Source organism: Aegilops tauschii, chromosome 5 (genome assembly GCF_002575655.3).
Source record: "Aegilops tauschii subsp. strangulata cultivar AL8/78 chromosome 5, Aet v6.0, whole genome shotgun sequence".
NCBI lineage: Eukaryota > Viridiplantae > Streptophyta > Magnoliopsida > Poales > Poaceae > Aegilops > Aegilops tauschii.
In genome coordinates, this window is record NC_053039.3 from 57,661,361 (window position 1) to 57,733,449 (window position 72,089).

General features: G+C 44.5%; 1 protein-coding gene and 1 long non-coding RNA gene across 2 annotated transcripts; both read right to left on the minus strand.

The window, feature by feature from the left end:
• Positions 1–4,338: 4,338 nt before the first annotated feature.
• On the minus strand, positions 4,339–7,699 carry LOC120964323 (uncharacterized). The gene is made up of 3 exons (XR_005756200.2): positions 7,195–7,699; positions 5,967–6,033; positions 4,339–5,395 (listed from the first exon to the last, which is right to left on the minus strand). It is a non-coding gene; the product is annotated as an uncharacterized lncRNA (long non-coding RNA).
• Positions 7,700–21,916: 14,217 nt separating this feature from the next.
• LOC109775078 (cullin-associated NEDD8-dissociated protein 1) lies at positions 21,917–35,278 on the minus strand. Its single transcript, XM_020333837.4, has 29 exons — positions 35,085–35,278; positions 33,247–33,329; positions 32,991–33,160; positions 32,380–32,587; positions 31,750–31,915; positions 31,516–31,645; positions 31,164–31,278; positions 28,448–28,605; positions 28,243–28,366; positions 27,991–28,041; positions 27,826–27,908; positions 27,474–27,558; positions 27,293–27,394; positions 27,117–27,215; positions 26,930–27,040; positions 26,765–26,848; positions 26,543–26,683; positions 26,057–26,149; positions 25,821–25,942; positions 25,574–25,736; positions 25,257–25,493; positions 24,567–24,815; positions 24,296–24,481; positions 24,057–24,203; positions 23,843–23,959; positions 23,566–23,734; positions 22,708–22,785; positions 22,483–22,621; positions 21,917–22,268 (listed from the first exon to the last, which is right to left on the minus strand). The coding sequence occupies exons 2-29, from the start codon at positions 33,280–33,282 to the stop codon at positions 22,172–22,174; spliced, it is 3,660 nt and encodes a 1,219-aa protein (XP_020189426.1). The 5' UTR covers positions 33,283–33,329; positions 35,085–35,278; the 3' UTR covers positions 21,917–22,171.
• Between the last annotated feature and the right edge of the window lie 36,811 nt (positions 35,279–72,089).

Consider the following 72,089-nt stretch of genomic DNA (forward strand, 5'->3'; position numbering starts at 1 on the left):
TGGAACGGACGTCCTTTAGGTAGGGTGGTCCTGCTTCTTCTTGTGGTGTATGCTGCTACTTCATCATCGTCGTCATGTTCGATTCTCGGGTCGCCGTACTTGTCGAAGTCTTGCTCATTGGCTACTCCATCCATTCCGATGATCTTCCTTTTGCCTCTCCTCACGACAACACGACTGGGCTTTGACGGGTCGGTAATGAAGAAGCATTGGTCCACTTGGGAAGCCAGTACCCATGGCTCATTTTTCGCGGTGACGTTTGCGCCTGCGGTCTTGGATTTGGCTTCGGGTATAACCATGGTGGTGAAATACCGGTCTTCTTTTAGGACGGTCTTGGCCCATCTGACACGGAACATCGGGACCTTCTCTCCAGCGTAGCTCAGCTCCCAGATCTCCTCGATCCTTCCGTAGTATCTGTCCTTGTCGTTACCGGTGTAGGATTCCATCGTTACCCCGGAGTTCTGATAACCATCGCTCTTCATGTCCTTGGCCTCGGTGTAGAATGTGTAGCCGTTGATATCGTACGCCTCATAGGTCATCAGGTTGTGCTCGGCGCCCTGTGACAAGGCGAATATGAGTTGTTCTTCCGCGGAAGAATCCTCATGTAAAGGGTACGACAGAAGCTTCTGCTTGAACCAACGCGTGAAACATGAGTTGTGCTCTTTGAGTATATCTCCGTCTGTCCTCTGTTGGCCTCGGTCATTGTACGTCTTCTTAATAAAGGTTTTGTGCTCTACCACCCAAGGATCGACCACGTCTATGTGTTGTAGCGCGACTAGGTTTGCTCTTTCAAAGTCGGCGAGTCGACCCTCGAAGTCGACATGCATTTCGCGGCGACCCTCACGGTGACCCCATCCAGCGAGCCTGCCGAGGTGCCTGTTGACGAGCAGACCAACGGGGTTCTCGATGCCTAGATAATTCGTGCAGTAGGAGATGCACTCTTCGGTCAGAAAGCCCCTGGCTATGCTTCCCTCTGGACGTGACATGTTGCGAACGTATCCTTTGATGACACCATTCATCCTTTCGAACGGCATCATACTGTGCAGGAACGTCGGCCCGAGTTGGATGATATCGTCCACGATATGGACCAGCAGATGCACCATAACGTCGAAGAATGCGGGCGGGAAGTACATCTCAAGCTCGCATAGTATCACCACGATCTCTTCCTGTAGCCTTCCGAGTTGCCTCACGCCAACAGACTTCCGAGAGATGACGTCGAAAAAGTTGCATAGGCCAAATAGCGTTTCACGGACGTGCGCGTCCATGATCCCACGGATTGCAACTGGAAGTATCTGCGTCATCAGCACGTGACAGTCGTGAGACTTCATCCCGCTGAACTTCAGCTTTGCTAGGTCTAGGTATCTGCTTATCTTCCCCGCGTAACCGTAAGGAAGTTTTACTCCTACGAGGCAGGTGAAAAACTGCTCGATCTCCTCCTGACTTAGAGTGAAGCACGCGGGAGGGTAGTCATTTCCGGTCTTCTTGGCCTTTTTGCCTTTGCGACGACTTTCCGTGTCCTGCTTCGCCTCATCATCATCATCATCATCATCATCATCATATATAGCGTGAAGCTCCTGCCTGATGCCCATTGATTTCAAGTCTGCCCTTGCTTTCGGCCCATCTTTGGTCCTCTCTGGCATGTTGAGCAGGGTACCAAGCAGACTCTCGCACACGTTCTTCGTGATATGCATGACATCAAGGCTGTGAGGCACACGGTGGATCTTCCAGTACGGCAAGTCCCAGAAAACAGACCTCGTTTTCCATACCTTCAGCAGCGGCTCTAGCGCCTTTCGCTTCTTTCTCGGCTCTGGCGCCTTTTGCTTCTTTCCCGGCAGTGGGCAGTCTTTCCAATTTTTCAACAGCTCGTCTATTTCCTCGCCGCTCCTCGTACGCGGGCGTCCTAGGGGTTCGGTTTCACCATCGAATAGATCCTTGCGTTTTCTCCACGGGTCATCGTCGCGAAGCCACCTTCGATGTCCCATGAACACGGTTTTCGAAGACCCGGGATCTCTATCTAGCTGGCGATACGTTGTGTCATCCATGCACCTGATGCATCCAGAAAATCCGTGGACCACCTACCCCGCGACATATCCGTAACCGAGATAGTCGTGCACCGTCGTGAGCAGCGCGGCTCTCATAGGGAAATATTCTTTCTCTGCGACGTCCCACGTATTGGCTGGCGTTTTCCACAGCGTGTCAAGCTCCTCTTTCAGCAGCCCCAGATACAGATTGATGTCGTTCCCTGGTTGTTTCGGTCCTTCAATTAGCATACTCATGTGAATGTACTTCCTCTTCATGCACAACCAGGGGGGAAGGTTGTACATCCACACAAACACAGGCCAGGTGCTATGTGTGCTTCTCTGGCTGCCAAACGGATTGACTCCATCGGTGCTCGCGCCCAGCATGATGTTCCTTGGATTGTTCCCAAATTCTAGGTCTTCGAAGTTCAACGCTTGCCACTGGCTCGCATCCTTAGGGTGACTCAGCATCTTGTCTTTTTTATCTATCTCCGGATCATTTGCGTCATCTTCTCGCTTCTTCTCCTCCCTATCCGCGTGCCAACGCAGGAGCTTTGCTACCTTAGGGTCCGCGAAATACCGCTGCAGACGAGGAGTGATCGGAAAGTACCACACCACTTTTCGAGGAGCTTTCTTCCTCTTCTTGTATCGAGTGACGCCGCACACCGGACATATGGTAGACTCCGCGTGCTCGTCCCAATAAATGATGCAATTGTTCATGCACACATGGTATTTCACGTGCGGTAAATCCAGAGGACACACGATTTTCTTCGCCTCCTCCAAACTGGTCGGGCACTTGTTCCCCTTGGGAAGACGTTCATGCCAGAATGACATGTTCTCGTCGAAGCATGCGTCGGTCATTTTGTGTTTTACCTTCATCTCCAGAGCCATGAGCGTTACTTTCAGGCGGGTATCCTCGGGCCTGCATCCTTCATACAATGGAGTAACCGCGTTGATCCATCTTGGCTTTCTCTCGGGCGGCAGCTCTTGCGTTATCCGTCTGCTTGAGAAGCAGCTCTTGAATATGAGGGTCCTGCACCCAGCCCATCGATGGTCCAGCGTCGTCTGCTCCGCCGGCATCATCATCTTCATGATCATGCCCGTCGTCTGCTCCGGCATCTTCCTCATCATCATGTCCTGCATCTTCTACATGATGACTGTGTACAGCATCACCGTCGTGATCATCTCCTGGGGATTCTTCGTCTTCTCGCCCGCCCGAGCCGCGGTGGTTGTCTTGCTGCCCTTCCTCATTTCTTGCCCGGCCCCCATGGACGACTTCGTAGTCATCTTCATCACCTTGCCACCGATAGCCATCCATGAAACCACGCAAGAGCAGGTGGTCCCGCACCTGCCCGGATTCCGGGTCCGCAATAAGGCTCTTCAGCTTGCATCTTCGACACTGACATCTTATCTCCGTCTCGTTCTTTTGAAGCATCTCGGCCTTCGCGGACCTCAAAAACCTATTCACGATGCCTTCGGTCATCATGCGGACCATGGTCGCCTGCGGGGTAGAGCAAAACGATATTTTAGAACCAAGAAAAAATTTGGCATGACTTTCCCTAAAAATAGGACCAAAATGAATGCTTAATGCCAAAATTCTCGCCGAAACGGAAATGAATCAACATTCCGGCAAAATATTGGCAACTATCGCATTTCAAATACCGGTACACCTCCAAACACAAACACATATGCAACACCACAAACATATGCAACACCACGAACATACATAGATCTAGCTAGGCCATAAAAAGTGCATGTGCACATTGTTGTAGGGAGAACAACATAAATATAGCTTCCCCCCTTACTTACCTATCAAAACAAGGTAATTTAACCACTTAAATTGAATGAATCTATGGTGGAAATGAGGTGAAAAAGAGAAGGCACCCGAGACAAGGAGGAGGTGGAGAGAATGAAGTGGGGAGAAAGTGAGTGTGGGTAGGAGAGGCTGTCCAAAATATCTTGTTGCTGCCCACTTACTAATGGCGCACCAACTCTAAATGCGCCATTAGTAATCCAGGTTACTAATGGCGCACCTTCTGGTGGTGCGCCATTAGTAGTTTTGCAAAAAAAAAAATATACTAATGGCGCACTGTTCCACAGTGCGCCATTACTAGTTTAAACTAGTAATGGTGCACGATGGAAAAGTGCGCCATTAGTAGTTTTGCAAAAAAGGAATAAAAATATAATAGAAAAAACAACATTAGTGGCGCACTTTCCGGCAGGTGCGCCATTACTAGTTACAACTAGTAATGGCGCACTGTGTCTGGATGCGCCATTAGTATGTTTGGACAGGCGCACTAGTTAAAAAAAAATTTGATACTAATGGCGCACCCTGGGCCAGGTGCGCCATTACTAGTTACAACTAGTAATGGCGCACTGTCTCTGGATGCGCCATTAGTATGTTTGGACAGGCGCACTAGTTAAAAAAAAATTTGATACTAATGGCGCACCCTGGGCCAGGTGCGCCATTAGTAGTTTCAACTCTAATGGCGTATCAGAAGGTGGTGCGCCATTAGTATATACTAATGGCGCACCGCTTGTCAGGCGCGCCATTAGTGTCAATCCCATCTATAGCCCTTTTTCTAGTAGTGCAAGCTACAAGACATGCAGTTGCATGCCTAGTGTGGGATTAAAACAAATTAAAAAGCAATTTCAAATTAAAACTAGCAACAAAAAGTAAAAACATTTCCAGATTTAAGAGATTTCAAGAAAGGTTTTGAGTTATAGTTAAACTAATAAAAACAAAAGTAAAAAACAAATTTCAGAAATAACAGTTTCACTAATGCAAAAGATCCCCGTTTCAGGATTAACACAGAACAAAAGTGTTTGCACCACTTACTTAAAAACTATACATGCAAAAAAGAAAAAAGAAAAAAACAGTGAGAAAATGGATACATACCATGCTCCCCAAAAAAAAACATCAGTCCTCGTGAGGCGGTGCACAAAATGGCAACCCTATGAATCCATTGCTGAGCAGAAGGAGCCCTCCCAGATCCGATTCCTCTTCTTGAGTCAGATCAAGAACCCTAGTGCGAATCATGTCGTCATCATCGTTTGTTGTTGGCTTCTCCATCCTCGTCTTCTTCATCTGAAACTTCCATGTAGTCATCATCATCCTTGGATCCTTCATCTTCAGTGTCATTCCCGAATTGAATCACACAGACAACTGCCCTTGGGGAAGGCTGGTCCAAGTAGAAGAGAACCAGCTGACCCTTCCCCAACTTGTTGTCTGAAACAAACTTCCTCCACTCACTCCCATACATTGCACTCTCTCTAGGCCCCTTGTGACAGTTGACGGTGTACGTCCGTTTGTTTGCCTTAAACTTCAGCGTATCTCCTGTCAGGTTGTTGAAACTATTCCTTTCGTTGCATGGCACAATCTATTTTGTTGACACGGAAAAAAAGTGAAAACAAAACAAATGAAGTAAATAATCATTGTAAAAAATTAGAAAAAGCACCCTCGTGGTTATGAAAAACAATCATGGCCGAAAAATTGAGAAGTAAAAAGATACCTATCATGACAGTATGTGTGTTCTAGACTGGATAAAAAAGATTGTAACACAAAATACATCAAAAGAAACAAACAATCATGAATCTACCTGATGCATCAAGCACTGATGTAAAAAGGTCAAGCTGCTACAACCTAAAAATTCAGTCTAGAAACTAGCATATATTTCTAGGCATGACTAAGGACGGGAATATGACCTACAGGAAATGACGGGAACAAGCAACAAGTCTACATGGTATTGAACATGAACATCAAAACCCTGAAATCCTACAAAAATCTACATTCCACATTCTACATGCTACATGGGTTCAGAAAAATGAATCAGAAGAGCTTGACGCGTTGGATTAAAAAAGTTCAATGTAAACAACTAGTTAAACTAGGGGCTCCCCTACAAAAATACAGGCTGCTGATTTATCCCTGCGTTTTTAAACTCCCAGACATACATGCTAATGTCGCTTGACCTGCTCTCGCGGTAGCAAGGGCTCAGGCAAACTCTGCAAACCATCTCCTCTGCACATAAAAAAGCCGCCAAAACATTAATTTGTGCTAGTGAGACTCATACATATTCAGCTAATGATTTTTAGTGTGATACTTGTATGTTTCTGAACAAAAAGGATTTCTAGATAATGATCATTTTCATTGGCGTCGCCGCTGATGACCAAAAAATATATATTTACATTACGAAGTGGAGATAAAAAAAGATGAATCTATCAAGAGACCATAATATCTTGATTCATACACAAAAAATGAACATCTTACTGATTCATATGGTTTAAGCAAAAAAATAAAACTGAAAAAACATGCTGCTGCTGGAAACTTAGTTGCAGTAATCATTATCTTTTGATTCCGTGGGAAAAAAAATTGAACATGCTACTAATTAAATAGGGTCTTAGCAAAAGCACTGGCAAAAACAAGTAAACATGCTACTGATACATTCTATAGAGAAAAAAGGTTTCAGTGTAATCTCTAGTGATACAATTCAGTAGTAATCTCTCTTGTTTACAAAATAAAATATTTCAAATAACATGCTACTGGTTAGATAGGGGTTCTGAAAAAACAAATAAAAGATACCCACTCCTACTTGTACATTCAGTGATAATCTCTCTTTCTTTTAAAAGAGACATGCTACTGAACAACTATGGTAATCTAAATAAACAAACAAATGACTGAACCACCCTTAGTGATAGCTTCAGCAAATACACATGAGGGGATTTGATTTAAGTAATATTCCTCAAACATGTTCACACAAAAATTGTTTCTGCCGAAAATCATATTCTTAAAAAGCTACTACCCTGGACTAAGATAAACAAACAAGGGACTGAACCTCTCCCTAGGTGATGGATCAGTGATAGATCTAGATGTCCGAAGTCCAAATTAGGGGATATGAGAGAACCACTTCTTGAGACCTAGACGTCTGAAGCAAGAAGCGTACAAACAAAAATAGACTGACCACTGTATGCTTCAAGGCTATAATCTGGACTCAAATCCCTTCATATATACGCACTACATTACCACCCCCGGTTGAATAAAAAAAGGATGATTCTATGCTTCAGATCTACTAATCTGGACTTGGTCCAAACAAAAAATGAAACCCAAAAAATCCACTCAGATCTACTGTATCTCACCAACTAACAAACAGAAAAGAAAAAGAAAAGATGGGATTGCAGTCACCATCAGCGCAGCATCGCCCATCCTCTCGTTGGCTGTGGAGGAGCACGGCAATTTCTCTTCGATTCGCTTCAGAGATCTTCGGATTTTCACATAGAAAGGATAGAGAGAGACAGAGGATGAAATGGACTGACGACTGCCAATCCCCTCCTCTTAATTACCATGGGGCTGCTACTTCCTCTTCACCTGCCCCAGCCCACAAAAAGAAACGCGAGATGCTCGCGCGAATCAAGGCCGGCCCAAACAAGACATCAGAAGAATCGCTCCAAAAAAAAACAAGCAAGACGGGCCGGTCTGTGACGTACACAGGCCGAAACAAAGACAAAAATGGGCCAGCGTGAATCTACAAGCAACACGAGATCGAACGGCTGCATAGTCGACTGAGACTTCGCGAAGTCTCAGTCGACTGATTTTTAGCAGCTCCGTTTACATATACTGATTTTGGATGTGTGTGGGCCATCCCTGTCCCGTTGACTAAACTGCATGGTTCCTGTTTGTCTATAGTCTGCGATTGGGGCAGCTCAGGTGGATTGTGGGGGCTGGTTCGTTAGTCTAATCGGTTGATGCATGTTATGGATGTACACGTGAAGTGACTACGAGTGTTTCCATGTGATCCTGCATGCGGGGTTGGTTCCCGGTGTCGCTAAATTCGGTGCTGCCCGTTGTTTCTGGACGCTGCCTGCTTCGATTTTTCGGGAGAGGTTATCCCTTTGGTTCTCCTATACAAGTGTCATCTGATCGTTCTTTTCCCAGCGCAACACCCGCCCTCCTTCTCCACTGCGTGTTTGTGTCACCGCCGCAGCAATTACCCCGCTCCGTTCCTTCCCATGCCTCTCTTTCACTCAGGCCATGAAGCCCCGGTTCTCCACCCCGACGGCAGCGGCGTGTCTGTGTAGCCTGTGGCCTGCCTGCTTTCCATGTCCAGCGGCGCCGGCCGTCGAGAGGCAGGCCTGCTAGGCAACGTCGTCGTTCATGCAATCGTAGGCGGACGCGGCGATGGTCATGGTTATCAGCCGCCGGAACGAAGGAGGAACAACATAGAGGGAAGAATAGAAGCGCCCAAGCGGAGAGATCACGACGTCGGGCAACTGCTGCTACAACCGCCACTCTGTAGTCCCCGTCGGCCAAACGATCCAAACGATTTGTAGGCCGTGTGCCACTGCGAGGTTGTTTCTTCTGCCTCGAGTGCATCACATGGCTACGACGAGACAACCATCAACCTGGTGACGCTTCCTGAGCACGTTCACGCTGTGGTCCACAGCGACGACGGCAGCGTGACGATCAGGTTTCACGTCGGCCACCATAGGAACGACGAGGCATTCGACGGACCCCTGGGCACGTTTGCCGACCAACCAACGACGGTTCCTACGTCAAGTCGCGACTGCACGGTCCCGTAATGTGGCAACAACGATGGAGGACCTATGATGGTGGCGGGTGGAGGTATGAGTCCGATAATGCTCTTTGTACTCATCTATTATCTCTTGGCTTCCCTTCAAACTCTCTGCCTCACTCCTAACTTGGGTGACTGAGCGGGGTTCGGGGTCGCGTCCCAGCCATCGGTCCATGTTCACCCCGGCCTGGACCCCGACCCTCGATTTGGGTCGGCGACCCTGGGTCGTGGAACGCCGCACCGACCCGCGATCCCAGCAACTATGATCCCAACCAATCGGCACCACCACGCCTTCTCCGCTGGAGCTGCAGCCTTGGACTGTCGCAGGATCCAACAACCGTGCCGCAACCGCTCCTGGCGATGCCTCTGGAGCTCCACCACTCGCTCGATCCGCACAACCCTCTTCGCTATTCATTGGCGTTGTTTCTCCATTGCACATGGTATGCAACAACGCCAGCCTCCACGGCAACCTGCAGGCTCGACAGGGATGCACGTTCAAGCATGCCGCCACCGGCAAGGCTTCGCTACCGGGCAGCTCGAAGAGGAGCGCACAGACGGCGCGGATGCGGTGGACCAGCGCCGTCGAGTTCCTCGGCTTCCATGGGAGTAGGCTGAAAGTGCAATTATGCCCTTATGTTTTGATGTTGATGACAATATACATGTAGGGGACTAACTACGTTTGTCAAGTGAATCCCAGATGCTAGTTTATCCTGAAGAAAAACTGAAACGTCCGCTGACACGCCAGCGTCTACGACTCGTTCCTGGATGAGGCCTTGTCGCCTGTTTCGTTCTCTCACACATTGACTGACACAAATTTAAAAATAAGGCAACTTACATCTAGCTTTTTTTTTAGGGAAAAGCCAGTTCTTTATTGATCGGATTTCACAGAAAGTGGGATAATACTTATATTATATGGTTGGCCAAACCACACATGACGTCCAGGGGCTAGATTTAGAGCATATCTAGCTAAGCGGTGAGCTTCGTTACTATCTCGACCTTCAAAAATAAAACTACAGGAAAAAGCGGTAGAACGGGCTTTGATCTCACTGATAATTGCACCGTGTTTGCCGTGGGAGCCTTCAACAATGTCCCGCACTACCTGTTTTGAATCTGACGCGACCACAAAACGCTGCAAAAGAAGGTCCTTAGCTGCACAAAGTGCCTCCCTACAGGCTAGCGACTCCAAAATCATTGGGTCATCCACTCCTTGCACCACCAAGGCCGTGCTACCCAGGTAGCTCCCCTCGGCATCCCTGCACACCACTGCTGCCGAACCACCTCGTCCTGGTCTCACGGCAGCGTCCACATGAAGCTTTCCATCATTCGCCGGAGGGGCTCTTGGGCGAGTTCTTCGTTGTATGCCCCCTTCTGCCCTTGAGATCCCAACCGGTTTGCATTCTTTAATACTCTCCAGCTCTGCAATGAACCTGGTTGTGAAGGAGAATAGTGATTGGGGACTGAAAAATCCCCTCGTGGATAGACTTCCTCCTTGCCGACCAAATAGCCCACAAAGTGACGGCTAACTTCACAAAATGAGCATGTGATAATGATTCCATTTGTGTGAAAAACTGTTTAGCTTTTGGCTCGCTGTTGTGCACCAGCGACTGTCCAATCTCCTCCTCGACCATCGCCCAAGTACATCTGGAAGTAGTACGTTCCAGGAGGGAGTGGCGCCATGAGTCCGGGGCCCCACACAGCCCGCATGCCACAGAGTTTGACATATGTCGATGAGAACGAACATCTTCGGTTGCAAAGATTGTTTTGAAAGTCTCCATAAGAACATTCTAATTTTTCCGGGCACTTGCGTTTTCCACAAAATTTTCCACTCGTTTTGCTCGGCTGTATTGCTTGACGAGCTAGCATTGTCGTCCAACCAAGCCTCACGGCGTTGCCTTGTGGCTACTAGCATGTTATATGCTGATCTGACAGAGAATTGTCCATTTTTCTCGAAATGCCAACACCAAAAATCAGTTATATTACAGGTGCACAGAGGTATACTAGTGATGACTTTCACGTCAAAGGGAAGGAAGACCTCCCGAACCCTCTGTATGTTCCATGTTGCTGTAGTTGGATCAATTATCTCTGAGACAAACTGAGGCGGGTTTGCTATCTTACAACCATATGGACGGAGCATCTCGTCCCTAGGTAACCAGTTTTCAGTCCAAATACTTGTATTCTGCCCGTTCCCAATTCTCTTTATTAGCCCTTGCTTAAGAATATCTCTGCCTTCTACTATGGCTCGCCAAATTTGGCTCGGACGGGACCCAAGACCAGCTTCAAGAATTGATGAATCCAAACACTTCTGAGGATGCGAGCACTCAGTGAGTCTGGGTTTTGAAGCAAACGCCATGCTTGTCTAGCCAGCATAGCCAAAATCTTTGAAACCCAGCCCTCCCATGTTTTTTGGTTGAGTCATATCCTTCCAAGATACCCAATGTGGCTTGCGTTGACCTTCTTTGCTACCCCACCAAAATTTCCTTATGAGCATATTCAAATGTTCACACAACCCTCTTGGTAATTTGAAGTAAGACATGGAATATACTGGTACCGCCTGAGCAACCGCTTTAACAAGAACCTCTTTCCCAGCCGTGGACAAAGACTTCTCTATCCATCCTTGAATCCTACTCCACAATCGGTCCTTTAAATATTTGAAAGCACCATTCTTTGAAGAACCGATGTCAGAAGGCATGCCTAAGTATTTTTCGTTCAATGTCTCATTTGGAACATGCAAGAGGCCCTTTATGTCATTGCGAATATTTTCTGGAACTCCTTTGCTGAAGAAGATGGATGATTTTGCATAATTAATTTGCTGGCCAGAAGCTTGACAATAAATATCCAAAACTTTTTTTTGGGGAAAGGCCATCATGGCTAGCTTTATTAATATCAAAGAATAATTACATCGTTGACTAGTTGGCTAAGTAAGAACCCAGGAGGTTCATTAGTCCAACTATCATTATGTTTATTACAAAAACTAAACTTTGCTAGCTCATGAGCTATAGAGTTTGCATCACGAAAACAGTGCTTAAAGATGACCTTCCCGATTAACATTACCGTGTCTATGCAGTCCGCAAAAATTGCCGCCGATGCATCCCACCATTGATCTTGCTCTTGACAATAACTCACCACATTTTGTGAATCAGATTCAGCCACAATCCTGTTGAACCCCAGGGAGTTTGTAAAAGATAACCCGTCCCGCATAGCCATTGCTTCAACTGTCATTACATCAATTGCATGCTGAACAAAATTGCATTGAGCTGCTATGAATCTCCCTTTCTCATCACGGAGAACAGCTCCAGTTGCGCCAAACCAACATCTGCATGAAAGCACCCATCTACATTCAGTTTAATGAATTTTGGTTGTGGCCTCGCCCACTTATGTTCGCTAGCTATCTCCTTCCTTGATGATTACATAAAATTCCCCATGATTGCTAGGACCGAGCTGGTCCATCGGAAAGAAGGGGGACATGAATCATGGTGAGTGTGCTGACGCCGCAGCCACCATAGGTACCAAGATCCCGCAGCGATAACTTCTTTGCAGTTAATAGCAGGCATAATGTCTAGTGGAGAGTCTGATTCTAACAACAAAAACTCAAAGATCGCCGATCCAGACCTATCGACCTGTGTTGCTGTATCTATACGATCAAGCAAACCCAATCCCGTCCAAAGGCTCGTTGCTAGATCGCACTTGAATAAAAGATGTCGGATATCTTCCGGACCCTTGTGACAGATCGGGCATTCACCACTAACTGGAATGTGCTTGTTTGCTAGTATAGATTTCAAGGGCACAATACCTCTCAACGCACGCCAGAAAAAAATCTGGATTTTCCTCAGGACCTGAAGCTTCCAAATCTCTCGTTGCATGGCACTAGTTGATGTCAGATTTGCCATTGATTGTCCTCTGTACTTGTGCGTCCATTCCTCATTGTATGCTGTCCGCACATAAAAAATCCCATTAGCAGTGAGGTGCCAAGCCATAAAATCATCAAAGGCCTGAAAATTAAGAGGGATTTGCAAAATCCTTGCCACATCCACTGGATTAAAAATGCCTCTGATCAGTTCCTCATCCCATTTGCCCGTAATCGGATCAATAAGTTCATACACTTTTGTTAACAGAGTGTTTCCCCGGGGAGTCAAAACTTTCCTATCAGGGCTTGATGGAATCCATGGATCATTCCATATATTCACCCTCTCACCAGATCCAAAATACGCCAAATATTCCCACGTTTAAAGGTAGCAAGTCCAGCCACAATACTTTGCCAGGTAAAAGAGGATCCCTTTTTAGGTCCAGCCTGCAAAAGATCAGAGTTTGGGAAATATTTGGCCTTTAAGATTCGAGCACAAATAGAATCTGGGTATATGGTCAGTCTCCAACATTGTTTGGCGAGAAGAGCTAGGTTGAAAGAATATAAATCTCTGAACCCCATACCACCCTCACATTTTGGGATACAAAGTTTCCACCAAGAAAACCAGTGTAATTTCTTATTTTCCTCCTCATCTCCCCACCAGAACTGGGCTGTCACATCAGTAATATCTTTGCATATTCCTTTCAGCAAACAAAAGACCGACATAGCAAATACAAGGATGGCTTGAGCAACAGCTGTTAATAAGACTTCCTTCCCACCTGTAGATAACTGTTTTTCCATCCATCCCTTCAACAATTTTTTGATTTTCTCACAGAAGTGTTTAAAGCAATCACTTCTATCTGCACCCACCATAGCGGGCAGGCCCAGATACTTGTCACATAGTGCTTCCGTTGTGATGTGTAAATGCTGGCAGATTTCATCTCTAGTTTGCACATTAGTACTTGGACTGAAAAATATACTGGATTTCCCCAAACTTACCAATTGTCCTGAATTTTCACAATAGGTGTCCAGCACATTCTGTAAGGAAGTTGCATTCAACATATCTGCTCTCATGAGAATTAGAGAATCGACAGCAAATAAAAGGTGTGATACTGACGGTGCATTCCTGCACACCCTAATCCCATCAATGGCACCAACTTCTTCTTCATACTGCAACATGCTAGAAAGGCCTTCTGCACAAATTAGGAACAAATAAGGTGACAAAGGGTCACCCTGTCAAATACCCCTTGAGGGTATAAACATATCAGTCTCTTGAGAATTATATCTGACTTTATATCTGACAGAACTCACACAAGCCATTATAAGATTGACCCACTGTTCATCAAAACCTAACTTCTGCATCATATTTCTTAAAAAGATCCATTCGACTCTATCATACGCCTTCTGCATGTCAAGCTTTACCGCACACAAACCTGCCTTACTATTTTTGGTGTTTTTGATTTTATGAATGCATTCATAAGCCATAAGAATATTGTCAGTGATCATCCTGCCAGGTACAAATGCACTTTGGGTGGGAGAAATAATGTCAGGTAGAATACTCTTAAGACGTACTGACAGCATCTTCGAGATTATTTTATATAGCACATTGCAAAGGCTAATTAGACGATGCTGAGTTATTAATTCCGGAGAATCCACCTTTGGAATCAAAACTATAGAGGTATCATTCCATTCTGGTGGGATCTGCTTCAAACTAACAGCATTCAAAACCGCAACAGTAATATCGTCCCCAAGGACATGCCAATATTTTTTGAAGAAAATTGCATGTAATCCATCTAGCCCCGGTGCCTTAAGATCGCCGATACTAAAGACTGCCTTACGCACATCATCACCAGAGAATGGAGCCGTGAGCATCCTGTTCATTTGGTCTGTAACCTTTCGATGCACCCTCTGAAGTAGTATAGGGTATGTATGCTGAACTTCCGATGTAAAAAAATTAGTAAAATAACCTTGAATATGAGGGTTTAACTCTGTCGTACCTTCCATAATGTCACCATTATCATCCTTTAATTTCTTAATCTAATTTCTTTTCCTCCTTGCCGCTGCATAAGCCTGGAAATAAGCCGTATTCCGATCTCCAAATCGAAGCCAGTCAACACGAGAACGCTGCATGGTTTGGATCTCTTTAAGTTCCAGAAGATACTCTACTAGTTCAGCTAGCTCCTTCCTCTTGATTTCATTTTCATCCGTCATGGGGCCCGTCATTACTTCCTCTAACTCCCTCTGCACTTTCCGGAGCCTTTTCTTTGGTTTTTTCAACACTCGTTGATCCCAGTCATGAAACGCCAAGTGCATACGAGATAGCTTTTCAAAACTTGGTTCACCTCGAGACAGCAAACAAGGGGAGTCTTTCCGTCCCTTCGTGACGGTTCTAGTGCCTACAGCGACTGAGGCGAACTCCGGCGTCGTCCGGCGATAATCACCAAATACCACCAAATCCTTCGCTTTCCCACCCAAATCCATCGCTTTCCAACAACTTTCAACATCGGCTGAGCTCCGCTTGCATCTCGTTCTCTCTAAATCTGAGTATTTTCTCTCTTCCCCTATTGAATTAGTACAGGCGTTATTCTTCCGTTTCGGCCACGAACTGAGGCGAAAGGGGAAATCTTCTCTGGATCTCTAATTCGCCCAGCTTTCTGGCCATCTGCATGCGTTTTTCCTTTATCCTTCCCAATCCAATCACACTTCTATCTGCTGCTGAAACCAGAGTTGGCTCCTACCAATTTGAACCAACGAGGAGGTAGTTGGCGGCGGAGCAAGTGCTAGGTGCGGGCGGCGCCGGGGGGTGGTGTGGGCGGTGCTCGTCCCAGCTCGGAGCGGCCGGGATAGGGGCCATGGAGGGGATCCAAAAAAATTTGCAGTCCATGAAGCTCTCAGGTGCAGAAAAGAAAGAAATCAAGATTGGACGAAGAAACACGAACATAGCAGGGTCACAGAAGCCACAAGCTATTGGTAAATTGATGTCTGACAGACCTGCGCCGAAGGAGGCCCTAGAGAACACCTTGGGAAGGATTTGGTCTCCGTTCAAAGGAGTGGAGTGCAAGAACCTAGGTATGAATCGATTTTTGTTCTCATTCCGAGATGAAGCAGGGAAATTTAGGGCGTTGAATGACAGACCTTGGACTTTCAATAAGAGGCTTCTGGTGGTTGAATATTTTGATCCAGCAAAAACACTCAATGAGTACGAGTTCAAGAAAATTCCTATTTGGGTAAGCCTTCATGGTATTCCTATGGGATCGATGTATAGGGAGTCAGGTGAAGCCATAGGGAAGGAAATAGGGGAGGTGCTGAATGTTGATGTTGATGAATGTGACATGGCAGCAGGAGAGTTTATGCGAGTGAAAGTCCGGCTAGATATCACAAAACCTTTGATAAGAGGTATTACTATCTTCCTGGAAGATGATGAGGAGGAAAGGCAAGACAAAGAGATGATGGGCAAAGAACTGAACGATGGGCAGAAGGGGAAAGAGATTTTATTTACATATGAACACTTACCAGACTTCTGCTATTTGCGGCGTCATCGGCCACAATGATCGAGGCTGTCCAAATAAACAGAAACTGGGAGTTGGGGATGAATTTGGGTCGTGGCTCAGGGCAGAAGACTGGGTAAGGAGTCCAAGTGAGGAGGATAGGAGCAGGAACTCTCGAGATAAATGGGGCTTTGGAAAGAACAATAATGGAGGCAGCAGGGGTAGCGATGCAATTACGTGGAGGAAGAACTCATATGATGATAAAGGAGTGGGGATCTCAGGTAAGAGGGAGGAAAAGGAAGCAACCAGCCCACTAAATAAACAAGAAAATGTGAAGGAGGTAGAATCTGGAGGAAAGAAACTTCTTTTGGAAGGGATTCCAAGTGAAAGAATTGTACAGGAGGTAAGGAATAGTGAAGGCCAATCAGCCCCAATGGTGGTGGATCCTAAAATACCTCAAGGACAAGCGGGAAATGAGAGTAGAGGAGATTTTAGTGGAGGAGAGAAGGGGGAAAAGCAGGCCACAGCATATGAGAAAGTGAACCCAAAGGGACCTCCGGTCAATGAGGGAAGAGGAAATGAACAAAATATGCAGACTGTAGGGGAAATGAAGGTGTGTGAATTTTTGAACAATGTAAAGGAAAAACGGGGCACTTTCAAGCGCTTGAAGACAACACATCAACCACATACGAAAGACGCCAATGACCATGTACCAAAGAAGAGAGCGTACTCGGATACAGAATTTGAAATGGAACTGGAGACACTGAAAAAGTGCAAAATGGAGATTGACTCGGGAGCTGGAGTCGAAGCACATGGTAATAATGCAGAGAAGGATAGGAATGGGGAGGACCAAGAAGGATTTACAAATGGAAAGCTCAGAGCTGAGTTGAAAGCGGGGCTGTCGGAACAGCCCCGCGAACCAAAATGAAAATCACGGTATGGAACTGCCGGGGGTTGGGGAACGGCCCGGCAGTGAGAGGGCTTCTGGACCTCCAGAAGCAGGTGGACCCTGACATGCTTTTCCTATCCGAAACCAAGATGAACAACAAAAAGATGGAAAGATTTAAATGAATGCTAGGGATGGACCAGATGTTGATAAGGAACTGTGAAGGAAAGAGTGGTGGACTAGCCCTACTGTCGAAGAAAGAAGTGAAAGTTGAGCTCCAAAAATTTTCAAGGCTGCATATAGATGTGGTAATAAACGAAAAGGATGGTTTCAAATGGCGGTTCACAGGAATTTACGGTGAACCTTCAAGTCATAAAAAGCACACAACCTGGAGACTCTTAACTATTCTTAACCAGCAGATGAATCTTCCTTGGTTATGTGCTGGAGACTTTAATGAGATCATGTACAACCATGAAAAGAGAGGAGGTCCTGGCAGGTCACAAAGAGCAATGGAGTGTTTCAGGCTGGTACTCGCTGAATGTGGGCTGCGAGACTTGGGTTATTCAGGTGATAAATTTACATGGTGCGACCACAACCATATAGCAAGTCGATACATAAAAGAAAGGTTGGACAGGGCAACAGGGAATCGTAGCTGGTGCAATGGATTCCCAAACTACAAAGTCGTAAATGAGGATCCGAGACATTCAGATCGCCGTCCTGTAACTATATTGATGGAGAGTACAAATCATAGACACAATACAGGAGGGTATGCCAAAGCTTTTAGATTTGAAGCCAAATGGTTGCAAGAGGAGGATTGCGAGGCAGTCGTGAACAATGCATGGGCTATTGCTGCAGCGCGGGGAGTAAATAAAGCAGCTGACAAGTTGCATGCAGTAGCTTGTGATCTAAAAGAGTGGGACAAAAACGTCTTAGGCGATCAAGAAAAGAGGATAAAACAACTCAAAAGAGAATTAGAGGAAGTAAGGAGGAAAGAGATCAGCCAGGTTAATGTTTCAAGAGAACTTTTTTTGAAGGAAAAGCTCGATAGATTGGAGCACCAAAGAGATATTTTTTGGAAGCAACGAGCTCATGTCAAATGGCTTGAATCAGGGGATAAGAATACTGCTTTCTTCCATGCGTTTGCATCGGAAAGAAAACGCAAAATCACAATTCGAAGGCTGAAGAAGGAAGATGGAAGTTGGATAGAGGGAGAGGAGCAACTGAAAAATCACATTGCGGGCTACTTTTATAGTCTCTTCTCATCCACAGCCGGGCAGGAAAATGAGGCCATTTTGCGAGCAATAAATCCAAAGGTAAATGAAGGCATGAATAGAGTCCTTTGCGCTGAATACATAGAGAAGGAGATTCGGGAGGCCTTATTCAACATTGGAGATTTGAAAGCTCCTGGTCCTGATGGGATGCCATCAATCTTTTTCAAAAAGTTTTGGCAAACTATAGGGGATCAAATAACGTCGCAGGTGCTCAATGTCCTGAATGGTGGCGAAATGCCAGAAGGCTGGAACAATACGATGATTGTCTTAATCCCGAAAATAGCGAAGCCAGAAAATTTGAAAGATTTGAGACCAATAAGTCTCTGCAATGTACTTTACAAGGTGGTCTCCAAGGTGATAACGCGTAGACTAAAAACCATTCTACCTGACATCATATCCTTGAATCAAAGTGCATTCGTGTCGGGGCGCATGATCTCAGACAATATCCTATTGGCGTATGAACTTTCGCATTTTCTTCGTAGAAGAGGAAAGGGAGGCACATGCTACGCGGCACTCAAATTGGATATGAGTAAAGCATATGATAGGGTAGAATGGAAATTCTTAAATGATATGATGATCCAAATGGGATTTAACATGAGCTGGGTTAAGCTAGTGATGAAGTGCATTACAACAGTTAAATATCAAGTGAAGATCAATAGAGATGTCACAGAAGTGTTTGAACCGCGGAGGGGATTACGGCAGGGAGACCCACTATCTCCATACATGTTCCTCATATGTGCTGAAGGGTTCTCAGCCATGTTACATAAAGCAAAAGCAAATCAAAGATTGAAAGGGATTAAAATTTGTAGGCAAGCCCCAAGTGTCAGCCACTTATTATTTGCAGATGATTCGTTATTGCTAATGGAGGCAAATGCCAATGCAGCCCAAGAAGTGAACAGAATCTTACATATTTATGAAGCATGCTCGGGGCAGATGATCAATAAGGAAAAATCAGCAATAATGTTTAGCAAGAACACAGAGGAAAGAAAAAGAAATGAGATGAAGAGGATTTTAGGCATCAACATTGAAGGTTTTTCAGGCAAATACTTAGGCCTACCAGTATACATAGGCAAGAACAAAACGAAGACCTTTAACTTTATAAGGGCGAGAGTCTGGAAGAAAATTCGGGGAGGAAATGAGAAACTTCTATCAAAAGCAGGCAAGGAGATATTGATTAAAGCAGTTGCTCAAGCAATACCAGTTTACGCCATGTCATGTTTTGATCTCACAAAGTCATTTTGTGAGGACTTAAGTTCTATGATCAATCGTTACTGGTGGAGCCAAATGGACAAAGCGAATAAAATTCATTGGGTAAGCTGGGACAAAATGACAAAACCAAAGAAGGATGGAGGATTAGGTTTTAGGAACTTACATTTTTTTAACCTTGCCATGCTGGCCAAGCAAGCATGGCGCATCATTCAGAACCCCTCCTCACTCTGTTCACGAGTGCTAGCGGCACGATATTTCCCTAATGGTTCGCTTTTGCAAGCAACTCCAAGTGCGGGCATCTCCTATGCATGGCGAAGTATTCTGAGGGGAGTCCAATTATTAAAAAAGGGGATAATATGGCGGGTTGGGAACGGAGAAAACATTAGAATCTGGTGTGACCCTTGGATCCTCTGAGGTAGTACAAGGCGAGTAATATCACCAAAGGGAAACAATTTGCTCTCCAAGGTGTCTGAACTAATTAACCCCATAACGAATCAGTGGGATGAAGATCTGATTCGGCAGACCTTCTGGCCCGAGGATGCAAAGATTATTCTTCAGATTCCCCTCCAAGACGATACAGGTGATTTCCTTGCCTGGCATTTTGATAAGAAAGGGCTTTTTCTGTCAAATCTGCATATAAGGTGGCAATTGACAATGCAGCCAGGGATTCATCCTCCGGACTAACATCATCTTCTAATGCAGAGGGGGAGATGTCAGACTTCAACTGGAAGAAACTTTGGGCGCTCCCTCTTCCAAATAAAGTACTACATTTTCTATGGAGGCTGGCCACTTATAGTCTCCCGTTGCGGACGAAACTTCAACGAAAAGGTATTCCCATGGATACTAGATGCCCCATGTGTTTTAGATTAGATGAGGATGGGGGGCATATTTTTCTTAAATGCAAAAGAGTTAAGGCATTATGGAGAGTATCTTTACTGGAACATGTTAGACTAAAAATTCTCCTATGCTATGATTCAAAAATGGTGTTAGAAGAAATTTTTAAACTAAAGCTTGAGGAGTGTGTGAAAGTGTGCCTTCTTTTATGGCTATGGTGGCATGAACGAAACAAAGTAAATAATGGGGATACGATGAGAAATATATCAGACATAGCTTTCTTTATTGATTACCATTTGTCATATTGCTTTAAGGTAAAAAGGCGAGAAGCCACCAAGCAAAGGAAGCAATCCAAAAGTGGAAGACGCCACCAGCAGGAATCATGAAGATAAATACTGATGGGGCCTTCATTGAAGCAACACAATCTGGTGGATGGGGCTTCACACTCAGGAATGACCAAGGCATGCTGCTGGCAGCAGGAGCAGGTAACCTGAAGTACGTTTCAGAGCCACTACATGCTAAACTCTTAGCCTTTCAACAAGTTGTGCATGCTGCTATTCAAATGGGCTGTCAAAAGGTGATGTTTGAAACAGACTGCATGGTGTTGATGCAAGCTATACTTAGTGATGAATATGACCTATCAACTCTGGGCACTTTGTTTAAAGAGGTTAAATTTCTCATACATGTGGGTTTAAGTGATGTTTCCATAGTGCATTGTAATGTAACGGCTCACACTTTAGCAGTACATGGTGTTTGTATGGAAGATGGTTGTTCTGAAAGTTGGCTAGGCCAATTTCCCAAGTTTGTATCAGATGTTGTAGCTGGCGATATGTCCAGCGTTTTAATTTATTAATGGAATGCGTTGTGTTCCTTCGGAAAAAAAAACTTGGTTCACCTCCGTTGCTCCCATACCATTCGCCTTGAAAAACAGCAGACAGTCATCTGCAAATAATAAATGGTTTACCGATGGCGCCGATGCTGTCACTTGAAGCCCACTTAAGTTTGATGACTCACTTCTTGGTTCTAAGAGGCACGAAAGGCCCTCTGCTGCCAACAAGAACAAGTATGGAGACAATGGGTCCCCTTATCGAATTCCACGAGATGGCTTAAACTCTTCTAGTTTCTTCCCATTGAACAAAACAGAAAAATTAACTAAGCTCACCAGATTCATGACAATATCCACCCATTTAGTATTGAAACCCAGCTTAAGCATAATTGCCCGTAAATAGGGCCATTCAACTCTGTCATACGTTTTCATCATATCAAGTTTCAAGGCGCATGATTGATGCTTCTTTGCCTTGTTGCGCTTCATGAAATACAGGCATTCATATGCTGTGATGATATTATCAGTAATGAACCTCTCAGGCACAAAAGCAAACTGCTCCTCCAAGACTATATCCAGCAATAATACCTTTAGACGGTTAGGTATCACCTTCGAAGCTATCTTGTATAGCACATTACATAAACTTACATCTAGCTAAACTGCTTCAAGTTTTGCTCTCTCTTTTTTTTTGCACAGGATCCTAACTGTGGCACCTCGTTGCCGGCCCTTGCCTCCGCAGGGTAGCAACAGCCGCAGCCAATATAATATGCTGCACTGCCCATTCTGCATGCTGAGTGTCATCGTCCTGACATCAAACGGTGTACACCCTGTATAGCTGGGTGCCAAACTGCCGACGCACCGCTGAGCCGTGGGTTCGTCGGGTACGTGAACGGATTGTCGTGACGGTGAATCATGACTACGTTCCACGGGCCGAATTCTAGTCTCAAAGCTGCTTACCAAAGTACTCTCCGAATACATCCAGAGCACACAGAATCACAATGCTCCGACCAGGACGCATTGTTTCGCATTACCTGGAGTACATAACCACAACCGTGTGTAATGGTTCACCACCAGATTTTGTACAGGAAAAACAAAGCAGGGTATTCAACACCCCTTTGTTCGCAGCACAACCTTTCAGCCAAAAAGGGCACTGTAATGGGAGGTTTGGTTGGATCATCGCCTCGGAACTGGCACTTGACTCGCCTATTTCCTAACATATACAAAAAAAATTGCAGCTCTCATTCGCTGCGCACCGAGTTGTACTTCTCGGCAAGTGAAGGGGTGGCCGTTATCTTGTTCATCAGATTCTTGAACTTCATGCTGTAGTCGCTGCCACTGCAGATCAAAGCCGGGATCAAAGAAACTGGTTAGGTCATGCCTACTAAAGCGATGTTATTTTGACGAGCATAAAAGGAGGTTATGGCCACCAGTGGACTGGCTAGTGCAGTCTTGTTTTGGTAACTATGAACAAGTAAAAGCATGGCAGAGAGTTCAAGTCTGATCTAAACCAGAATCAGCCGTCAGCTAGTAGGGCAGAATCAAGCCTTACCTGATGCGGCTTAGAGCGGCGATTGCTCGAAGAGCACTGCGGATCATGTCTTCGTTGCGATCAATCTCCTGCTTCACTGCATCACCCTTGGGTCTGTGGACGATTGTTTTCTCAAGAGGTTCAACTAACGAGTCCAAAACTGAAACAGGATCATAATAGTAAATGTTAGAAAGGGCAGTCACAACATATGAAACATCACTTTGAAGATCCTTGATTACAGCAAACCTGCAAGAACAGCAGAAGGACACTTGTCTGCTAGCTTTGAGAGAATCAGGTGGCAGGGCATTTTTACGTCATAATGATCTACAATAAGCAGTACGATACGAACAACTGATTAGCATGTTCTACACAAAATACACATTCAACAAGAATATGATAATATAGGTGATATACCATCTTAGGATTCAGAAAGAAACAAAAATAGAAACACATAACAACAGATAATGTGGACCATTTATCCTGAAGAAAAACTGAAAGCCATGCTATAGATATAAAGTATCTTGTCAAAATAATAAAGGTACGTTCAATATCACCGGTTCTATGCAGTCCAGGCCTATATCGCTACACTGAAATTGAGACAAAGACTATGTTTGGCTGATGCCCCATACAGCCCTGTCAAACATGGGCAAAAATTGGCTTGCCATTTTCTGGCCAAGGAAACCTGGCCAATTATTTGGCAACAATCTTTGAGAGGAATGGGTGAGGGCACTAAGGGCTGTTTGGATTGCTTCCCTCAGCTACCCGTCCAAAATATTGGTCGTTGACCAGGCTTGTGAGGCCGTTTGGATGAGCGCCAGTGTTTTGGTGCACCCAGCCCACCTTAATTCTTCTAGTCTACATCTAAGCCAAATTGTTGTCGAGGCTCCGCGGCGAAATCACCCGCCAATTATTTGGCGTGCCCTCATTTGGCAAATGTCTCTGGCAAAAAACAAACAGCCCCTCATAGCCAAAAAAATCGGCACCAAACCAAGCGAGAGGAAAAATATCAAGGTCTACCAATTTCTTGGCAGGCCTAATCCAGGCACCAACCAAACACACTAAAAATACCATGATGAAATATATAATGTCTTAAACTGTACTTACCACCTAAGCCAGATAAGAGGAAAGGGACGATGAAGGACGACGGATTCAATTGATCAAGACAACTATCCAGCAATGTGTCCACACATTCAAAGGCAGCTTTCCTAAGTTCAAGCCCATCATCAACGACGTGCTTGAAAGGCCCTAGATCAACTGTCCTGATCAATTCTTGCTGCAAAGAAGGAAAACGTTACTTCCTAGCTGTAAATTATATGTAACGTTGCCAGAGGCCAGACCATAAGTACTGATAAGAAATAAGCAAAAAAATAGGAAATGATACCTTCACAACAGTCTGGTCATACAAAAGAGGCAGTAATTCAGGAAGAAGACCTTTGATCAAATTTGGCTTGTTGTGGGCAGCAGTACTCAACGCCAGGACAGCTGCACGTCTCACATGCTGCAAAGTGCAAACAACAAATGCAATTGTCATCTCCACATAATTATTTGCAAACATTAGTTTTAAGGATGTAAATACTATTTCAAAGTAAAATTACCCTGTCACTGTCTTTAATTAGCATAAGGAAAGTAGAAATCTCAGAGTACATGATTGCATCTATCTTTCCAGGCCGTTCAACGATTGAATATTTTATAGCAATGGCAACTGTAGCCCTTGTGTTTGCTGCTGGGCTACATGTACGTTCCTACAAAATTATATGAAATGTCACATTAGATCTCATATCATAAAGTAAATGAAACATGGGGGTGTAACTTTGCTGATGTCCACACTCCACACCTTCAGAGCAGGGATTAATTTGTTAGGTTCAATCAGTGCAATTTTTCCTAAACACTCAGCAACCACATTCCGAACTCCTTCCTCCTCACTTTCGCAGTGATTAAAGAGCAACGCCAATATCTTCACAATGTTTGAGTCCTGCAGCTCACTCTGGCCAGTATGATCAACAGACTGACGTGCAATTACCTGATAGATATTGCATAAGAGCACAAATTAAACAGCAGGCTTATGGGAGGTACTTTTTACAAAAATAATTCCATTAGAAACCTACCTCTTTCAGTGAATGAAGCAAAAGATACTGCTTCTTCTGTTGATTGTCAATCTGATCCAAGATAAATGGCAAATACTTGGATAGATTGCCAACAGCAATGTTTCCAAGAGCATACGATGCTGCAGACTTTATCTCCTCAAAAGGTGACTGGAATGACTCAATGACAATGTTCTCAATTTGAACATGATTGCTGAGGTCCTTCCTTCTTCCAATTTCTCCCAAACATAACAAGGCCATGTGTTGTTTAGCCTGGAAAACACATTAGAATTAGAAGCAATTAAAAATGACCAAGAGAAGGGTAATAATATATCTTCGAGTCAAACATAAGTATGCAGTCAACCAATAGCAAATAATATTGATTTGCAGATGCCTATATGACAAAGCACTAACCCTACCATCAAGACATTACAATTTGCCTAATTACAGCTCAAAGTTTAAAGATGATTAGACTAGGGCACAAAGAGTAGCACACACGTAAACTATTAGAACAGTGGACCACATATGAAACAAACAGAGAACATGTAGTATCCCAATTTCACAATGCTACAAGATAGACGATGCCCATGAATGATTTTTTTTAAGCTAGCGTAAATGAATAAAGGCATGTTATGTCAAAGATCACAAGTATGACATGATATAAATGCGCAAATATGGTGAACAGAAGGCATGCATGGTCAGGAAAAGCCTTACAGAATTAGTTGAACTGTCATCATTTAGAATGCCTTTAAGCATTTCAACAGTTGATGCACATTTCTGATCACCAGCTGCTAAGCACAGCACAGCAACACACTGTGCAATAGAGGATAGTGCCTGCTTGGAAAGACTGCCTGACTGTGATGGCTTGGCAGTTGAAATAAGGGAGTCCAACAAAGTTTCAAAGCTTGTATTTGCAGACTGGACCAGTGAAGCAAAAAACTTCTGTAGTGCCTGCAATAGAAATAATGTCATCTGTCGGTAGGAAAATAAGAAGAAATCTGGTATTTATATTTAGATATGAAAATATATACCTGTAGTGCTTGTCCTTGCAACAGAGCACTCCTGATCAAAACAAGGGCCTGGGGCAAAACTTTATGTCTCACAGCTAAACCAACATTTTTAATGGATCTTCTGTCAACCATTATTGTGCAACACAGCTCCAATGCAAGAGCAGCCATATGCAAATCAATGTCACTGCCACAATAAATAATCCAACATCAGTCTTCCTGGTAGGCGGAAAATGGAGATTTGTTGAAGAAAGCTAAGCGAGGATAAAACCTTATGAGAGTAGAAAGTTCAGCTATTATCGTTTCATAAGAGGACGAGCCAATTTGACCACCATATGTGACAACCAAAGAATTTAGGGTCCCCAATGTTGCCTGCCTGAGGGCTCTGTTGGCCTGTTGAAAGGGGGCAGCAAAAGAAGTTAGTCTTCAATCTTGATGCTCTGTTTAACATACATGTTTTTTCAAGTTTCAAAATCAAAACAAACAATGTGTATAATGCATCTTTACCTTTCGAAGGAAAGCTGTGAGCTCAGAAACAACATGGTCCAGGACACATGACAGATCAATCCGAAGAGGTGAATTCGCAATCACCGCAAATGCCTGTAAAGGAATGAAAATTTTGAAAATGCAACAGAACCAAGAAAAGGAGTGAATCTGCGTACAATCAACTAGTACAGGAAAACAGAGAATAAACAAAACTGTCTGAAAACACCACCAGTGGGCATTAAGCAAATGATGACAGGGTGTACAACTACAACTGTAGACAAGACCCACACAAATAGATTGGTATACTATGGACATTGTACTAAAGCTATCTTTAAATCAATGAACCCACCACAAAAGCATCTCTATCCCAAGCAACTCAGCAAGATGCACTGACCAAAACATTTACATTTGTTTTTCTACCATTGACTAGAACACTGAAAGTTCAAGTCAACATTTACCATCATGTCGCTATTAGTTTTGGTTCTGAAGGTGTGGTTGACTGCTTACCTTGACAGCTGTAAGTCGTGTTATTTCATTGCCCATCCTATCAACAAGTATGGGAAGGCATGACGGTAATTCACTCTGGAGACCATCACCAAAAGTAGCGATCACAAGGCTCATGCAAGATATGGCACACTCTTTAACTTCCTGGCAAAACAGAATCACATGAGAGAGAGAGAGAGAGAGAGAGAGAGAGAGAGAGAGAGGTACGTAGAGAGTGATCTAAACCTGATCTTGATCTTGATTCGCCAAGCGGCCCAATATAGCTTTATAGATTGGACTAATATATGGCCTGAAATCTATGGAACGTGCCTGTGTAACAGCAGAATGAGAATTTAAAATACCACCATAACTGGGTGCTCATAACATCAGCACATGGAGTATAAGGCTGACCTCAAAGTTTGGACGGAGGACTCGGACGAGCTCCCCGCACACCCGCAAAGCTTCAGCTGTGACTTTGTAATATCTATCTCCAATAGCAGATAATATTGGACCAGAAAGTGCCTGGAAATTTTATTTTGCATTCAGTAATGAGTAACAACACAAGAGTGGTTAAAATCAAAGATAGTAGCTACAATACCTGGATGTATGGATGAAACACAGAGGGCGAATGTGAAGCCATAACAATCCTAGTAAACGCAAGGGCTTCAATCTTCAGGTTGGAGGTAGAAGATTTGTCCTATACAAAATAGACAGTGAGTTAAAACAAACATAAATCCTACACAAGAAGCTACACAGAAAATAAAACCCACTAACATTCAAAGCCTTCTCAATCCCAGGAACAAGTGACCCAAAATGATCAGCAAGGCAATCTGGTAATACAACAACAAGCTCCTTCAATACTGAGAATGCTCCAACCTGAAAATGCCAACAACAAAAAAATTAAATCATGATGGTGAGCCATACAGACGCTTTGCAAGACAGTTGAAGAACAAACCTTTGTCTTGATTGATTTTTCACGCAACTGCCTATTGATAGACTTGACAACTTTGGGTACTTCTTGCTTCAGCAACCATCTAGGGCTGCAAAGTAAAACGAATGACAATACAGGCTCAGTGCACAGAACTTGCAATCACAATAAACAAACACTTTCCCACTAAGCATAACAAGTCAACCAGATAATGATTTTTGTATCCAAATAAGAGCCATGCCATGTTTTAACCAACATAGGCTCAGTTAGGCTATTAATCCAACGAGAGAAACAGCTGCATCATCTAGTACTTACCATAAATTCTATAAGAATCTGGTAAAAATGGGGTAAAAGGTAATAAAACAAATATTTTTTTTACCTAGACTCATCAATGTCGCCCTGTCCTTTTGTCACATTGCCAGTTTGGCGTAACAACTCAATAAATGTGTTGAAGATGTCCATCTAGGATCAAAGAGAAGCTTCGTAAGATTGACATACAATGACAATTCAAATCTAATTTAGCAATGCAATGCCATGCGGTTACCTTTACATTCTCCTCTCTTTCCCTAAAGCGGTCAATTAACTTTGGACAAGCCTGCAACAACCGAATAAATTACACCAAGTTCCATAGAGCCAGGCACTTCATTGAGTAGTTAATTTTCAAAACAGGTAATAAATGGTTGGAATCGGCTCAAAAACAACACTGGCAATTATGGACAAAATGGAATCATGCTGTCAAGAAGAACGAGATTGTTAAAGCACAGTATGGTGGTTTTACTTGCTGCCATCAACATACCTCCTGATACATCTTAGACAACATTTGAGGACGAGATACTATAATTGCAGACAGGCACTTCGCTGATGCCCGGCGAACCTTCCAGCTTGCATCCTCATCATCTGTGTATTCATTCGCACTCTCACTGGGAGAAAATGTTAAAAGATGGTTCAATTAGCTTAATAGGAAACATAATTTCAGTATTATAAGAATATAAGTAACATACTCATCATCTTCCTCATCCTGTACTTCATCATCAGTATCCTCCTCCATGCTATCGGTGTAATTAGGATCATAGCTTACATATTCCAAAGCAAGATTCAAAATACCATCACAATATGGGGAAATATCTCTTGGACATCTGAGCATAAAGCTCTCAAGGGCCTACAAGATGGGAGGTAATTTATAGCCACAGAGAAGCAATGGTAAGAGTAATCGAAATATGAATTTTAACATAAATTTTCATGTTATGACCGGCATAGGGGCTTAGCCCAGTGGGTTATGGCCCAAGTATCTTAATTAGGGGCTTAGCCCAATTATCTTATCGTATTAGGATCGTTTGCTTAGGAGTCAAGTAATAAACCTCTCTATATAAGGAGAGATGTATCAATCTAATCAAGCAAGAAGCAATCATAATTTGCTCGGCTTCCCTTAGGGAGCCGGGAGACCTAAACCCTAGCCGCCTCCTGCCTTCGCCGCCGCTGCTTCCGTCGCAAGGACGGCGCCACGCCGCCGGCCGCCGCGCACCAGCCCTCGTCTTTCCCCCTCCTTCCCCTACAACCTACGCCCTAGATCCAGTAGGGCCCTAGTTCCTACCAATTTGGTATCCAGAGACTCGGGCTCGATCATGTCTTCGTCAACGCCAACGCCGCCGCTGCCAATCATCACCACCGCACCGCTGACCACCGCCGGTTCCCCACTGCCGCCGGCCCCGGTCTCCGTCACCACCGCCAGTTCCCCCACGCCGCCGGCCCCGGTCACCTCCACCGCGCCGACAACCGCCGTTTTCACGCCGGAAGAAGTCACCAGCATCTTGCGGGATCTCGTGACGGCCGTCCAGGGCATCCATCTGTACCTGGTCGGGCCGCCCGCACCTCCGCCGGCTGCGACTACCGCCGCCTACGGCCACCCCGCGCTGCCGTGGCCGTCCCAGGGCGCGCCTGCAATGGGCGGACCACCGCTGCCGCCGTTCCAAGCGGGGCACCCCAGCGGGCCGCCTCCGCCGCTGCTGCACCAGCCCTGGTACTCGATACCAGCGGCGATCGCCGGGGCCCATCCGTCGTTCCAGCCGCCACCCGCCCCAGTGCCGTTCTGGCCGCAGTGGCCCGCGTCGGTTCTCGCGGCGCCATCCGCGCCTTCCGCGCCCGCGCCAACCGCGCCAGTCCAGCTCCCACCGCCGCCGCCCAGTTCCGGACTGGGCCAGTCCACACCGGGAGGCCTCCCGATCCAGCAGGTCCGGTTTCCGCCGTCACCGTCCCAGATCCCGGCCTGGCTAACCGGGACGTCGCCACCGCCAGTTTACATGGAGGCCGGGGACCCACCGGTACCCACGCTGCAGTCTGGGGCCTCGTCCGGCTCCGCGGGGGCCTATGACGATCTCCCCGCCGTTGATCGGGCGCCGTCATCATCCCTGCTCCGCACCGCCGAGCCAGTCAGCCATGGCGCGCCGACCCAGACGCCGCCACGGTTCGCCAAGATCGACTTCGCCACTTATGACGGCACGGAGGACCCGCTTAACTGGCTCAACCAGTGTGAGCAGTTTTTCCGTGGACAGCGCACGCTCGCGTCGGAGCGCACTTGGCTGGCATCCTACCACCTCCGCGGTGCAGCCCAGACCTGGTACTACGCCCTCGAGCAGGACGAGGGCAGCATGCCCCCTTGGGAGCGCTTCCGCGAGCTCTGCCTCCTTCGTTTTGGGCCCCCGATCCGCAGGAGCCACCTGGCGGAGCTAGTCCGCCTTCCCTTCACCTCCACGGTTCAGGGCTTCGCCGACCGTTTCCAGACCCTGGCATGCCACGCGTCGAGCGTGACGGCGCAGCAGCGGGCCGACCTCATCGTCGGTGGACTTCCAGATCACATCCGCGTAGACGTGGAGCTTCAGGGACCCCAGGATATCCAGACGGCCATGTACTACGCCCGCACGTTCGAGCGCCGCGCGGTGGCCATCCAACAGGAGTCACCGTCCCGGGCCGCTGGGTCACTACCCTGGCCAGATCCCGCTCCGGGTCGGCCTGTTCAGGCTTCCGCGGCACCCCTCGCCGCGACTACGGCGCACCCGCTCCGCCGGCTCACCTCGGCCGAGCTACTCGAGCGTCGCCGCCAAGGGTTGTGCTTCAATTGCGACTCTTCTACCTGGAGGTTGCAGACTACATCCAGGAGGACGCCGTCGCCGCCGACCTTGCCGCCCCAGCTGTCGCGAAGGTGTTTGACGCTGGTTGATCACCTCGAGGAGTTCAGCACGCGCTTCCCCACCTTACAGCTCGAGGACGAGTTGTTTGTGCAGGCGGGGAGAAGTGTTATGACCGGCATAGGGGCTTAGCCCAGTGGGTTATGGCCCAAGTATCTTAATTAGGGGCTTAGCCCAATTATCTTATCGTATTAGGATCGTTTGCTTAGGAGTCAAGTAAACCTCTCTATATAAGGAGAGGAGATGTATCAATCTAATCAAGCAAGAAGCAATCATAATTTGCTCGGCTTCCCATAGGGAGCCGGGGGACCTAAACCCTAGCCGCCTCCTGCCTTCGTCGCCGCTGCTTCCATCACAAGGACGGTGCCACGCCGCCGGCCGCCGCATACCAGCCCTCGTCTTTCCCCCTCCTTCCCCTACAACCTACGCCCTAGATCCGGTAGGGCCCTAGCTCTTCATCATAAGTATGAACTTTAACATAAATAAATAAATGGTAAGAGTAATCGAAAGTATGAACTTTAACATAAATTTTCACCTGCAAGCTGTATTCACGGAGCTCTTCATCATTTTCTGATGCACTTGTACAATAACTAATGAGCAAAGGAACAGCTTCGGCAAGGTGTGGTCCAAACCGGTATCCAACTGACCGACTGTAGGTCAAAATAAATTAAACTATGAGTTTGCAGTGATCAAATGAATTTAGCCTACCAAATCTCTTGTACTTCCCTTCATCCAAAAATAATTTATCCCTGGGTATTATATCATCCAGCCAGATTTTTTTTCTAGATATGTTATCAATGTTTGAACTAGCCAGTTTTGAATTTAGATAGTTCCTACAAGCTGTTATGAACAAATTTTTGCAACAGTTGGAAGGTCAAAGCATATACCTGAGAGCACCAATCATCTGGATATTTGTTCGGGTTATTTCAGATTTTGCCCTTTTATTTTTCAGCAATTGGACAACCTCCGACGTCGCCTTGGCTAATAGATCATCCGACAAACATGGAGCAAGCGATGCTGCAACATGAAGCGACACATTAGTCACTGTAAATTAACTAAGATTGTTCAATCATTTGCAAGCATTAACAATCAAAATAATTGCAATATGCATTCAGGCGTACCTATGCACGTAACTGACTTTTTTCTGACACTTGCTTGAGTGGAGCTCAGCTGGGTTAAAAGTGCAGTGAGCATAAACGCATGATCTTTTGTGATCACGTTGCCGAATCTATGAAGCACATCACCTAATATGTCAAGACATTCACATTTAATTTCAGCACTCTTTCCCTGTCAACAAAAGAAGAAATGTATCAAGACAATTGCATTTAATTTTAAAAACAAACTGATGAGCCATGAAACAAGTAAAAACAAGTCCCAAACAAGTTGGGGTAGGCTTTATGTTACAAACCCTTGAAACCTAGAAATGTATTTACAAGTTTCATTTTCATAACCATATGGCAAGTCTGTCGTACAATTGTACATCCAGATAAAGGAACGAGAGGCAACATATAAAGGTAAGAAGAAATGAATGTAAACCAAATGCTACCAAACAGCCCTAATTAAAGGATATATTAAACATTCACAAATAAATTCTGCAAACTGTGTACGTAATTTATTGCTGATTTTCCAGCTAATACTTAACTTAATATTGCATTACCTTTTCTGTGGAACATCTAAATAATAAAACTTAAGGGGCCTACAGATAACCCAAGGGAAATTCTGGCAAACACGAAACAGACTAAAAAACTTACACTGGTGACACCAATGATTAGCTGCGGGGAAAGAGAAACTAAAATCTTTTCAGAAAGTGATGCCGTAGTAACTTCCACAATGATTGTCTTCAGAGCTATACTGGCAATATCACGATGCTGCTCCTTTCCATTGAGTAATTTATCACAAAGCTTGTCAGTCATCTCCACTACTCTATCCTCGCTTACCTTCTTAACAAGTGGAGCCAAGCTAACCAACAAAAAAATAAGAGTAAATGTAGTGAACGGATGTAGGGGAAACAATCGGTAATCAAATTTCTCTGAAAAAAGTAACCCCGCAGATCCAATAATTGATGCATAAGAAAACAGAACAAACTTTAAAAATGAATAAGCAATCTTGAAGACAAAAGGAGGTATGATGCCATCTTAAAAGATAAAATAGCAGGCTAAACACATCTGACAGGTACAACAACATAGCGAGTAGCATAATCAGAATGTTCCCAAATTCTAGCAGGACAGAGGGGATAATCAACAATAACAAGATCTTAACATGCAAAATCCTTACTTCCCCAATCCCACACCATGCAAGCATGGTAAGACATCAAGAACACAAACAATGGATTAAATAAGAAAGTATTTTAAAGGAAAGGTACCATTTCACAGCTAAACCAGAAACATCTCCTGAAGCATCTTCCAGTTGTTGAAGAACAATATTAGTCAACTTTGATTCAAGGTCTTGGTCTGCTTTGAAACTCTCTTTGTTCAACTCACTAAGCAGATCTGATGTGGCCATATATCTGTAGTCTTTATCTTTCCCTGTCATCTGAAAGCACATACAAAGAACAAAAATGTTACCGAGCAAAAACTGAGGATTCCTTTTCAAGAAATGTAAATTGGTGTAATAGATACCTTCTCCAAGATGCCGGTTATGTTCATATTCGCCATTGCACCAAACCTGTGTTCAAGTCCTCTTCACGAAGATATTCGGTAATCTAAAAAGCAAATTAAGCAATGAGAAATGTTCAACAGCCTAATAGCATATGTGTTGCTAAGTGCATAGATTTTAAAACTGTGCCAACCCAAACAGAATCGGTGGTGGATGCATTCTGGTGGGAGTAGGACAAGTACGCTAGATGGAGAAAAAACAAGCAGAAAAATATTTAAACAATCTAATGTGGAGATCGAACACCTGACGGCTCACTTCACACCTATGTGCCTACCACATGCGCTACGTGTATGAAAATATATTAATTACTTATTCCCACTATTGTGGATAGAAGTCAAAATGTTTGCAAAATAGGCAAAGAGGGGATTCATCTGGTTGTTTGTTTGTTAGGTCAATAAGGACATATTAAACCGTTGTTATGGTTGAACAGTAAGACAATAAAGTAGTGGCCATGGAGCATGAGAGGGTACACGGGGCATCCAGCTTCCGTAAGTACAGTTTGATGTTCAGCTGGTGTAATGCATACAAGTAACAGATAAAAGTGGTAGGAGGCCCTAAACAATGGCAAAATTGATTTCATTTTCCTAATGAGAAGAATGTTTTTAACTCCAGAGCCACGCTTGACAGAAAAGAAAGCATTCCACATCATGTTACTGTTTTCGCCCTAAACAACTAACAAAACTAATTTGTAAACAAGATAAAAAAAGGCATAAATCTACACCTCGAGCAATTTAATACTTAGAACAGGACAAATAAGAACGACATTAACACTTGTTCATTTATATACTTCTAACACCAGCAACAAGCCAAAATTAGCACAACATGAAGTCTCGTGTGCAATTACAGACATCGCATACACCGTATGCACATACTCCATGCTAAACATGAGTACACAACACTGACGTTATCAATATGGTAACAGATGAAATTTCAAACCAAAATCGCTCACACCAAGTGGTTTTCCCAACTCGATACATGACAAATCACCATAATAAAAGTTAAGCCGTTAGAGAGCAATGACATGTAGCGCAGGCCACGGTTCAGCATTAACCATGCCGATCCGTACCATCGCCCCCGACACCCAGACCACTTCAGCATCGAACCGAGCGAAACACCAAACCTAAGCTTAACCCGGTAAATCCGCGCCAAGCGCACAAGACAGAACAGCAGCGGTTCAATTATGCACCTAGTATTATATAATTACATTCACATATATGAACCAAGCCCGTTAAACACCATCATCTAAGATAAACATCACGTGAGTCTCTAACAAACTAATAAAGAAAGGTATGGCCTCAGATTTAGTATCACATAATATATATAAACATCATTTGTGTCAGATTTAGCATACTGTCAAATGTAGACATCATTTGCATTAGTTTTAGCATGGCATCAATTAAATAGTCCAAGGTGCGTCAGATCAACCCTATGCAGATTTCAGATCAAAATAACTTCAGAGTAAGAAAATCAAACCAAAAACAGTGCTCATACAGGGGAGTAGGACGTTGGGGAACGGGAGCTTGACCTCCACAGCCGGCAATGCTGTGCAACTAACAGGAGAGGGAGTGGATAGGAGCAGGGGAACGACGATGGGAGAAGGGTGAGGGGAAGGGCGGCAGAGCGCTCCCTGCTCTTCCGAGCGCATGGGGGAAGAGGCGCCGAACCTTCGCCGCGACGCTGAAGCGCGCCCGCGACGAGTCGGCGAGATCCACAGAGCGTCGAGCGTCGCACGAGAGAGACCGAGGGATGGGGGGAGCGGCGGAAGATGGTAGCGTGAAGCCGACAGGGAGGAGAAGCCTACCTCTTCAACGCAGGCGCGGGGGCGCGGGCGACAGGGCGGAGGACGCGGCCGATCTGCCACCTGAGAGCTCCGATCGGAGCAAACCCTCGCCGGGAAAGGCTGGCGCTCGCCGGAGAGGTGGGGATGGGAAGCTGTAGCAGCAACAGCAGGAGAAACCCTCGCTAAAGCCTGAAAGCCTTTTCCCTTTTATCCCCGAGACGTGACTTCCCCCTACCAATTGCGGATGTGTAACGTAAAAAAAAAACATGAAGTGGGCCGAGCCTGGAAATTTAGACATACACGGCCCAACAAGCACGATTGGACTCGACTGAGCATCCTTGGGCGGTGATATGTATGTATCGCCTGAACGAGAGTGCTCGCTCTGTCACACCGCACATGTACCGGTTCGCTCACCCCTCAAAAAAACAATGTACCAGTTCGCTCACATGTAGTATAAGGCTACGTCAATTAATTCGGATCGAAAAGAGTACTTTTTCTTACTTGAAAATAAGGATTTTCTAGTTTTTATATATTTTCACTTTTTATATATTTCGGAAATTTTTATATATAAAAATGTTTAAAGACATTTGTTAATTTTAAAATATTCACTAATTTGAAAATTGTTTTAAGAATTTGAAAAATATTTCCGAATTAAAACATGTTGATAAATTTTAAACAATTCACAAACTTGAGAAAAGTCATGAATCTGGGAAATATTTGTGAACTAAAAAAAGTTCCTGAATTTAAAAGATGTTCATGAGACAAAAAACGCTCATAGATTCAAAAAACAATGAATAGAAAAATATTCATGAATTTAAGAATGTTGGTGAACTCAAAAAGTATTAGTCAAATTTTAAATTTACCCAAATTTAAAAAATGTTCACGAGTTGAAAACAATGTTCATCTATTATAAAACAATGTTATAAATTTGAAAAAAAAAGTATGTTTGGAATTTGAAAAAAAATTGCAAATTTTAAAAATATCCACGGAATTGAAAAGACGTTCGTAGTTTTAAAAATACTAGATGATAATCCGCGCGTTGATATAATAATCTTGTTAAAAAGAAATGCATAAATAGGTGTTATATAAACAACTAAAACTAATAAAAATCATTTGGAAGTGTATTTCTTGATATACACTTTAACCGGTGTTACATAAACGACTAAAACTAATAAAAATCATGTGGAAGAGTATTTATTGATATACACATTATTAAGTTCGAAAATGGACAGCCGAATGCGTCGGCGGACCAATGCGGGACTGCGTTGGACGACAAAATACGACCGGATAGTTCAGTCCGAACGGTTGCTGGCGGTTTGAGGGTCCGCATTGAAGATGCCCTTGCCTCTTTTCCTTAAAAAAGGCATCCATAACTTACCAATCAAATCACTCCGTGAATGAATTGAGCCCAGGTTCTAAAAATAAATTGTATAATTTAATTAAACCAAAATAGTATTCATCTCCGATCGCCAAGCCAGACCATGAGGCGAAGGGGGGAGATTCTTGTATCTCATCAAGTGTGTATAAAGATTTGGTGTAGCGGAGACATCACATGGTGATGAGGGTGTTTTCTTGGATAGAAGTCATCCAGATCGAAGCTTGTCTTGGTGACGCCTCCTTCGGCGTTGCCAGAGAGCTTAGGGTGTTATGTCTCTGCTGGTCTTCACCGTTGTTGGGCTCCATTGATATTGTCTTCTCAAGGACACTCTTTTGAGTCTTTGCGAGTAAACTCATATACATGGTATGGCTATGATGGCGTGCCTGTCTGCCTAGATCCGGGTGGTACCAATATGCTTATGCGCGATTGCCAATGCCCGTCGTATATTATTGTAGTGATTCAATAAGGTCTGGTCATCTACATGTCTTTGCATGTACTTCAACAGAATTTTTTTCGGTGTTGTTCATCACTCGCAAAGAGTTATGGTAGAACGACGATGACAAGTTCGGCTACGTCTTCGGCCCTACTAGGGTCTTTATTGTATTTTTCATATTTATTTAGGATCATTTCCATGCCTATGGATTTAGTTATCTTTTTTGATAAAAGTCCATAATTTAATATATAAAAGGCACATAAATATACAAGAATAGTAGTGTTGGGAAGGTAATGTACTGTCCATAACTAATGTAATTGAATAATGTGACAAAGAAAGTAATCACACTATATATTGCATTTTTTTTGTCTGATAGTACATTGCAGGGGTTTTGTAGGGCCATGTACAGGACAAAATTAATACTAGACGTTTAGCACCGATCCTGGCATGCATCGCCACTCGATCCAAGTAGATGATCCATACATATGGCCTCCTTTCCTGGAGCCTGTCTGCTCGACTGTCTGCCTCAGGCCCCATGTAGGAGCTTGACATGCAGACCATGACCAATCTTTCCCACACAGCACAACAACACCCTAACCACCAAGAAGATCAGCACCCAAGCAAAATGAAACAAAAGGAAAGATGCAATGGAATATATTGCAAAATCAAAGGTGTCTCCATTAGTCGGGTGCTCTTCTCTTTGGCATGCATTTCTGGTGCCTCACTGGCCTCATCACATAAAATGCAGTACTTTATTATCATTTTGGAAGCTCACACGATAATTGGCTCGCCGGAGACAGTCCACCAAACAAAACACACTCACAATTAGTGGCAGGGACATGGAGAATTAACACAATTGATTAACTTGCATCCAGGAAAATAATGGAGCCAGCAGTAGTACTAAAAGACCACCAAGTTGTGCATCCAAAAGCTGGTGGCAAACAACTAAAGAAAAACTGGTGCAGAAAATGATTAGTACGTTGACCAGCATTTAGAGGGACAGGACTAGGCCGGGGTGTGACCCATGAGTACATGCTACTATATATTGTTTGTACATACACATCATGGACAAGTATGTGTACTTAATTATTTGTGTATCCCCACTGGAAAAGGAGATAACAAAGAAAATTCATTGGCGGGGATTTGCTTGTCCCCATGATGTAGACAAGATAGTGATTGATGCCATATCTGCACACCCTAAACAAATAAAATCATGGAAATCAACTCATGACCCAAATGATTAGCCAAGATTCTAGATGGGAATTAAGCAACAAAATGATTGAGCTGCATGCATAAAAAATCGATTATGTCAATCAAGCCCGTGTGCCCTTGATTTTATTTGCCTCCACATACATTTACATGCCGAATTAAACTACTATTAAAACAGAATGGGAACGTGGCACCGATAGAAGACTCAGAGAAAGCCACAAGTTCTTTTTCTATTTACGAAAAGGCCTTCATGGCTGGTTGTATTAACTCAAATCACACTTATATCGTCTGCTAAAAATTTATAAACGGAATTAGGGGGTGTAACCATATAGTCAGTGAATTACACGTCCCAAAACTAGCTAGCTCATGGGCAACCAGGTTTGCATCTCTCATACAATGTTCAATGATGACATTCCCGAACTCTTGCAGTAAACTACGATAATCATTAAGAATTGGTGTTGCCAGCGGTGCGTACCCATCATTCTTATTCAGTGCCTCCACGACAATCAGATTGTATTAGAATGAGAAGAAACACTTTAAATATCGATCAAACGTCCAGGGTTGTCGTGGAATTGTCACGACAGATGTCCTAGCAGAAGGACTTAGCCGTAGAGCCATCGCAACAGGTTAGTTTAAAGGGGTTAAATGGGACAAAGGACACAAGGAGTTTATACTAGTTTGGCCCCTTGCGGTGAAGGTAAAGGCCTAACCCAGTTTGAGGTGGTATTGCTTATGTCTCGATTACCAGGGAGCGAATATGCTTGACCTAGATTTCGATCTGTTGTTTATTGGCCTAAGCCGCCGTCGGGTCGTCCCTTTATATACACAGGTTGACGCCCAACGGCTTACAAAGTCACGGCCGGCTCATAAACAACGTGTCCGGCCCGGTGACTAATTACACTTGCCTTACAATACAAGTCATACATATATGGCGGTTTACACCTATGGGCCTTAAGCCGCCTTTGGGCTTTGGGCCCTTTAGTAAGTCTGCTTCATCAACCGCCATCTTCAATATCTTCATGGGCTTTGTTTTGATGAATCGCCATTGGGATAATCCGGCCCCTCCTGAGTGGGTCATACCCAATAGTCATATCCCCAACATTAGGCCTCAGGTTGATTTGAACTTGTTCATGTCAATCTTCAACACTTAGAAAAAATCCTTCTTCATTTGTTCTTGCAAGATATTGTAGCCCGCCATGACGTCATCTCCTGGAATTACGGAAACCCGCCATGACGTCATATGTCATTAATTTCGCACAATATCCAGCATATCTTAATAAATCCTTTATCTTTAATAACCATCCCGAAGATCGAGGCGTCCGAGCGGCTGGATAATCGTTCTTTGGCCTCCTTGATTTTCGCGCCCGCCTGTTACCCCTTTCCTTATAAATAGGGTCAGGCAACCTTTTCATTTTCCCCTTTTCCTTCTCGTCTTCAACCTCTCTCTCTTTGTAACGCATCTGCACGCCTGAGCACTGCAGCCGCCGAGCTCGTCAGCTTCCTCGACCCCAGCCGCTGCATCGACCTGAACGAGACCAGAGAAACTGCGGCACCTCTCCATTGCTCAGTGGATCTAGTAAGTACCTCTCCTTTCTCCGCTGTAAATCTCCATTAGGGTTTTCTGAAGTTCTTCAGAGTTCGTCGTCGTTCTTCATCATACCTCGGTTTGATCCTTTCTTCAATCCAAAATAACCTTTTGAATATGCGGAAACTGCTTCTGTACCTTCTCTTAATCACTGAATATACTTCCTCGATGCAGAAATCTTGCCAATATGCTAGTTCCTCCGCTGCTGCGATATTTAGGTTTTGATTTACTTTCTTTTTCCACACAGCGTTAGATCCAAATTAGCTGCTCCAGTCTGTAAAACCTATTTGTCCAACACTTAGCAGATTTCACTCTTGATAGATCTCAAATACCATTATGGTCATGGCGGCTTACATCACCGGTTATAACTAGTCATATGTCATTAGGCCCCATTTAAGCCGCCAATGTGAACATATGCCGCAGCGTTTACCTCCGGCTTAACGAATCAACTTAAACCGGCATATTTTCTTTCTTTTAGGCTTCTTCCTTCACCATGCCGAAGACAGTCACTTCATGTAATTGGGTTCCCTCTATTGTTACTGAAGACACGCTCAAATATTTTGTCAAAATCGGCTATTTACCAGCAAAAAATGTCATGCATTGGCGCGCCCCCAAACCAGGCGAAGAAAGACCTCGGCCAAAAGGATGGTGAGGTCATTATTTTTACTGACCACATGAATCGGGGCTTCTCACCGCCCGATTCCAAAATTTTTCGAGACGTTCTGCACTTCTTTCAACTTCATCCTCAAGACATCGGTCCCAACTCCGTGTCAAACATCTGTAATTTTCAAGTTTTCTATGAAGTGTACCTTCAAGAAGAACCCAGTGTTGAACTCTTCAGGGAATATTTTTATCTGAACCGGCAAAACGAGTTTACTAACGGACCCAGCTTAGAACTTGGCGGGGTCTCAATTCAACGAAGAAGAGATGTTGTCTTCCCCTATGCTCGCCTGCTGAGTCACCCCAAAGATTGGAACCAAACATGGTTCTATTGTAAAGATACTTCTCCGGCTGATGAAAATCCACTGCCTGGTTATCGTGTCCAGCGGCTCGACCCAAAGCATCATCTTCCCGAAAAGCTTACCACTGCTGAACGTGCAAAGCTTGCCCCCACTATTGCAAAGGTCAAGGCCCTGCTGGGAAATGGGTTAACCGGTATTGACTTGGTTTGGTGCTGGGTTTCTTGGCGAATCATACCCTTGAGCCGCTGATCCGGCTTAATGTGCACTTACACGGGCGGTGCAAAAGATCCACTGCGCCACAACTCCGTGTGCCTCACTGATGATGCAGTCAATGAAATGCAAAGACCCTTCTGAACAAGAGCCTGGGAAGCTGCAGCAAAGTGGGGCTGAACCCTTTCTGCAAACTTAACCCGCCACCAGATGTGAGTCTCTCAATCACTTACTTCACCTTATTACTCAAATGTTCCATTAACTCAACTTTGATGATTTTCACAGGCTGAATCCGATTTTTGGAACAAGGAGTATGACCATGAAGCTGCCAAGAAAGCCATGGCCAAAACGAAAGCCGTCAAGAAATCCGCCAAGAAGAATAAGAAGAAATTAACTGCTTCTGAGATGCTTGAACTGGACGACAATTCTGAGTCGGAGGTAGCCCTTGATTCCCTTGGCTCCTTTTTCAACTATCTTATTGACATTGATTATCATCGGGATGACACGTGGGCCAGTGAAGCGGTCGAAGAAGAGGTAACGATTATTTCCTCCGACTCAGAGCCTTTGCCAAGACAGAAAATTCGACGGGTAACCCGGAAAGTAAGCTTTTCACACCCCTTAGCTCATTTGGATCCTCACTTTCTTTTGAAGCAACAATAGCACAAGAACTGGCGACAAACTCGGACCAGCGGAGGTGAAGAGTTATCCTCTGGCTTACCAAATACTCCAGCTCCGCGAAAACGTCGAAACGAGGTCCTTCCAAATTTAAACTCTTTTTATCCACTGGCGGGTCTCATTCGTCAGCCACTTAATTCTTCTGATTCAAACTATTAGGAGGCTTCTCACTCTTCTTCCGGCGACTCATCACAGACCCGACTATCGGCTTTCAAAACAGCCCCTGGGTAACAACAATTACTTTTATTCTCTACCTCCTTATGCTCTTATACTTGTACTGACCTCTCATAACCCATGCAGTGGACAAGCAAAGCCTAGCAAGAAGGCAAAGGTGATCAAGCCGGCTGAAGACCCCAAAGTCCATGAACCGGAACAACAAATTCCAGCATCTGACACCTCCCTGCCACAACCCAAAGAGCCTGTCCATGATGTTCCACCAGAAATTCCTGACCTCTCCAGTGACCATACAAACCTCAATCCTTTGAGCACTGAATCATCAAGCCCACTTAAACCGGCAAGAACACATGCTGACGATGTTATGATCACTGGCACCGGCTTCAAAGAACCGGGACAACCTACTGTCTTGTCCAAGCACTCCGCCAAAGAGGAGTTCATTGAAAGGCGGAAAGTGAGATTTGATATCACCAATTATTCGCAATTAAACATCAGTGAAGTACTCTCTGGTTTCTCAACCAAGTGCATACCAGCCGTGATCTTGAAATTGACATGGTGAAGCAGATGCATCAGAAATATGAGGTATGATCTCCGGCTTGATACATTATGCATATCCTGTCAGCCCCCAAGTCTACTGTGTATGATAAGATTGAATATGCTATAAACTTACAAAAACCATGAGTATAAAAAAGCATCTTTGGTAGAATCCTTCAAAGGCCGGCTTTCACCTTCAGAGTTAAATCGGATCTTTAATGATTAACATTGCAACCGTAGCCCCCAAGGGCCGGTTTAATCAGCATGAATGAACCGGTACTTGTTCAACATTGTTTTTAAATCAAAGCTTACTCGTATAGCCCCCATGAGCCGGCTGTGGTCATTTGTAGCACAACCGGGTCATCATAAAGTAGTAATGAAACGCGAGCAATATGCATTAGCCCCCAAGTGCCAAGTACTCTTGCTTGCAAAGTACTTGGGACTTAGTCATATGAGCCGTTGTATGAAGAATTTTTCGATACACATTAGCCCCCAAGTGCCAAGTGTTGTTGCTTGCAAAAGGCTTGGGACTTTTATTACTGTCACCCGAATATGAATATGTTTGCAGATCTGTGCATGTACAGGATGCCACTGCTCAACTTTAATCACAATTGGCTGATGCAAAGACCCGGCTGGAGAATCAAGAATCTGAGACCCGGAAAGCCGACTCAAAATTCCAATTTAGCTTGGCTGAAATGGAAAAACTGAAGACCAGCTTTGATGCTGAAAGAACCGCCTGGGCTGAAGAAAAAACTGCTCTGACGCGGCGAGCTGAAAAAGCAGAAGCTTCTCTTCAAGAGGTGATCACTGAGCTTACCGGTTTAAAACACCGTATATCCCAGATGGTTTCTGTTATCTTTGGTGAGTAACTTTGCCAGCGTCAAAATTGAGTGTTTATCTTTGATGTTACAAACCTTCTCTAATCAATCCATAATTATTATACAGGTCCCAGGAGTAGCAATCTTGGTCAAGAAATGCTTGTGAAGCTCAAGGCCGTATATACACTTGTTGAACAGCTATATACCGGAACTCAGCGCACGCTGGCCACGATTTCTCCAACTAATCACGCCCCCACTCTGTTGAATGACGTTTTGAAGAAACTTTCCGTTCTGCCTGCTAGGATTGAAGAGATAAAGCGGTCATCTGCAAGAGCCGGTGCCGTGACGGCCTTGAGCCGGGCTAAGGCATGGTTACCAGAGCTAAACCCGGCCGAGGTAGCTACTGGATATCCAAGCTTGAAAGAAGATGGCACTCCTTTTGACCAAAAAGACTTTGTTGCATGTGTGAAGGAAATACATCCTCTGGCGACTCTGATTGCTGATGAAACAAATCTTTCAAAATATCAGCCGGCTTATGATACAATAAATCATAAGATGCCCATGCCGGCTTATAAAGTGATGGATCTGATTCCCCCAATCCGTAAGCATACTTTCGCCCCTGAAGTTGATCCATCCGACCTTATAGATGATGAAGCTGAATTCCAAGCCTTGTGTGGCATTGATTGGTCATCACCAAACTTCCAGACGGCGGAGGAGGACGAAGAACCAGAGAAGGATGATCCAGAAGCTTCAAGTCGTCAAGGCCAAGAAGATTGATCTGCTGGGCGGTTCAAATATTTGATCTTCTGAAAAACACTTGATCTTTTTGGCTCACTGAGTCATGTAATAGGCTAGTGAAACTTTGATCTGCTGTGCCATCGTGCACGTTTTGTTTTGCGCAAATTGCTGATCCGCCAGTTGAAAAACTACCACTTTATGCTTATGATAGCGTCGATTTATGCAGATCAGATTTAGCAATACCCTGCACACAAACAGATCACAAGTGCCCTGGCGGTTTACCGCGGGGCGGGTCACAATACCCCGTATTAAACCACTGGGGACGAATAGTCCATAACTAGGGCCGGTAGAACCGCAATCTTTATATAATTGTTAATAAAATATCATACTTGTGGTACTTGATCACACTGCCGGCTTATCATACCAGTGCAGTAAGGGTGACAACCCAAAGATTGAACACATAATGCCCTGTTTAATTGTCAAATACTGCCGGCTTACAATGCCTTATACAGCAAGGGGTAATATCCCAAGACTTAGAATACAATGCTTCCAAGTATTTAATATCATCATATACTGGCGACTTATAGTCTGCCATCATGGCGGGTTATAAAAAACCCAAAGATGCTCAAATATGAGACAGTCAGGGCTGCTTGGCCCGATTTGTGAAAACCATATGGTGAGAAGAAGGAGTGATATAAAACCAAGATAAATAAAACCCATAAAAAACGAGGCTGTTATAAATCTCCAAAACCAAATCTCAACATAAAACTTCAATGAAACTAGCATGATAGCCACTGGAGTATCCTCGCTTTCCGTAAGCCGGCTCTCACATGACCCAATCGATGTTTTAACCTAGATAAGTTCAGGGTCTTGTTTAAAGATTGACTTATCGAGAGTACACGAGGTCGGAGTAGCATCATGCAAACAAGCAGGTTTAACCAAGTTTCAATGAAGGCGGCTTAATAGCCTGGATTCATCCTCGCTATCCGTAAGCCGTGCCCTCACATGACAAACCGACGTTTTAACCTTAATGAGTTCAGGGTCTTGTTTAAAAGATTGACTATTAAGAGTTCGGCGGGTCAATCAAGATTACCTGATGGAGAAGCATCTGGCATACAGGCAGGATGACCCGGAAGGGTTACGTCCTCTTTGGTGAATACACCTATGTTTGAACAAGATAACCCAGTCAAGAGGGTAGTAACGCTATGTTCTCTTTGGTGAATACACCTATGTTTGAACAGGAAGCCCCCAAGTGACATATTTGTGAGCTGTGCCCGCTGGGTACCTATGTTTGAGTCGTGCTGTGCAACAAAACTCTCTTTGGTCCCGGTAAACCGGGAGTCAAGCCACGGAAGCAATCATATGACATGAAAATAAAGACTCAGATTCTGAGATTTGAAGACAACAGAGGCCCTGAATTATCAGTGGTGCTGATTTTATTATATTTCTCATAATATATACACTGATATAAATATGTACATCTCAAGAGCCAGTAGCTCAGGTGTAATAAGGCCGGAGATGAGCAATATTCCATGGCCGGCGGGTCTCCTCCTCCAACGTGCGTGAGTCCTTGTGGTCTCGAACATCGATAAGATAGTATGACCCATTGTTCAGATTCTTGCTGACCATGAAGGGCCCTTCCCAAGGTGGGGATAGCTTGTGCATATCAGTCTGATCCCGGATAAGCCGGAGCACCAAGTCACCTTCTTGAAAGGTTCTGGTTTTAACCCGGCGGCTGTGATAACGGCGCAGATCTTGTTGGTAAATCGTTGAACGAGCCGCCGCAAGGTCACGCTCCTCATCTAATAGGTCAAGTGCATCCTGACGTGCTTTTGCATTGTCAGCTTCAACATAAGCCGCCACACGGGGTGAGTCGTGACGGATGTCACTAGGGAGAACCGCCTCTGCTCCGTAAACCATGAAGAAAGGCGTGTAACCCGTAGATCTGTTGGGGGTAGTATTGATACTCCATAACACTGAGGGTAACTCCTCCACCCAACAACCCGGCGTCCTCTGCAAAGGAACCATAAGCCGGGGCTTGATGCCTCTCAAGATCTCTTGATTGGCTCTCTCAGCTTGACCATTAGACTGGAGGTGAGCCACTGATGACACATCAAGCCGGATATGCTCATGTTGACAAAATTCTTCCATGGCACCCTTGGATAGATTAGTGTCATTATCATTTATAATACTGTGGGGAAAACCAAAACGGAAAATCACCTTTTTCAGGAACTGAACCTCCATCGCCGCGTCACATTTACTGACCGGCTCTGCCTCAACCCACTTTGTAAACTTGTCAACCGCCACCAGGAGGTGCGTATTTTTATCCTTGGACCTTTTGAAAGGCCCAACCATATCAAGCCCCCAGACTGCAAATGACCAAGTAATTGGAATCATCCTCAATTCTTGAGCCGGCACATGAGCTCATCGTGAAAACTTCTGACAGCCATCACATTTACTGACTAGATCCTCAGCATCAGCGTGAGCCATCAGCCAATAAAATCCATGACAGAAAGCTTTGGCCACGAGAGACTTAGAACCGGCGTGATGACCACAATCTCCTTCATGAATCTCTCGCAGAATCTCACAGCCTTCTTGATGAGAAACACAACGTTGAAACGCCCCTGTGACACTGTGGTGAAGCAACTCTCCATTGACAATAGTCATTGACTTAGACCGCCGGGTTATCTTCCTGGCCAAAGATTCATCCTCAGGTAACTCGCCCTGGGTCATTGCTACCTCTTGAGCATGCGTTGGTTTTCCCTTGAAGAGGAAAGGGTGATGCAGCAAAGTAGCGCAAGTATTTCCCTCAGTTTTTGAGAACCAAGGTATCAATCCAGTAGCAGACTACACGCAAGTCCCTAGCACCTGCACAAACAATCAAGAACCTTGCAACCAACGTGATAAAGGGGTTGTCAATCCCTTCACGGCCACTTGCAAAAGTGAGATCTGATAAAGATAATAAGATATTTTTTTGGTATTTTTGTTGTATAGATTGGAAAATAAAGATTGACAAATAAACGATGACAGAAATAGATAGTTGACGGAAGATTAATATGATGGAAAATAGACCCAGGGGCCATAGGTTTAACTAGTGGCTTCTCTCAAGATAGCATGTATTACGGTGGGTGAACAAATTACTGTCGAGCAATTGATAGAAAAGCGCATAGTTATGAGAATATCTAGGCATGATCATGAACATAGGCATCACGTCCGTGACAAGTAGACCGAAACGATTCTGCATCTACTACTATTACTCCACACATCGGCCACTATCCAGCATGCATCTAGAGTATTAAGTTCATAAGAACAGAGTAACGCATTAAACAAGATGACATGATGTAGAGGGATAAACTCAAGCAATATGATATAAACCCCATCTTTTTATCCTCGATGGCAACAATACAATACGTGCCTTGCTGCCCTTGCTGTCACTGGGAAAGGACACCGCAAGATTGAACCCAAAGCTAAGCACTTCTCCCATTGCAAGAAAGATCAATCTAGTAGGCCAAACTAAATCGATAATTCGAAGAGACTTGCAAACATATCAAATCATGCATATAAGAATTCAGAGAAGAATCAAATATTGTTCATAGATAATCTTGATCATAAACCCACAATTCATCGGATCTCGACAAACACACCGCAAAAAGAATTACATCGAATAGATCTCCAGGAAGATCGAGGAGAACTTTGTATTGAGATCCAAAGAGAGAGAGGAAGCCATCTAGCTAATAACTATGGACCTGAAGGTCTGTGGTAAACTACTCACACATCATCGGAGAGGCTATGGTGTTGATGTAGAAGCCCCCCATGATCGAATCCCCCTCCGGCAGATCACCGAAAAAGGCCCAAGATGGGATCTCACGGGTACAGAAGGTTGCGGCGGTGGAAAATAGGTTTCGTGGCTCTCTCCGAAGGTTTCAGGGTATAAGAGTATATAGGCGAAAGAAGTAGGTCGGTGGAGCTGCGAGGGGCCCACGAGGGTGGGGGGCGCGCCCTCCTGCCTCATGGCTTCCTCGCTGCTTCCTTGACGTCCACTCCAAGTCTCCTCAATTGCGTTTGTTCCAAAAAGGATCCTTGCGAAGGTTTCATTCCGTTTGATATTCCTTTTCTGTGAAACACTGAAATAGGCAAAAAACAGCAATTTGCACTGGGCCTTCGGTTAATAGGTTAGTCCCAAAAATAATATAAAAAGGTATATTAAAGACCATTAAACATCCAAAACAGATAATATAATAGCATGGAACAATCAAAAATTATAGATACATTGGAGACGTATCAAGCATCCCCAAGCTTAATTCCTGCTCGTCCTCGAGTAGGTAAATGATAAAAATAGAATTTTTGATGTGGAATGCTACCCAACATAATTTTCAATGTAATTTTCTTTATTGTGGCATGAATGTTCAGATCCGAAAGATTCAAGACAAAAGTTTAATATTGACATAAAAATAATAATACTTCAAGCATACTAACTAAGCAATTATGTCTTATCAAAATAACATGGCCAAAGAAAGCTTATCCCTACAAAATCATATAGTTTGGCTATGCTTCATTTTCGTCACACAAAATGCTCTCATCATGCACAACCCCGATGACAAGCCAAGCAATTATTTCATACTTTAGTATTCTCAAACTTTTTCAACTTTCACGCAATACATGAGCGTGAGCTATGGACATAGCACTATGGGTGGAATAGAATATAATGACGGGGGTTGTGTGGAGAAGACAAAAAAGGAGAAAGTCTCACATTGACGCGGCTAATCAACGGGCTAGGGAGATGCCAATCAATCGATGTCAATGCAAGGAGTAGGGATTGCCATGCAACGGATGCACTAGAGCTATAAATGTATGAAAGCTCAACAAAAGAAACTAAGTGGGTGTGCATCCAACTTGCTTGCTCACGAAGACCTAGGGCATTTGAGGAAGCCCATCGTCGGAATATACAAGCCAAGTTCTATAATGAAAAATTCCCACTAGTATACGAAAGTGACAAAATAAGAGACTCTCTATCATAAAGATCATGGTGCTACTTTGAAGCACAAGTGTGGAAAAAAAGGATAGTAGCATTGTCCCTTCTTTTATTTATTTATATATTTTTTTGGGCCTTTCCTTTTTTTATTTGGCCTTTCTTTCTTTTTTTATTTGGCCTTTCTTTTTTTATTTGGCCTTCCCCTTTTTTTCATTGGACAATCCTCTATTAATGATGATCATCACACTTCTATTTATTTACAACTCAATGATTACAACTCGATACTAGAACAAAATATGACTCTATGTGTGTGCCTCCAGCGGTATACCGGGATGGGCAATGAATCAAGAGTGACATGTGACGGTGTCAAAACCGGCGGATCTCGGGTAGGGGGTCCCGAACTGTGCGTCTAAGGCTAATGGTAACAGGAGGTGGGGGACACGATGTTTACCCAGGTTCGGGCCCTCTCGATGGAGGTAATACCCTACTTCCTGCTTGATTGATCTTGATGATATGAGTATTACAAGAGTTGATCTACAATGAGATCGTAGAGGCTAAACCCTAGAAGCTAGCCTATGATTATGATTGTTCTTAGTCCTACGGACTAAACCCTCCGGTTTATATAGACACCGGAGGGGGCTAGGGTTACACAGAGTCGGTTACAGAGGAGGAGATCTACACATCCGAATCGCCAAGCTTGCCTTCCACGCAAAGGAGAGTTCCATCCGGACACGGGACGAAGTCTTCAATCTTGTATCTTCATGGTCCAACAGTCCGGCCAAAGTATATAGTTCGGCTGTCCGGATACCCCCTTATCCAGGACTCCCTCAGTAGCCCCTGAACCAGGCTTTCAATGATGATGAGTCCGGCGCACAGATTGTCTTCGGCATTGCAAGGCGGGTTCCTTCCGCGAATACTCCATAGAAGATCTTGAACACGGGGTTCGTGTCCGGCTCTGCAAAACAAATTCCACATACCACCGTAGAGAGTATAATTTTCCACAAATCTAATCTGCTGACAACTTTTCATAGCGTGACATCACGCCGCGGCCCGGTCATTATTCGAACCGTTTTTCTTAACCAGCTGCTGCACATATTGCGAGGCGGTTTCATTGGCACGTCTTGTCAAAGCAGAGATCGTGTCCCCTTATCACGGGATTCTCATCAATACGGGTGTGGGTAACCCAACCGCGTTGTTAACACGACGCTTGGGGGAATGAGCGAGTTTTACGGGGCAAGTGGGGAGGCGCATGGTTTCTACCGCCTTTATAAAGAGATAAGGATTCATCTTTTCTCCACCCATGCCTTCTTCTTCCTCTACTCATCCATTCTCCCCTTGCTCAAGCTCCAGCGCCCAAGCCTTCTCCTTTCTCCGCAAAGTCATTCCAAGCATGTCCGGAGCGGGAGGCAAGTGGATGGCCTCCTCCGTCAAGGAGGAGGATATCACAAAGCTTCGAGAGGCCGGATACCTGGCTGCAGACATCGCGCACCAGCTTCCTACCGAGGGGCAAATCATCCCTACCCCGGAGCCTCAGGAGAGGGTAGTGTTTCTCTCTCACTTTGTCCGCGGACTGGGATTCCCCCTCCACCCATTTGTCCGCGGGCTCATGTTTTACTACGGGCTGGACTTCCATGATCTGGTCCCCAATTTTATCCTCAACATCTCGGCGTTCATCGTCGTGTGCGAGGCCTTCCTCTGCATTACGCGCCACTTCGGCCTATGGCTGAAGACCTTCAACGTGAAGCCGAAGGTGGTGGTGGGCCAGCAAGCAGAGTGCGGAGGCGCCATGGTGGGCAAGATGCCCAATGTCACTTGGCCCGAAGGCTCCTTTGTGGAGACCGTAAAGGGGTGGCAATCAAGGTGGTTCTACATCACCGAGCCGCGCGACGCCAACTAGGCGGCGGCCCCCGAATTTCGATCCGGCATCCCCATGCGGCTCACCTCCTGGAAAAGGAAGGGCTTAGCCTGGGGCTCATCGGTGGAGCTGACCGGACTCGAGACCTGCGTCAAAAATGTGATAAGCAAGAAAATCAAGCTTGTCAACATGGTCCAGGTCATGCTCTCCCGCCGGATCCTTCCGTGTCAAAGACGGGCTTTCAATATGTGGGAGTTCGACCCAGCCGAACACCAGACGCTGCGAGAGCTCTTCGACACGACGCACGAAGATGTCTGGAAGGTACTGTTCAAGGCTACCAAGGCACCACCACCCATAACCGAAGATTGCGGGCTCAGCGCAAGGCGCTCCGCCAATCTGGTGAGTTTTTATATTTTGTGAGACGTGCCTTTTACCAGCACATCCGTGGGAGGAATCTAAACTTCCATGCCAATTCATCAGGACTGGGTGGCGTTAGCGGAGCGGATTGACTGTCCGGCTCCTCTGCCTGCAGACCCAGCATCGGCTCTCTTAACAGAGATGCTGTTTCCGGTGCCCTACGAGGTGCCGGAGAAGAAGGCCACGGGGACCAGGAAAGGTCTCCGACGCAAGGTTGTATCAGACTCATCGTCCGAAGACACCGAGGACGAGGTAGCGGAAATCCCTCCCCCAGCGACCGGGGGGGGGGGGGGGGGGGAGAAGAAAAGGAAGGCCGCCCCGTCTGGGGAGGCCGAAGGGTCCAAGAAGGGAAAGACCCTCCCTCCAGACCACTCCACCACCGCCGCCTACAGCGACGAGGAGTGGTTGCCCAGGGACAAGCCCCTGGCGAAGTCGTAAGTATCCGGACACTATAACACTTCCGATACATATTGCTTTATTGCTTCTTATCAAGTCAAGTATGATTGTGCAGTCCAGCCAAATCCCACCTCAACGGATGCTCCTCGGATGGGTCTTTGAGTCAGTCGGTTGAACAGTGCTTCGCCCCCGACGGCCACCTCCCCCTGGCACGCGGACGACACCGAGGTGCTGTCCCAGAGGGTACCGGATCAGGGGGAGACTGTTCTGGAGACGCTCCAGGGCAAAATCCCATACGCCGGGCACATGGGGGGGAAGACCCCCATGGATTCTGATGACGGGGGCCACAGTAAGTCGGGCCCCCAGCCGGATACTGCGCCCGAACCTCCAACGATTCTGGATTCAGGCAGGCAGCCCCTCGTTAGGGAGGGTGAGCCATCTGTGCCGATGACCTCTGTCCATCCAGAGGCATCGGACGACCTGGTGGAAGCGCTTCGCGGCACTTCCATTGACGAAGAGCACCGCACCATCATGAGTGCGGTGATTGAGAAGGTCCGGTCCGCCAAAAGCGGATTGACCAAAGCCTGCGTCAGCCTCCTAACGGGCTTCGAGGTAAGTAAATAAAATTATAAGAAAATATCATAGTGTAGACAGTAGCCCCTGATGCTCTGTTCGGTGTTCGGAAAGAAAAACCGAACAGAGGATCAAATAATATCCGCAGGAGTCTAACAGAGTATGTCTGTGTGAATAAGCAGGCGTCACTGCTGGCCGCTGCCGCGCGTACTGCGGAGGGCTCTGGACTAAAGCGGGACCTGGAGCGGACCGAAGAAGAGCTCGGCCTCGTGAAGAGGCAGCTCGAGGAGAACAAAGGTACATAATACCCCGTCTATATATTAATAAAGGAGGAATGGTTTTAGCTCATGAAATCGTTATGAACTTTAATAGGGGCCACGACCGAAGTGGCGGCCCTTAAAAAGGCGCTGACCGAGGCCAAAAACAAAGCGGCCAAGGAGCGCGTCGAGCGCAAGAAGCAAGAAGCCCGCGTCGGCGAGGTCCAGCAAGAGCTCGAGGATTTTGTCAAAAAATATGAGTCCTTGGAGCGTGACTCGAAGATGTAAGAGTCCGAGCTTGCGAAGGCCCTCCAGAGCGCACGAGACGCCAAGGCCGAAGCCCAAAAGGCCCTCCAGGAGATTGAGGTGGCCAAGAAGATCGCGGCGGGTAAGGCATTCAATATGCAGAGCAAGCATGTGAAGGAGACTTTCGTTTTACTTACCCGAATTTGGAGCTCTCCAGGAGCATTCGCAGATCTGCCGCGCATCATATTTGATGCCGCAGAGTTCTACCGGGCTGAGGAAGGGAGCTCGACGGAGAAGTTGTTCTGGTCCCAGTATATTGGGGCCGAACATCCGATGACCTTGAGCGACCGGCTGAAGCAACTGGTCGAACTTCACAATGTGGCCGAACTGGCCATGAAGGACCTCATAGTCCCGATATGGCCCGCCGAGCCCCTGCCCAGCAGCTACTTCGGCCTGGTGAAGCGGCTTGTATCTGCCCGCCCGCGGCTCGAGGCCATAAAGCGCTCAGTCTGCATTGAAGGTGCGCGCAGGGCCTTCGCCCGCGCAAAAGTGCACTGGGCGAAGATGGATGCCGAGAAGCTGGTAACGGAGGGGCCACTGAAGGGCAAGGAGCACCGCCACCCCGAAAAATATTATGACAGTGTCCTGAAGGGCGCCCGCCTTGTGACGGAGGAATGTGCTAATGATGTAATATTTGAGTGAATGTACTCAGTTGATCCTGTATTATGAAAACAAGTTCATTTGCGCCATATAACGCTTTGTTGATTTAAAATATTACCTTCTGTGCGACCGTTTATAAAATCTGAGAGTTGGCCAGTCGTCGGCTTCTGCCCCCATGTAACTAGTACCAGGGTGTTCGGGATAAATATAAACACTCTTTATCCAAATTTTTGGTCCTTTAAGGAGGTGTTTAACGCAATGAACCAGGCAATCGGACTATACGGCTTTATCACTCTCACTTAGCCATAGAAGTCTACAATTTTAAATTTCGGCATAGCCCCTGGTATTCGGAAGACCGAACTTGGGGTGCTATACACGCCTAAATCGGACAAGGCCGATTCCTCGCCCGAAGCGGAAAAAATCTTTAAGGATTTGAGACCTCTCGAACAGCGACCAGCTCTCGCCGCATCATGACAGTCAGTTTTCGGCTTTCTCTACTGAGGTGCTCGCCCAGATAAACTGGGGCACAATCGCAGTAGTTCTCCCGGTGGCACCTTAGCCGATAGAGCGAAACATAAGGTATCAAAACACGGGAGCCGGGCAAACCCAACATTTGACCAAAGACATGATTCGGAGCTGATGCATATAATGCTATAAGTTCGGGGTGCCGCACTGTTGAAAGTGGTCGGACTTTTATTGCCGTGTTATGGGGTGCACTGAAGCCCCTGGCGAACTGATCGTACCAAAAATGTACGGATGCAAATTTTAGTAAATAGACAAACAAGGAAAGAAATAAAGAAATGTAATAATAAGCTAACGCTATACATTATTTTCCATTGTTATTTGAATAGTACGTCAAGGCGTATGCGTACGAGTAATGCGATTAAAAAGGTAGGACTATTTGACATGTCCTGGCCAAGAGCGAGCTGCGAGCGGGTATGTAAAACATGCATAGCGATCGTTGGCAGAGACCACCTGGTAATTCCCTTGTACGTCAAAGCTTCTTGTCTCCTTGGCGTTTCCGTACCGTGATGGGTCCAATAATCATGTTATCAGAAGAGCCTTCAGAAAGTAGGGACCTGAAAGAAAGAAAGGGGTGAAGATATACGGGTCCTGGGGCGGTTGAGCCGCATTGTGGGCCGTATTGTAGCTGCGCCTCTGCCTGTGCCCATGGTATTTTAAGTGCGTAATTATGTACGCGCGGCACGAATTCCGCTGCTTGACTTGGACTATGACGGAGGTCGAACTGCTAGGCGAGCCTAGGACGTGCCAAATGATCCTGTTGCAGAGTACTCCGGACTCTCTTAGCAGAGTCCGGGGGCTTTATGGCCGAACTGGATGTCTGCCTAAGAAGGCTGCTCTGTACTTCTGCTGCGAGGGCTGCAGTGTGCTCCTCTGTACGGAGGGAGCGCTCTGTGATTCCATTGACTATTATAACCCCGCGAGGACCTGGCATCTTGAGTTTAAGGTATGCATAATGCGGTACCACATTGAATCTGGCAAATGCGGTTCGTCCGAGCAGTGCGTGATATCCACTGCAGAAGGGGACGGTATCGAAGATTAACTCCTTGCTTCGGAAGTTGTCCAGAGATTTGAAGACTACTTCTAGTGTGTTTGAGCCCGTCCAGCGAGCCTCTACACCTGGTATGACACCTTTAAAGGTGGTTTTGGTGGGTTTGATCCTAGAGGGATCGATGCCCATTTTGCACACTGTATCCTGATAAAGCAGGTTCAGGCTGCTGCCACCGTCCATGAGGACTCGTGTTAGGTGGAATCCGTCGATGATAGGGTCAAGGGCCAATGCGGCCGAACCGCCATGACGGATACTGGTAGGATGGTCCCTGCGATCGAAAGTGATCGGACAAGAAGACCATGGGTTGAACATTGGGGCGACTGGCTCCATCGCGTAGACGTCCCTTAGTGCGCACTTCCGCTCCCTCTTAGGGATATGGGTGGCGTATATCATGTTTACCGTTTTCACTTGGGGAGGAAATTTCTTTTGTCCTCCTGTGTCCGGCAGCCGGGGCCCCTCGTCGTCATCGTTATGCGGCCCCTTTTCCTTGTTTTCGGCATTCAACTTGCTGGCCTATTTGAACACCCAGCATTCTCTGTTGGTGTGGTTGGCTGGTTTATCGGGGGTACCATTAATTTGACACGAGCGATCGAGTATGCGGTCCAGACTGGACGGGCCCGGATTGTTTCTTTTGAATGCCTTTTTCCGCTCACCGGACTTAGAGCCACTGAATCCGGCATTGACGGCCGTGTCTTCGGCGTTATCGCCGTTGCTGCGACGCTTTTGTTTGTTGCGTCGGGGCTTGCTGCTGCTATCTCTGGCCTCTGATGTGCCAGGATTGCTTGCTGTATTGCTGCTGCGAGCCAACCAGCTATCCTCGCCCGCACAAAAGCGGGTCATGAGTGTCGTGAGGGCTACCATGGACTTTGGCTTCTCTTGGCCGAGGTGTCGGGCAAGCCATTTGTCGCGGATGTTATGCTTAAAGGCCGCTAGGGCTTCGGCATCTGGACAGTGCTACGTCTTGAGCTTGCGTTGGTTTTCCTTGAAGAGGAAAGGGTGATGTAGCACAGTAGCGTAAGTATTTCCCTCAGTTTTTGAGAACCAAGGTATCAATCCAGTAGGGAGCTCCTCAAAAAGTCCCACGCACCTACACAAACAAACAAAGAACTCGCACCCAATGCAATAAAGGGGTTGTCAATCCCTTCACGGCCACTTGCGAAAGTGAGATCCGATAGAGATAATATGATAACGTAAATATATTTTTGGTATTTTATAATATAGATGCAAAAAGTAAAGATGCAAATAAAAGTAGATCGGAAGCAAATATGATAGAAGATAGACCCGGGGGTCATAGGTTTCACTAGAGGCTTCTCTCAAGATAGCATAAGTATTACGGTGGGTGAACAAATTACTGTCAAGCAATTGATAGAAAAGCGAATAATTATGAGATTATCTAGGCATGATCATGTATATAGGCATCACGTCCGCAACAAGTAGACCGACTCCTGCCTGCATCTACTACTATTACTCCACACATTGACCGACTCCTGCCAGCATCTAGAGTATTAAGTTCATAAAGAACAGAGTAACGCATTAAGCAAGATGACATGATGTAGAGGGATAAACTCAAGCAATATGATATAAACCCGATCTTCTTATACTCGATGGCAACAATACAATACGTGCCTTGCTGCCCCTGCTGTCACTGGGAAAGGACACCACAAGATTGAACCCAAAGCTAAGCAGTTCTCCCATGGCAAGAAAGATCAATCTAGTAGGCCAAACCAAACTGATAATTCGAAGAGATTTGCAAAGATAACCAATCATACATAAAAGAATTCAGAGATTCAAATACTTCTCATAGATAAACTTGATCATAAACCCACAATTCAGCGGATCTCAACAAACACACCAAAAAAATAGTTTACATCGAATAGATCTCCACAAGAGAGGGGGAGAACATTGTATTGAGATCCAAAAAGAGAGAAGAAGCCATCTAGCTAATAACTATGGACCCGAAAGTCTGTGGTAAACTACTCACAACTCATCGGAGGGGCTATGGTGTTGATGTAGAAGCCCTCCGTGATCGATTCCCCCTCTGGCGGAGCGCCGGCGAAGGCTCCAAGATGGGATCTCGCGGATACAAAAGATTACGGCGGTGGAAATTGTGTTTCAGGTGCTCCCTGGATGTTTTTGGGGTACGTAGGCTTATATAGGAGGAAGAAGTAGGTCGGTGGCCGCCCGAGGGGCCCACGAGACAGGGGGCGGGCGCACCCACCAGGGAAGGGCGCGCCCTCCCCTCTTGTGGCCGCCTCGGCTGCTTCTTGACTTGCACTCCAAGTCCTCTGGATCATGTTTGTTCCAAAAAGATCGCCTCCAAAGGTTTCATTCCGTTTGGACTCCGTATGATATTCCTTTTCTTCGAAATACTGAAATAGGCAAAAAAACAGCAATACGGGCTTGGCCTCCGGTTAGTAGGTTAGTCCCAAAAATGATATAAATGTGTAAAATAAATCCCATGAACATCCAAAAGGGGTAATATAATAACATGGAACAATCAAAAATTATAGATACGTTGGAGACGTATCAAGCATCCCCAAGCTTAATTCCTGCTCGTCCTCGAGTAGGCAAATGATAAAAACAGAATTTTTGATGTGGAATGCTACCTAACATAATTCTCAATGTAATTTTCTTTATTGTGGCATGAATGTTCAAATCCAAATGATTCAAAATAAAAGTTCATATTGACATAAAAATAATGATACTTCAAGCATACTAATCAAAGTAATCATGTCTTCTCAAAATAACATGGCCAAAGAAAGTTATCCGTACAAAATCATATAGTCTGGCTAAGCTCTATCTTCATCACACAAAGTATTTAATCATGCACAACCCCGATGACAAGCCAAGCAATTGTTTCATACTTTAATAATCTCAAACTCTTGCAACTTTCACGCAATACATGAGTGTGAGCCATGGACATAGCACTATATGTGGAGTAGAATGGTGGTTGTGGAGAAGACAAAAAGGAAGAAGATAGTCTCACATCAACTAGGCGTATCAACGGGCTATGGAGATGCCCATTAATAGATATCAATGTGAGTGAGTAGGGATTGCCATGCAACGGATGCACTAGAGCTATATATATATATATACATATATATATATATATATATATATATATATATATATATGAAAGGTCAACAAAAGAAACTAAGTGGGTGTGCATCCAACTCGCTTGCTCACGAAGACCTAGGGCAATTTGAGGAAGCCCATCATTGGAATATACAAGCCAAGTTCTATAAGGAAAAATTCCCACTAGTATATGAAAGTGATAACATATGAGACTCTCTATCATGAAGATCATGGTGCTACTTTGAAGCACAAGTGTGGAAAAAGAGATAGTAGCATTGTCCCTTCTCTCTTTTTCTCTCATTTTTATTATTCTTTTCTTTTCTTTTTTTTTCTCTTTTTTTCCCTTTTCTCTTTTTTTCCTTTTTTTCTTTCTTCTTTCTCTTTTTCTTTTCTTTCTTTCTTCTTTTTTTTACTTTTTGTAAAGTACGAAGTCTCATCCCGACTTGTGGGGGAATCATAGTCTTCATCATCCTTTCCTCACTGGGACAATGCTCTAATAATGATGATCATCACACTTTTATGGATTTACAACTCAAGAATTACAACTCAAAGCTAGAACAAGATATGACTCTATATGAATGCCTCCGGCGGTGTACCGGGATATGCAATGAATCAAGAGCGACATGTATGAAAATTATGAACGTGGCCTTGCCACAAATACGATGTCAACTACATGATCATGCAAAGAGCAATATGACAAAAGTAATGCGTGTCATATGAGCGGAACGGTGGAAAGTTGCATGGCAATATATCTCGGAATGGCTATGGAAATGCCATGATAGGTAGGTATGGTGGCTGTTTTGAGGAAGGTATATGGTAGGTGTATGGTACCGGCGAAAGTTGCGCGGCACAAGAGAGGCTAGCAATGGTGGAAGGGTGAGAGTGCGTATAATCCATGGACTCAACATTAGTCAAAAGAACTCATATACTTATTGCAAAAATCTCAAAGTTATAAAAAAAAAGTACTACGCGCATGCTCCTAGGGGGATAGATTGGTAGGAAAAGACCATCGCTCGTCCCTGACCGCCACTCATAAGGAGGACAATCAATAAATAAATCGTGCTCCGACTTCATCACAAAGCGGTTCACCATACGTGCATGCTACGGGAATCACAAACTTCAACACAAGTATTCTTTAAATTCATAATCACCCAACTAGCATGACTCTAATATCACTACCTCCATATCTCAAAACAATTATCAAGCATCAAATTGATCATAGCATCCAATTCACTTCCTATGATAGTTTTTATTATACCCAACTTGGATGCTCATCATTCTAGGACCAAATTTGTAACCAAAGCAAATACCATGCTGTTCTAAAAGACTCTCAAAATAATATAAGTGAAGCATGAGAGATCAACAATTTCTTCAAAATTAATCCACCACCATGCTCTAAAAGATATAAGTGAAGCACTACAGCAAAAACTATCAAGCTCAAAAGATATAAGTGAAGCACATAGAGTATTCTAGCAAATTTCTAATCAAGTAGGCTTCTCTCAAAAGGTGTGTACAGCAAGGGTGATTGTGGTAAACGAAAAAGCAAAGACTCATATAATACACGACGCTCCAAGCAAAACACATATCATGTGGTGAATAAAAATATAGCTCCAAGTAAAGTTACCAATGAACGAAGACGAAAGAGGGGATGCCTTCCCGGGGCATCCCCAAGCTTAGGCTTTTGGCTATTCTTGAGTATCTTGGGGTGCCTTGGGCATCCCCAAGCTTTGGCTCTTGCCACTCCTTATTCTATAGTCCATCAAATCTTTACCCAAAACTTGAAAACTTCACAACACAAAACTCAACAGAAATCTCGTAAGCTCCGTTAGTGAAAGAAAACAAAACCACCACATAAGGTACTGTAATGAACTCATTATTTATTTATATTGGTGTTAAACCTACTGTATTACAACTTCTCTATGGTTTATAAACTATTTTACTAGCCATAGATTCATCAAAATAAGCAAACAACACACGAAAAACAGAATCTGTCAAAAACAGAACAGTCTGTAGTAATCTGTAACTAACGGAAACTTATGGAACACCAAAAATTCTACCAAAATAGGACGTTCTAGGAAATTTGTCTATTGATCAGCAGAAAAAATAATCAACGCAAATTCTATGCCAAGCATCTTTTAAATTTTCTCCCTCCGTTTGCTAAAAATGGAGAATTTCATGTTCGGGAGTAATAATAAGGATAGGAGGACTAGCCATAACGATAAGGTAGACGATCTAACACACGAGCGAACGGAAAAAGGCAAGCGAAAATGGAGAGGGGAAGATTGGGAAAGAGAGGGCAAATAAAACGGCAAGGGTGAAGTGGGGGAGAGGAAAACGAGAGGCAAATGGCAAATAATGTAAATGCGAGGGAGATGGGTTTGTGATGGGTATTTGGTATGTCTTGACTTGATGAAAGCTTCCCCGGCAATGGCGCCAGAAATCCTTCTTGCTACGTCTTGAGCTTGCGTTGGTTTTCCTTGAAGAGGAAAGGGTGATGCAGCACAGTAGCGTAAGTATTTCCCTCAGTTTTTTAGAACCAAGGTATCAATCCAGTAGGAAGCTCCTCAAAAAGTCCCACGCACCTACACAAACAAACAAAGAACTCGCAACCAACGCAATAAAGGGGTTGTCAATCCCTTCACGGCCACTTGCGAAAGTGAGATCTGATAGAGATAATATGATAAAGTAATATTTTTGGTATTTTATAATATAGATGCAAAAAGTAAAGATGCAAATAAAAGTAGATCGGAAGCAAATATGATAGAAGGTAGACTCGGGGGCCATAGGTTTCACTAGAGGCTTCTCTCAAGATAGCATAAGTATTACGGTGGGTGAACAAATTACTGTCGAGCAATTGATAGAAAAGTGAATAATTATGAGATTATCTAGGCATGATCATGTATATAGGCATCACGTCCGCAACAAGTAGACCAACTCCTGCCTGCATCTACTACTATTACTCCACACATTGACCGACTCCTGCCTGCATCTAGAGTATTAAGTTCATAAAGAACAGAGTAACGCATCAAGCAAGATGACATGATGTAGAGGTATAAACTCAAGCAATATGATATAAACCCCATCTTCTTATCCTCGATGGCAACAATACAATATGTGCCTTGCTGCCCCTGCTGTCACTGGGAAAGGACACCGCCAGATTGAACCCAAAGCTAAGCACTTCTCCCATGGCAAGAAAGATCAATCTAGTAGGCCAAACCAAACTGATAATTCAACGAGATTTGCAAAGATAACCAATCATAAATAAAAGAATTCAGAGATTCAAATACTTCTCATACATAAACTTGATCATAAACCCACAATTCATCGGATCTCGACAAACACACCGCAAAAAGAGTTTACATCGAATAGATCTCCACAAGAGAGGGGGAGAACATTGTATTGAGATCCAAAAAGAGAGAAGAAGCCATTTAGCTAATAACTATGGACCCGAAGGTCTGTGGTAAACTACTCACAACTCATCGGAGGGGCTATGGTGTTGATGTAGAAGCCCTCCATGATCGCTTCCCCCTCCGGCGGAGCGCCGGCGAATGCTCCAAGATGGGATCTCGCAGATACAGAAGGTTACGGCGGTGGAAGTGTTTCGGGTGCTCCCTGGATGTTTTCGGGGTATGTAGGCTTATATAGGAGGAAGAAGTAGGTCGGTGGCCGCCCAAGGGGCCCACGAGACAGGGGGCGCGCCCACCAGGGAAGGGCGCGCCCTCCCCTCTCGTGGCCGCCTCGGCTGCTTCTTGACTTACACTCCAAGTCCTCTAGATCACGTTTGTTCCAAAAAGATCACCTCCGAAGGTTTCATTCCGACTCCGTTTGATATTCCTTTTCTTCGAAATACTGAAATAGGCAAAAAAACAGCAATACGGGCTGGGCCTCCGGTTAGTAGGTTAGTCCCAAAAATGATATATATGTGTAAAATAAAGCCCATAAACATCCAAAAGGGGTAATATAATAGCATGGAACAATCAAAAATTATAGATACGTTGGAGACGTATCAAGCATCCCCAAGCTTAATTCCTGCTCGTCCTCGAGTAGGTAAAATGATAAAAACAGAATTTTTGATGTGGAATGCTACATAGCATAATTCTCAATGTAATTTTCTTTATTGTGGCATGAATGTTCAGATCCAAATGATTCAAAATAAAAGTTCATATTGACATAAAAATAGTGATACTTCAAGCATACTAATCAAAGTAATCATGTCTTCTCAAAATAACATGGCCAAAGAAAGTTGTCCCTACAAAATCATATAGTCTGGCTAAGCTCTATCTTCATCACACAAAGTATTTAATCATGCACAACCCCGATGACAAGCCAAGCAATTGTTTCATACTTTAACAATCTCAAACTCTTTCAACTTTCATGCAACACATGAGTGTGAGCCATGGACATAACACTATATGTGGAGTAGAATGGTGGTTGTGGAGAAGACAAAAAGGAAGAAGATAGTCTCACATCAACTAGGCGTATCAACGGGCTATGGAGATGCCCATTAATAGATATCAATGTGAGTGAGTAGGGATTGCCATGCAACGGATGCACTAGAGCTATATATATATATATATATATATATATATATATATATATATATATATATATATATATATATATATATATATATATATATATATATATATATATATATATATATATATGAAAGGTCAACAAAAGAAACTAAGTGGGTGTGCATCCAACTCGCTTGCTCACGAAGACCTAGGGCAATTTGAGGAAGCCCATCATTGGAATATACAAGCCAAGTTCTATAAGGAAAAATTCCCACTAGTATATGAAAGTGATAACATATGAGACTCTCTATCATGAAGATCATGGTGCTACTTTGAAGCACAAGTGTGGAAAAAGAGATAGTAGCATTGTCCCTTCTCTCTTTTTCTCTCATTTTTATTATTCTTTTCTTTTCTTTTTTTCTCTTTTTTCTCTTTTTCTCTTTTTTTTTTCCTTTTTTTCTTTCTTCTTTCTCTTTTTCTTTTCTTTCTTTCTTTTTCTTTTTCTTTTTGTAAAGTCCGAAGTCTCATCCCGACTTGTGGGGGAATCATAGTCTTCATCATCCTTTCCTCACTGGGACAATGCTCTAATAATGATGATCATCACACTTTTATGGATTTACAACTCAAGAATTACAACTCAAAGCTAGAACAAGATATGACTCTATATGAATGCCTCCGGCGGTGTACCGGGATATGAAATGAATCAAGAGCGACATGTATGAAAATTATGAACGTGGCCTTGCCACAAATACGATGTCAACTACATGATCATGCAAAGAGCAATATGACAAAAGTAATGCGTGTCATATGAACGGAACGGTGGAAAGTTGCATGGAAATATATCTCGGAATGGCTATGGAAATGCCATGATAGGTAGGTATGGTGGCTGTTTTGAGGAAGGTATATGGTAGGTGTATGGTACCGGCGAAAGTTGCGCGGCACAAGAGAGGCTAGCAATGGTGGAAGGGTGAGAGTGCGTATAATCCATGGACTCAACATTAGTCAAAAGAACTCATATACTTATTGCAAAAATCTCAAAGTCATCAAAAACAAAGTACTACGCGCATGCTCCTAGGGGGATAGATTGGTAGGAAAAGACCATCGATCGTCCCCGACCGCCACTCATAAGGAGGACAATCAATAAATAAATCGTGCTCCGACTTCATCACAAAGCGGTTCACCATACGTGCATGCTACGGGAATCACAAACTTCAACACAAGTATTCTTTAAATTCATAATCACCCAACTAGCATGACTCTAATATCACTACCTCCATATCTCAAAACAATTATCAAGCATCAAATTGATCATAGCATCCAATTCACTTCCTATGATAGTTTTTATTATACCCAACTTGGATGCTCATCATTCTAGGACCAAATTTGTAACCAAAGCAAATACCATGCTGTTCTAAAAGACTCTCAAAATAATATAAGTGAAGCATGAGAGATCAACAATTTCTTCAAAATTAATCCACCACCGTGCTCTAAAAGATATAAGTGAAGCACTAGAGCAAAAACTATCAAGCTCAAAAGATATAAGTGAAGCACATAGAGTATTCTAGCAAATTTCTAATCAAGTAGGCTTCTCTCAAAAGGTGTGTACAGCAAGGGTGATTGTGGTAAAGGAAAAAGCAAAGACTCATATAATACACGACGCTCCAAGCAAAACACATATCATGTGGTGAATAAAAATATAGCTCCAAGTAAAGTTACCAATGAACGAAGACGAAAGAGGGGATGCCTTCCCGGGGCATCCCCAAGCTTAGGCTTTTGGCTATTCTTGAGTATCTTGGGGTTCCTTGGGCATCCCCAAGCTTAGGCTCTTGCCACTCCTTATTCTATAGTCCATCAAATCTTTACCCAAAACTTGAAAACTTCACAACACAAAACTCAACAGAAATCTCGTAAGCTCCGTTAGTGAAAACAAAACCACCACATAAGGTACTGTAATGAACTCATTATTTATTTATATTGGTGTTAAACCTACTGTATTACAACTTCTCTATGGTTTATAAACTATTTTACTAGCCATAGATTCATCAAAATAAGCAAACAACACACGAAAAACAGAATCTGTCAAAAACAGAACAGTCTGTAGTAATCTGTAACTAACGGAAACTTATGGAATACCAAAAATTCTACCAAAATAGGACGTCCTAGGAAATTTGTTTATTGATCAGCAGTAAAAATAATCAACGCAAAATCACTTTTCTGTGATTTACTAAAAAAATTCTCGTGCGCGCAAAGTTTCTGTTTTTCAGCAGAATCAAATCAACTATCACCATAGGTTATCCTATAGGTTCTACTTGGCACAAACACTAATTAAAAGATAAAAACACATCTAAGCAGAAGGTAGATGATAAATTTATTACTAAACAGAAACAAAAACAAAAAAACACAAAGAAAATTGGGTTGCCTCCCAACTAGCGCTATCGTTTAACGCCCCTAGCTAGGCATAAATGCGAAGATAGATCTAAGTAGTGCCATCTTTGGCACTCAATTCCTCAATAGAGCACTTATAATCTTTAGGGGCTTCTTCCTTTTTTAGAAATGATTAAAATTTTAGGCAAAAATTCTAGAAATTCGTTTGTAGCAAAAGGTTCCTTAACAATGGAGAGACAATTGGGATGAACACTTATGGATTTGAGATCCGCGTCTCCCTTACTAGAAGATTCAACCTTATTTTTAGGAACATAAATAAACTTAGCAGTCTTAGTAAGGGTTTTGGAGTGTTTTTCATGGAAGAAAATGCGGAATCTAAGTTGGTAATAATATCCTCAAGTTTACCAATTCTTGCAAAATCTAGATCTATTTTTTCATTAACTATAGGTTCTTTCTCTTTAAGATTTTTCAAAGTAACTCCAACCCTAGACCCATATTGGGTGATATGATTATGAATCTTTTTATCCAAGTTTTCAATCAACTCAACAGTGGCAATTTTATTTTCAATAATATCAAGCCGGTGCATAACGTGTTCTAGAGTTAAAATAGTTCCATTAACCAAAAGAGGTGGCGGGCCAAACAAATCTAACATAGCATTATAAGCATCAAACGTATGGCTACTTAAGAAATCACCTCCGGCAACAGTCTCAAGAACACATCTATTCCAAGGAGTGACGCCTACATAAAAATTGCGGAAAAGAACGAAAGTAGAAAGCTTCCTACAAGATCTATTTTGAGCATTGCAAATTTTATGCCAAGCATCTTTTAAATTTTCTCCCTCCCTTTGCTTAAAATTGAGAACTTCATGTTCAGGGGGATAATAAGGATAGGAGGACTAGCCATAACGACAAGGTAGACGATCTAACACACGAGCGAACGGAAAAAGGCAAGCGAAAAAGGAGAGGGGAAGATTGGGAAAGAGAGGGCAAATAAAACGGCAAGGGTGAAGTGGGGGAGAGGAAAATGAGAGGCAAATGGCAAATAATGTAAATGCGAGGGAGATGGGTTTGTGATGGGTACTTGGTATGTCTTGACTTGATGAAAGCTTCCCCGGCAACGGCGCCAGAAATCCTTCTTGCTACGTCTTGAGCTTGCGTTGGTTTTCCTTGAAGAGGAAAGGGTGATGCAGCACAGTAGTGTAAGTATTTCCCTCAGTTTTTTAGAACCAAGGTATCAATCCAGTAGGAAGCTCCTCAAAAAGTCCCACGCACCTACACAAACAAATAAAGAACTCGCAACCAACGCAATAAAGGGGTTGTCAATCCCTTCACGGCCACTTGCGAAAGTGAGATCTGATAGAGATAATATGATAAAGTAAATATATTTTTGGTATTTTATAATATAGATGCAAAAAGTAAAGATGCAAATAAAAGTAGATCGGAAGCAAATATGATAGAAGATAGACCCGGGGGTCATAGGTTTCACTAGAGGCTTCTCTCAAGATAGCATAAGTATTACGGTGGGTGAACAAATTACTGTCAAGCAATTGATAGAAAAGCGAATAATTATGAGATTATCTAGGCATGATCATGTATATAGGCATCACGTCCGCAACAAGTAGACCGACTCCTGCCTGCATCTACTACTATTACTCCACACATTGACCGACTCCTGCCAGCATCTAGAGTATTAAGTTCATAAAGAACAGAGTAACGCATTAAGCAAGATGACATGATGTAGAGGGATAAACTCAAGCAATATGATATAAACCCGATCTTCTTATCCTCGATGGCAACAATACAATACGTGCCTTGCTGCCCCTGCTGTCACTGGGAAAGGACACCACAAGATTGAACCCAAAGCTAAGCAGTTCTCCCATGGCAAGAAAGATCAATCTAGTAGGCCAAACCAAACTGATAATTCGAAGAGATTTGCAAAGATAACCAATCATACATAAAAGAATTCAGAGATTCAAATACTTCTCATAGATAAACTTGATCATAAACCCACAATTCAGCGGATCTCAACAAACACACCAAAAAAATAGTTTACATCGAATAGATCTCCACAAGAGAGGGGGAGAACATTGTATTGAGATCCAAAAAGAGAGAAGAAGCCATCTAGCTAATAACTATGGACCCGAAAGTCTGTGGTAAACTACTCACAACTCATCGGAGGGGCTATGGTGTTGATGTAGAAGCCCTCCGTGATCGATTCCCCCTCTGGCGGAGCGCCGGCGAAGGCTCCAAGATGGGATCTCGCGGATACAAAAGATTACGGCGGTGGAAATTGTGTTTCAGGTGCTCCCTGGATGTTTTTGGGGTACGTAGGCTTATATAGGAGGAAGAAGTAGGTCGGTGGCCGCCCGAGGGGCCCACGAGACAGGGGGCGGGCGCACCCACCAGGGAAGGGCGCGCCCTCCCCTCTTGTGGCCGCCTCGGCTGCTTCTTGACTTGCACTCCAAGTCCTCTGGATCATGTTTGTTCCAAAAAGATCGCCTCCAAAGGTTTCATTCCGTTTGGACTCCGTTTGATATTCCTTTTCTTCGAAATACTGAAATAGGCAAAAAAACAGCAATACGGGCTGGGCCTCCGGTTAGTAGGTTAGTCCCAAAAATGATATAAATGTGTAAAATAAAGCCCATAAACATCCAAAAGGGGTAATATAATAGCATGGAACAATCAAAAATTATAGATACGTTGGAAACGTATCACACAGTCAACCATTTGGTTCTTTTTGGTTAGGAATCGAGTCCAGAATTTCCTGGCTGACTCTCCGGGTTGTTGAGTAATGTGACTTAAATCGTGAGCATCCGGAGGTCGCACATAAGTGCCCTGGAAGTTGTCCAGGAACGCGTCTTCCAGGTTCTCCCAACTTCCAATGGAGTTTGCCGGCAAACTGTTCAGCCAATGCCGAGCCGGTCCTGTGAGTTTTAGTGGGAGGTACTTGATGGCATGCAGATCATCACCGCGGGCAATTTGAATGTGGAGAAGGAAATCTTCGATCCATACCGCGGGATCTGTTGTCCCATCATATGATTCGATGTTCACGGGTTTAAACCCTTCAAGGAACTCATGGTCCATTACTTCTTCAGTGAAGCATAGGGGGTGTGCGGCGCCTCTATACCGGGCTATGTCATGACCCAGTTCAAGTAAGTCTGGTCGGATGTATTCGGCCCGGCCGGATTTATATTTGGTGTATCCGGCATGGTGATCGTCGACACGCGTTGGGGCGCGCCCCCGTGATCCATAGATCGATCTTGACTGCCCTGCTTTGTTTTCCAACACATCTCACAGGTCCTGCGTATAGCCCATAGCCTTCGTGTTTTTGTTTGGCTGGCGACATGGTGTGGGCTGGTGTTTGGGCTGATATGCCTTGTCCCGGCCACGTGGTGGCCGGTCAGCCGCATCCTGCTCTAGTGTCTCCTCCTCAAATTGAGGTAACAACTTGCGCTTTGGGTAACTTTTTGTTGGGCGCTCGAGTCCATATTCCTCGGCTGTCAGGACCTCAGTCCATCTATCAGTGAGCAGATCTTGATCAGCTTGAAGCTGCTGCTGCTTTTTCTTCAGGCTTTTTGCAGTGGCTATAAGCCGGCGCTTGAAGCGCTCCTGCTCGACGGGATCCTCAGGCACGATGAATTCGTCGTTGCTGAGGCTCACCTCGTCCTCGGTGAGGGCCATGTAATTGTCGTCGTCCAAGTTTCCATCCGTTGCCTGTTCATTGGGGCTATCTTGCCCATCTTCCCGTTCGGCCTGCTCAAAGTCTGGCTCGGCGGGGTTGTTTTCGTCTTCGGCACCATCCGGAGCGTTATTGTCTCCTGTGCCGGTATTATTATTTTTGCTATGGCGGGGCTTAGAGCGGCGCCCATGACGCCGGTGCTTAGATGGCTTCTCAAGGAGATTATCCTCCATTGCCTCATCGCCATTGCCTTCTTTGGGTGTGTCCACCATATATATGTCATATGACGAGGTGGCTGTCTAGCGCCCTGTGGGCGGTGGTTCCTGTTCTTCTCCGGCATCGTCGTCCATACCGTCGATGTCTTCGGAGTCGAAGTCAAGCATGTCGGTTACGTCGTCGACAGTGGCTATTAAGTGGGTGGTGGGCGGGGAACGAATTTCTTTGTCGTCCGCTTCCCACTCGAGCCGGACATAGTTCGGCCGCGAGTCTCCTGATAGGGAGAGAGATCTCAATGAATTTAGCACATCGCCCAAGGGCGAGTGCTAAAAGATATCCGCGGAGGTAAACTCCATGATCGGTGCCCAATCAAACTCTATAGGCGCGGATGCACGTGGTTCGGAGCCTATAGCCGGAGATGAGTCCGAGGGTCCGATGACGTAGGCCTCATTGGAGGCGAAGCCTGTGTTCGGCTCTATCGCCGCTGAGTGTGCATTCTCCGTGGCGGGGTCCATCCACCCGTCCTCGGATGGCACGATCTGCTCCAGATTAAGAGCCGGGGCAGCCGCAGACGTGATCTCCCGAACACCGTCCGATGGCAGATCTAGGTCATGCTCCTCATGACTGTTCGGCGCACCTGTCCTGGGCTCGAATCCGTCGAAGATCAAGTCTCCGCGGATGTTGGCCGTATAGTTCAAGCTTCCAAACCTGACCTGGTGGCCAGGGGCGTAGCTATCTATCTGCTCCAGATGGCCAAGCGAGTTGGCCCGCAGTGCGAAGCCGCCGAATACGAAGATCTGTCCGGGGAGAAAGATCTCACCCTGGACCGCATCGTTGTAGATGATTGAAGGAGCCATCAAGCCTTATCGCGACGACACAGTGGAACTCTCAATGAAAGCACCATGTCGGTGTCAAAACCGGCGGATCTCGGGTAGGGGGTCCCGAACTGTGCGTCTAAGGCTAATGGTAACAGGAGGCGGGGGGGGGGGCACGATGTTTACCCAGGTTCGGGCCCTCTCGATGGAGGTAATACCCTACTTCTTGCTTGATTGATCTTGATGATATGAGTATTACAAGAGTTGATCTACCACGAGATCGTAGAGGCTAAACCCTAGAAGCTAGCCTATGATTATGATTGTTCTTAGTCCTACGGACCAAACCCTCCGGTTTATATAGACACCGGAGGGGGCTAGGGTTACACAGAGTCGGTTACAGAGGAGGAGATCTACACATCCGAATCGCCAAGCTTGCCTTCCACGCAAGGAGAGTTCCATCCGGACACGGGACGAAGTCTTCAATCTTGTATCTTCATGGTCCAACAGTCCGGCCAAAGTATATAGTCCGGCTGTCCGGATACCCCCTTATCCAGGACTCCCTCAACATGTATGAAAAATTATGCATGGTGGACTTGCCACAAATACGATGTAAACTACATGATTATGCAAGGCAATATGACAATGATGAAGCGTGTCATAATAAACGGAACGGTGGAAAGTTGCATGGCAATATAGCTCGGAATGGCTATGGAAATGCCATAATAGGTAGGTATGGTGGCTGTTTTGAGGAAGATATAAGGAGGTTTATGTGTGATAGAGTGTATCATATCACGGGGTTTGGATGCACCGGCTAAGTTTGCACCAACTCTCGAGGTGAGAAAGTGCAATGCACGGTACCGAAGAGGCTAGCAATGATGGAAAGGTGAGAGTGCGTATAATCCATGGACTCAACATTAGTCATAAAGAACTCACATACTTATTGCAAAAATCTACAAGTCATCAAAAACCAAGCACTACGCGCATGCTCCTAGGGGGATAGATTGGTAGGAAAAGACAATCGCTCGTCCCCGACCGCCACTCATAAGGATGACAAACAAAAAACACCTCATGTTTCAAATTTGTTACACAACGGTTACCATACGTGCATGCTACGGGACTTGCAAACTTCAACACAAGTATTTCTCAAATTCACAATTACTCAACTAGCACGACTCTAATATTACCTTCTTCATATCTCAAAACAATCATCAAGTATCAAACCTCTCATAGCATTCAATGCACTCTATATGAAAGTTTTTATTATACCCATCTTGGACGCCTATCATATTAGGACTAATTTTATAGCCAAAGCAAATTACCATGCTGTTCTAAAGGACTCTCAAAATAATATAAGTGAAGCATGAGAGATCAATAATTTCTATAAAATAAAACCACCACCGTGCTCTAAAAAGGTATAAGTGAAGCACTAGAGCAAAATTATCTAGCTCAAAAGATATAAGTGAAGCACATAGAGTATTCTAATAAATTCCGATTCATGTGTGTCTCCCCCAAAAGGTGTGTACAACAAGGATGATTGTGGTAAACTAAAAAGCAAAGACTCAAATCATACAAGACGCTCCAAGCAAAACACCTATCATGTGGTGAATAAAAATATAGCCTCAAGTAAAGTTACCGATAGATGAAGACGAAAGAGGGGATGCCTTCCGGGGCATCCCCAAGGTTAGGCTTTTGGTTGTCCTTGAATTTTACCTTGGGGTGCCTTGGGCATCCCCAAGCTTAGGCTCTTGCCACTCCTTGTTCCATAATCCATCAAATCTTTACCCAAAACTTGAAAACTTTACAACACAAAACTCAATAGAAAATCTCATGATCTCCGTTAGTATAAGAAAACAAACCACCACCTTAAGGTACTGTAATGAACTCATTATTTATTTATATTGGTGTTAAACCTACTGTATTCCAACTTCTCTATGGTTCATACTCCCCGATACTAGACATAGATTCATTAAAATAAGCAAACAACACACAAAAAACAGAATCTGTCAAAAACGGAACAATCTGTAGTAATGTGATTTGTTCGAATACTACTGGAACTCCAAAAATTCTGAAAAACCTGGAAAACCTGGATAATTTGTATATTGATCTACTGCAAAAAGAATTAGCAATTTATCACGTACTGGTGAATTTTAACAATTATTTTCGTGAGCGCAAAGTTTCTGTCTTTTTCAGCAAGATCAAACAACTATCACCCAAGAAGATCCTATTGGTTCTACTTGGCACAAACACTAATTAAAACGTAAAACCACATCTAAACAGAAGCTAGAAGAATTATTTATTACTAAACAGGAAGAAAAAGTAAGGAACAAAAATAAAATTGGGTTGCCTCCCAAAAAGCGCTATCGTTTAACGCCCCTAGCTAGGCATTGATAATTTTAATGATGCTCACATCAAAGACAAGAATTAAAGCACAAAGAGAGCATCATAGAACACGTCATAAACACATCTAAGTCTAACATACTTCCTATGCATAGGAATTTTATAAGCAAACAAATTATCATAGTAAGCAAAAATTAGCATATGCAAGGAAGAAGAAAGAGACGATAGCAATCTCAACATGACGAGAGGTAATTTAGTAAGATAAAAATTTCAACAACCATATTTTCCTCTCTCATAATAATTACATGTAGGATCATAGGCAAATTCAACAAAATAGA

Bases quoted from the DNA above. Each gene is read 5' to 3' on its own strand.
- LOC109775078 (XM_020333837.4), bottom strand. From the start codon at position 33,282: ATGGCGAATATGAACATAACCGGCATCTTGGAGAAG. The intron at 28,042-28,242 runs GTATGTTGATGG...CGGTTGTTGCAG, and splicing joins TGTCTAAGATGTATCAGGAG to GCTTGTCCAAAGTTAATTGA. The intron at 25,943-26,056 runs GTAAAGATGCAT...CCCTTTCAACAG, and splicing joins TCACAGCTTTCCTTCGAAAG to GCCAACAGAGCCCTCAGGCA.